Raw genomic sequence first — 72,089 nt, forward strand, 5'->3', positions numbered from 1 at the left:
ACATTATAAGAACTCACTTGGATCATTTTACGTCATTTTATATACAAATATTACGATCAATATAAACAATTTACAATTCAATAATAATTAAATGTCTAAATTGTGCATTCTTTCTTCATCGAGTAGATCTTCAAGCTTAATATCTTCCTCTGAGGAGCGGAGGATTTTTTCTGTCTTGTTGTCTTCAAATTCTTCTAAAAATTTATAGTACATTCTTGTATAAAAATAAAAATCTTTAGGAGCATCTATGTAGAAATCTGGAAAATTATCAACGCATGATGATATGCTCATTATGTATATTTTGTAATTATGGTTCATAAAATATAATCAGTAGTTCAATGAATTTATGCTTGAAGGCTAATGTCTGTAATCTCTGTTGTTTTATTTGTTTTTGGATTGTATTTCTTCAAATGGTTGGATGATGGACTTCGAGTTCTGCTTTTTGTTTTCTCCATTTATAAAAGGGCTTGACCCAAATTCTCGGAAATGTTGGTTCTAATTCTGTTGTAATCCATTCTGGGCATGTTGATCTTATTTCTAGTTTAATTTCATTATTTTGGGTATCAAAGAAATATTAGACTGCACTTTTGAGGGCAACACTGTTGAGGCTGTTTATGTCATCTTCATTTTTAACAATGATTTCTGAAACTAATCATAAATCTAATAACGAATTTATATTCTTTCTTCCTTATTATTTATCTGGATGAAAAAAATCTCTGAAGACTGAAAAGTATATTTGATTAGAAATGATGTAGAATTGAAGTTGACAAAAACAATTTTCTATATCTAAAGTTTCTTTTTGACAATTAATTTTATGTTAGGTATATTCATTTAATCCTTTTAAAAGAATACTTTTTATGCCTTCAGGTTTTAAAAAAAGAGATTCTTGGATCATTTAGAATTTTTTGTGAAAATTTTATTTGGCTTTTGAGAAAGTAATGTCATTTATTTGGGTAGGTAATATACTTAATTCTATAAGGGGTTTAATTAAAATTCTTGTTTGAAATGTCTACTAATTAAAATGCTACTAAATTTTTTTTAAAAAAAAAACTACATTTCGAAAATAAACAGTTACAAGCATGCATTCAATAACTAATATAAATCGCACCCCTTTGAAATAATAGAATTCTGAAACTGAAAATTACTGCAGTTAAAAATATTCTCAAAACTCCTTCCGAATCATCAACCCAAAAAGAAACATAGTTTGAAAATATCCAATAATCACTCCTATTCCATAAACATGATGTGCGGAAGAAATAAGTCCCTCAGGTTAGCGTACGAACATCCAGCCCTGACTACTCAGTCTTCGACACCTCCAATCTCCTGATCAACAAACTCACCGGCATCAATCACACCTAGTGAGTCTAAAGACTCAATACACCTGTAACGTTATAGAAAACACATATACATAACAAGCAACAGTGAAAAGTACTGTAATAAAGATACGTTTCATGATCTTATAAAATCGTACGCATAATCATGATCTGTTAAAGCATAAACATTTCATAGCATAACTCAACATATCAACATATACGTGTACGTTTTCTTAATTTGAATTACGTTCATTAGCTGTGACTTTCGTATCATCGTATTAGGCGATTGATCCATCTATATGTAACCGCGGTACCTTGTGGCGGGGACATCAGCGACAGTATTACCCATCCACTGAGCCTTGACCTTACATGTCATCGTATTAACGTATTCGTATTAGTCACAACCAACTCCCTTACTTCAAAAACATGTCTCATAATCATCACTTAATAAAACATGCATATATATATAAACTTTACTTAAAATCAAGCTTGCAACGTAACTTTTCGAATTTACATAAAAATTTGTGTCCATAATATCATGAACGTTTAAAACATGCAAAATCGTGTTTTGGGCGCTACCAAGACTGCTAACTCTACCCAAAGATGACCAAACCGAAATCATAATTCAAAGGTTCCTAATCAAGCTTCGCATGACCTAATCCAACCCTCACTAATCTCGGTCATAATGACGTACCAATACCCAAATGAACAAATGATGCTTAAACTAAGAGTTCCTCAAACCATTGACCAGCGCCAAGGCCCTGACACTGTGGCGTTGTGGCGCTTGGTTAGCCTCATCCCTCTGTCTCCACTTTTGCAACTGTTATGCCGTCCACAACCTTATACAGTCCATAACCATATACATTCTCTATAATTGTCTATGCCATCCACAACCTTATACAGTCTCCGGCTCTTAGCCTCATCCCTCTGTCTCCACTTCTGTAACTGCTCGTCAGAAGTCTGCCATGTCCGAATTCTGTCTTTCAGTGTCGGCTGCAATTTCAGGGTAAAAATATTAGGGGCACTTTCCTTGGCATAAAATACAAGCTCAAATCGCTGAATCTCTGCCTGCAACGGTTTCTGTATAGATAACTGAGCGATCACTGCAATCTTCCTGCTCAAGGAATCTGCAACTACATTAGCCTTACCCGGATGGTAGCTAATGTCACAATCATAATCCTTCACTAGCTCTAGCCACCTCTGTTGTCTCATGTTCATCTCTTTCTGTGCGAAGAAGTACTTCAGGCTCTCTTGATCAGTGAAAATCCTGCACTACTCCCCATACAGATAATGTCTCCAAATCTTCAGGGCAAAAACCACTACTGCTAGCTCGAGGTCATGAGTCGGGTAGTTCTTCTCAGGAACCTTCAGCTGTCTAGAGGCATAGGCTATAACTATGTCGTGCTGCATCAGAACTGCACCCAAACCGAGCTTCGAAGCATCTGTATAAACCACAAACTCTCCTTGCCCTGATGGCATAGCTAGAACTGGTGCAGTGGTAAATGCCTGTTTCAACATGTCAAAGCTCTCCTGGCACTCAGATCCCCAGATGAACTTGGCATTCTTCTTCATCAAGGCAGTCATAGGCACCTCAATATAAGAGAAGCCTTGAATAAATTTCCTGTAATAACCAGACAATCCCAAGAAGCTACGGATCTTTGTCACGCTCTTGGGCACTGGCCAATCTCTTACTGCCTCAACTTTACTGAGGTCGAACTCTATACCATCCCTAAATACAATGTGGCCCAAGAATGCCACTCTGTCTAGCCAGAACTTGCACTTACTGAATTTGGCATACAACCGTCTGTCCTATAAAATCTGCAATACGGTCCTCAGATGCTGACTGTGCTCCTCGAATAAATCAGTATGTCATCTATAAAAACTATGACAAACTGATCCAAATGTGGTTGAAACATGCGGTTCATGAGATCCATGAAGATCGCTGGTGCGTTCGTCAGTCCAAATAACATCACCATAAACTCATAGTGCCCATAACGAGTCCTAAAGGCCGTCTTACGCACGTCAGACTCTCTCAACTTCAGCTGATGGTATCCAGATCGGAGATCTATCTTCGAGAATACTGATGCACCCTGAGGCTGATCAAATAAATCCTCAATCCTGGGCAATGGATACTTGTTCTTGACCACGGTTCAGCTCCCTGTAGTAAAAAAAAAGCTGCATGCTGCCATCTTTTTTCTTCACAAAAAGTACCGGTGCGCCCCATGGAGAAAAACTAGGGCGAATGAAACCCTTATCTAGAAAGTCCTGAATCTGATCCTTCAGTTCTTTCATCTCTACAGGTGTTAGACGATATGGCGCCTTAGAAATAGGCATTGTACTTGGCATAAGCTCGATAGAAAAGTCCACCTCTCTGTCTGGTGGAATACATGAAATGTTGTCAAGGAAAACACTAGAGAAGTCTCTGACCATTTCGACCTCCTCTAGCCTCTGAATGACTGGCTCAGTCACTGACATGATACTGGCAAAAAATTCATGGCGGCCTCTCCTCATGTGCTTCCTCGCATAGATGCAAGAAATGATGTGAGGCATCTGATGGTGTCTGGCTGCCTCGAATAAAAACGACTTACCGCTGGGCGGTCGGACAGATACTGATCTTCGTCGAAAATATATGACAGCTCCGTTCGAAGAAAGCCAGTCCATGCCGAGAATAATATCTAACTCCGGTAGCTGTATCACAATCAGGTCTGCTCGCACCGCATTTTTCTGTAACCGAAACTCCAATCCCTTCACTATCTGGGAGGTAAACATCTGATCTCCGGACGGAATCGAAACCCTGAATCCCACATCCATAGCCTCTGGTATGATTCCTAGTCACTTAACGAATGACTCGGATATAAACGAATGTGTAGCTCCGGAATCTAGCAATGCATACGTGGCTACACCTAAATATATATCTGTCCTGCAGCAAAACATGCCATCAAATCTGATCGCGTTGAAACTTTAGAAATTTTCTACTAGCAATTATCCCAAAATCCATGAAAAATTATTGATTTACTTCCAGTACCCAAAAAAAATCTCAAAATTTCACCTCAAAAATTTCAGAAATAGCAAATTGGCCCTACAATTTTCGAAAATTGCTATATTTGTCCCAAAAATTTTTGAATTTAGCCCATTTAATTCTTAAAATTTTTGAAATTTACGAAATTGATTCCCAAAATTTTGAAAAATTCGAAACAACCCTTAAAATTTTTAGCTGATGCAATATGGTCCTTAAAAACCCTTAATGAATTCAATTCAGTCATTAAATCCAACTATTTAGAACATGCAACCTAATTTATTCTAGGTTCTCAATCCTAAAGTAATACCCATAACAATCATAAAACCCATGCAATCAAGGCGGAAATTTAAAATTCTTAAGAATAAAGGTTACCAGTGATAAGTGTAGAGTCTAGCTCCGCCTCTGCCTCATCTGCAAGCGTCACATAGGCCCTGCCACTCGTAGGGCCCTTGTTCCTAGGGCAATCAATGGCCTTGTGGCCCTCCTCTTTACATATGAAGCACCTGAAGGAGCCCCACACGCATTTGCCGTAGTGCAATCTGTTGCACTGCTTGCACACCTGTCCCTCCACCGGCTTAGGAGCCCCTGGTGCCTGTGGAAGCCGATGCTGTTCTGGCCTCATAAACTATCCATGGGTCTTCTGCTGCCCCTACTGCCTCGGTGGCCCTAAGTATTGCTTCTTCTACGGCTGTGAGCTGGGCTAGGTCTGATGCCTCTTTCGCTGTATCTCAAAATCAATGTCCCTCAGCGCCTGCTCCACCTGAAAAGCACAAGCGGTGGCCTCATCATAGCTCGCCGGTCTCATCAACATAACATCTCGGCGCAAAGTAGGCCTGAGGCCATCCATGAAATGCCTCAGCTTCTGGGCGGCATCTCTGGCAATGAGGGGCACAAAGTGACAGCCCCTATCGAAGTTCCGAATAAACTCGGCCACAAACGAGTCCCCCCAACGGAGACTCATGAACTCCCTCGTCATGTGACCTCTGACATCAGCTGGTAAATAATTAACATATAAAACCTCCTTGAACTGCTCCCACGTGAGTGTAGCTAGTTTCAGCCCGTGCACTGCTCCCTCCTACCAAAGGGATGCATCATCTCTAAACATATACGTGGCGCACCTAACCTGGTCGCCATCCCTCATATCCAGGTACTAAAAATGTAGCTCCAAGGATCGAATCCAACCCTCTGCCAAGAAAGGATCAGTGGTGCCCCCAAACTTCTTCGGGTTGAGCCGTCTAAACTGCTCATATATGTTTGTCTGAGGTCGAGGAGCCTACTCCAGAAGTCTAGCCATGCCCTTGAGAACTCGAGTAGCTTCATCCAATGGTGGTGGTGGTGGTGGAGGTGGGCCTCTGCCGCCTCCTAGAGTATCGTCCTGTTAGTCTGTACTGGGGTTGCATCTGGGAGAGATGATATCTGAATACAGTTAAAATTCTAAATGTATCCCATCATGCAATTTAATCTAGTTTTCAAAATATTTCAATCCTTAAATAATGGAAGTAGCTAATCATGTACTGTAAATTGTAAATCATGTAATCATGCAGGTGATAGCATTAAAACATTTAAAAGATAAAAGCTTACAGACTTGATGCTTGAAGACTGAGCTGCAGAAGCTGACGGTGTCACAACCCTATACAGGACCCTTGCTCTGATACCAACTGAAACTTCTACTAATTAAAATGCTACTAATTTTTTTTTAAAAACTACATTTGGAAAATAAACAATTACAAGCATGCATGTAATAACTACTATAAATCACATCTTTTTGAAATAATAGAAATCCGATGCTGAAAATTACTGCAGTTAAAAATATTCTCAAAACTCATGTCGAATCATCAACACAAAAAGAAACATAGTTTTAAAATATCCAAAAATCACTCATATCCCATAAACATTATGTGCGGAAGAAATAAGGCCCATTAGGTTAGCGTACGCACATCCAGCCCTACCTACTCGGTTTTCGGCACCTCCAATATCCTGATCAACAAACTCATCTGCATCATTCACACCTAATGAGTCTAAAAACTCAACATACCTGTAACATTATAGATAATACATATATTTAAAACAAGTAAAAGTGAAAAGTACTGTAATAAAGATATGTTTCATGATCTTATAAAATTTTATGCATAATCATGATCTGTTAAAGCATAAACATTTCATAGCATAACTCGACAATTTAACATATACGTTTTCGTTTTCTTAATTTGAATTCTGTTCGTTATCTGTGACTTTCATATCATCGTATTAGGCGATGGATCCATCTATGTGTAATTGCGGTACCCGGTGACGAGGACATCAGCTACAGTATTAACCATCCACTGAGCCTTGGCCTTACATGAAACGTCGGCTATCCGTTTTCTTAAACCGTGCTAGAAATTTTTTTTCCAAACCTCACTAAATCGGCCGAGATGCATAATCACATGCATAAAATATTTTGGAGCCATTTTAAAATAAAATAACCAATTATATATTTAAGAAATACAGCTCATACTATAATATCTCAAAAACCTCTCAAAACATAAATAAAAAGTTGTAAAAATATCTTTAATATAACTTAAAATCATAAATCATAATTAATGAGGAAAACTAGCGTCGGTCCTCGGGTTATGTAAACCTTCAGTCCAGCAAAGTCAACCATCAAGACCTCTTTTAACATATTAATAATCAACAGCACCTCCATCAATCACACCTAGTGAGTCTAAAGACTCAACACACCATAATCTTGATAACAAGTACTACATATACAGATCACATACAACAGTGAAAAATACTTTTACTTAAAATATCGTTTTCATGAAGATGCAGAAACTTTAAACAAAAACATTTTTCATAAACAATTTCATGATGCATAAACTTTAAAAACATTTTCCATAAACTTTTCATAAACATTTTCTTAAATCATCCTCAACATATTCATATTCATATTATCATCAACATATACGTATTCTTTTTTTCTTTTCGTTGAATTCAGATCGTTAATTGTAACTTTCGTGTTCGTCTACGTCTACGTGTTGGGCGATAAATCCATCTACATGTAACCACAGTTGTAACGCCCCAGATTCGACGACTGTCCTCACTGTACTAAGACGAGTCTTTCCAGCGTGCTTATGTCCTCACTCACACGCACCCTGGGAAACTTCCCAGGAGGTCACCCATCCCAGAATTGCTCCAAGTCAAGCACGATTAACTTTGGAGTTCTTATGTGATGAGCTACCGAAAAGAAGATGCACCTTCATGATATGAGTAGTACAAATCAAATCTTTTAAGCCCTCTTCAACTGTACAGTCCATTACATTGAACAGTCTCGGAATTCGTGTTTGAAAATTTGCGGAAAAATAAAAAAATTTCTTTTTAAATAATTAAAATGTCTCATTCATAAGATAAACTGATAAATAAAGTTTAATATTCAAAATAGCAACGGAAAAATTTAATGTTTGCAAAGTATCGATTTCAAATAATCCATCAACAGATAAAAACTGAGTTCGGAAAATAATAAATGCTAAAAATGAGGTCCTCGGGTTCCACTACTTCCGACCCAAGCGAGTCTTTCCAGCGTGCTTATGTCCTAACTCACACGCACCCTGGGAAACTTTCCAGGAGGTCACCCAACCCAAAATTTCCCCAAGTCAAGCACGCTTAACTTTAGAGTTCTTATGTGATGAGCTACCGAAAAGAAGATACACCTTCGTGATATGAGTAGTACAAATCAAATCTTTTAAGCCCTCGTCAACTGTACAGTTTATTACATTGAACAGTCTCAGAATCCCTCTCATTCCCGTGTGGGATCGGTTCATTCATGTTCCCTCCACCTAGAAGCCTGCCAGGAGCCGCTCATTGTCCGTGCAACTGATGGCACCGGGCCTCACAACAATACCGGGCGGCGGGGACACCAGCAACACTTTCACCGGTCAACTGGGCCTTGGCCTTACGTATTAACATATCATCGTATACATATACATATACGTATCCAAGGAAACACGATCGTCGAGCTCCCACTGGGACCATAACTCTCACGAAATTTCCTAACATATCATCGTATTAGTCACAATTACTTCACTTCCTCCAACGTTTCATATTATCATCACTTTATAAAAATCATGCATTTAATATCCTTTTCTTTTTAAAAACAAGCATGTAACATATCATTTAACGTTATTGTTTCCTCATAAAAATCCATAAACATTTTAAAAGAAACCTTTCAACATATAAAAATCCATAAATATTTTAAATAAACATTTCAACATCATACACAATTAAAATATGCATTTAAATCTTAAACATTTAAAATAAACATTTTAACATATTAAATCGTAACCTTATAAAATAACATCTTGACATAATAAATCGTAAACATTTAAAATCCATGTTTTAAAAATTCATAAACATTTGAAATAACCATATTAGCCCATAAAACAGCATTCAGGACACTGCCATGACGTGTACTAATTTTTAGGTGTAAAATGACCGCTTTACCCCTGGACATAAAATTTCACGTTTTTGACTTTTTCTTTATTTCATTGACTCTAACATATCCCAAATAATTATTTAAACTTACATGAATTTTCTCATATTTTTATTTAGCTTAAATCGATGACTTTTTTAAATTAATCTTTAAATGTGACATATTAATGCGTTTTAATCCCGAATTAAACCAAACCTTAATATAAAATTCCCAAATTCAAAACATAGACTTATAATAATTATTTAAGTTTAAACCTAATTTTTCATAATTTTATAAAGCTTAAAACTAGGCGTTTCAATTAACTCGTTAATTAGCATTTCGTAAGGCGATTAAATCCCGATTAAATCCAAAACTTGTTAATTTGATCCCAAATTTTAAACATAATATTTTTAGTATTTATTCTACCCTTCCACATCATGAGCCACACCCGTGGACCCATGGATCTATTTTTTGTTCTAAAATTCGAAATATTGACACCTAATCAAAACCACCGAGCCATCTCCCAATTTCTCGAGCCGCGCCCGAGCCACCTAGAGCCAAAACCTAGCCAACCCACCTAGGGACCGAGCCCCAGCCCCCATGCACAGCACCGTACCCTTGAACCATACTTGAACTCAAACTCAAACTCACGGCTTAACTTATCCCTTTGGTTCCAGCTTTTTATTTTCATGCTGTGTAGTGTTTTCATGTGTTCTAGGACCCTTTAAAAACATGTACAAACATCCCATAACAATTCTTAATCATGGCAGCCCCTTTTCCATCATACAAACATGATTTTGAAACAATTACCAAGCTTTAAAAAATCCATGATCATGTAAAAACGAAAATAAATAAAAAAATCACTTGTTTTTCAAGCAAAATTCAATTAAATAAAATACTATGGTGTGATGGATGATTAAAAGAAAGAATATGGCATGCCTTTGCGTATTTTACGCACGAATAATCGTTGACAAATCGAAGAACGACGACGAGGAACGACGGCTTGAACACTCTATCAAACTTGATGCTTTTTCCTTCAACTTTTTATGTGTGTGCCGTTTGTTATCAAGAGGGAAGAGTTTGAATATTTGTGGGATGTGGGGCGTGGGAAATTATGAGTTTAGGGTGGGGTTTGTGTATTTTATACTAAATAAATCACTAATTAAACTTTAGGTCCATCAAGAAGTTAATTAGGCCCAATTAAGCTAATTAGTGCATAATTAAAATATTAAAAATAATTTTGTTTAGAAAAGTTTGCGAATTTATTAACCGGGTTTCCAAAAAGCTCGTATTTTTGTTGAAAAACCAACACCGATAAAATTTACGTCCCGGCGTATAAAATCACCTCAAAACCCCATATTTTTAAAAAATAAGAAAAAGCATCGCTCATATTTTAAATAATTAAAAACAACTATTTAATAAAAACATTTTCTATTTTTCAGACCTCGGTCTCCGTTCCTCGATCGCAACTTGAATAACCTTTAAAAATACATTTTAATGCGATCATGTAGAAAAAATATATTTTTAAACATGTCACATATGCACAGCATAATTAATTAATGCAATTAAAATATTTAATTAAAATACAAAGGAATTTAATAATTTCATGCATGTGGTTTACGTGGACTTTTAAATTTTCGGAGTGTTACATTACATATCATCGTATTAATGTATTCGTATAAGTCACAACCAACTCCATTCCTTCAAAAACATGTTCCATAATCATCATTTAATAAAACATGCATATATATAAACTTTTCCTGAAAATCAAGCATGCGACGTAACTTTTTGTATTTACATAAAAATTCGTATCCATAATATCATGAACGTTTAAAACATGCAAAATCGTGTTTAGGGCGCTGCCAATGCTGCTAACTCTACTTGAAGATGACCACACCTAAATCATAATTCAAGGGTTCCTAATCAAGCTTCGCATGACCTAACCCCAAAAATCACTTATAAATACATGTCATTTTTTATATTTCATACATCAACTTCTCCAAATATATTCAATAATTGTGTTATAATTTTATCTATAATCAATATTCTTTTTATTGTTATTTATTTACTATTTCGCAATTTACTCATATAAATAATTCGAATTTCAATGGCATCATCTTCAAACCGTGGCGGTGGTTGAGGCGAATACGCTTCCGACTTTGGTGAACATTTTGGCTACATCCCCGACATTGATGAAGTCGAACCTAGCCACGAGGATGAAGAAGCCATGGAAACCCCCAACAAAGATGTAGGGACGACATCGTCTACCCGAGAAAGCAACACAATGTCAACCAGCACGATGACAGCCCGTGCAAAGCGAAGCAAAATTTGAGATCACTTCGATATTGAACAACAAGGTATGAATAACTCTTTTGCCGTATGTAAAATTTTCAAAACGAGATATTTTTACAAAACAGGTGGTGGTTCCGGTGGTACCAGTACTTTGAAAAAACATTTAGTTAAGGTACATAAACTTGACCCTGATACGCTACAACCATTTGGTAGGGAACCAACACAACAACAAATTAATCCTTCAAGTGGTAAAGCCTTCACAATTACAAAAGAAATTTCTCGAAAAGCCATCGTAAAGTTTGTTACCAAATGTTGTCAACCTTTTATAATAGCTGAACAAGAAGATTTTATTGAATTTACTAATACTATTCAACCTGGTTTTCACAATATTTCTAGGCACACACTTATAAAATATTGTTTTAATATTTATAAAGAATATAAATAAACACTAAAATCGCATCTTTCAAATATTTCCTGCAGAGTTAGTTTGAAAACTGATATTTGGACTAATTTAAAATATGAATCTTATCTTATTGTTACATGTCATTGGATTGACGAAACTTGTACTATGCAAAAAAGAATTTTAGCGCTAGATTATTTAGAATCATCACACAACGCATACACTATAGCTAGATATGTTTTAAATGTTGTTAAGATTTATGACATACAAAATAAAATAATGTAGATCACGTTAGATAATACGAGTGCCAATACTCTTGCAATTAAATATCTTAAAGATTCACTAAAACCAATTTTAGATGGCAATTTGCTTCATGTTAGATGTGCATATCATATTGTCAATTTATGTGTTAAATGTGCATGTGATGAGCATATGTCCACTGTAATAGAAAAATTCAAATAATGTGGTAAATTATTACGTGAAAGAAGATATGGATGTGACTGGAAAACATTAGTCGAATCAAACGGAATTAAATTTAAAAAATTTCCTCTTCCTGTTGAAATTAGTTGAAATTCTTTATATCACTTGCTTCATACTTTATTACGTTTTCAAGATTTAGTTACTCCATATTACAATAATATTGCAGTAGAATCTTTAATGCAAATTGACGATGATTGGAATATTTTGAGTAATTGTGTATCTTTGTTAGAAATTTTTAAAGAAGCAACCGAGAAATTTTCTGGCATTAACTATCATACTTCAACCATGTTTCTACATTTGCTTTTCAATATGTTTTATAAATTTATTGAATATCGCAATGATTTTGTTATGCGAGATTTTATTTCAAATATGGAAAACAAAATTTTAAAATATTGAGAAACTATCCAAATTGTGCATGGTTTAGCAACATTACTTGATCCTACTAAAAATCAAGGAGGATTAGACATATTTTTTGAATATTATGCTAAATTTTTTCGGAAGAATATTGACGATCAAAAGAAGTCAATCATGCATTCTCTCCAAGAATTGTTTGATTTGTATGCTAGTGAACAATGTGATGAACCGAGTGCGCAGCCGGAGGAGATGCCAACATATAAAAGCAAAAGTGGAGCACTGAACTTCTTTCAAACTTTGAAACGACAAAAATTCAAAGGAAAATCGGTGACAACAACCAATTACAATGAGATCCAATTTATCTTAGCCAATATATTTATACTACGGATAATTTTGATGTTCTTGATTGGTGAAAAGTAAATTCTAAACTTTATCCAGTGTTAGCTGAAATTGCATATAGATGTAAATGGGGCTGGTATGACTAAACCCAAGACCCGCCCCATGAAAAAAACTTTGACCCATTAGCCACCCCACCCCGGTTAAATATTATTCAGACCCGCCCCACCCCGTTTACGAAACGAGGTCGGGTAGACCTGTGAGACCCAAATTTTTTTAAAATAAAAACAATAATATTCTTCTCATATGACTGAATTATGAAACAGACAAGCCTCTAAATACAACATAATAAAAAATTAATTCATGTCTTCGACCATACTTAATATTAACAAACAAAGTATTTTCACGACATAATGAATTACATAAAAAAAAGTTACTAGCTCTCCAAAAAAAATCTTGACATCTCCAAAAAATAAGTCATAACATAATTTAAACAGATCAATATAAAATCAGCGAGTAGTCAATATTTCAGATCTTTGGGATCATCTTGCTCTTCATCAAGAATGGTGAGACAAGTTGGTGAACTACTTGAAGAATTAACTACAAAATTAAAGAGAGAAAGTACATTGAACAAATAAAAATTAATGTAATTTACAACTGTAAAAAAATGTAATTTAAAGAGAGAAAGTAAGTACAATAACAAAATTAAAATGAAAGTACAATAACAAACTTAAAATGTGATTTATTTACATTTCACCTCACCCCACAACCATCTTCGCGAGCACATCAATGCCTCCAAAGTCGTTGAATTAAGCCTACTAAGATGAGGACCAACTATTCTTCCATTATTGCTAAAAGTAGATTCAGATGCAACAGTTAACATAGGAATAGCTAAGACCGTTATGGTTGAGGTTGTCACGCCCCGAGTCCGAAGCATCGGTGACATCCGGCATTGTTTAACAAATATATTGAAAACAATAAAGCCTCATATCAAATCAAACCAGTATTTTTCATAAATCTAGTATTGTCTTACAATGACAATGAAATAAAATACATCAGAGTTACGAAATGCGGAAATCTAAACAATGGAATAACTTGATTCTTGCTCTTGAATGTCGATCACCATCCCCAGAAGGCTTCCTGCTCTTCCTCACTTATTTGTTCTTCATTTTTATCTGAAATTTGTAAGGGGTGAGTGTCTTGGAAACACTCAGCAAGTGGGGGTCGATCGATTCCAAAGATTACATATAGAACTTAATTATTTAAAAATTTCTTTTAACATACTTTCAAAACTCAATATTCTTAACTTGACAATACGGAAACGAATCGAACAAAAGACGGAACTTATCAAATGATTCAGAACAAAACAGAAACAATTCAGATCATTTCAGAACAGACAAAACACTGTTACTCATCTCATTTCCATGGTGAAATTGTCCCCAATATGTTAGTCCTCTAAGGGGTGAGGCCAGAACATGGTTTTATACCCACCAATGGGGGCCAGACAGAATTACAATTCTCGTCCCATTTCAAATACGAATCGTAACAGTGCAACAGAATTCAGAAGTAACAGACAGAAGTTTTCAGACATTTAGATTTCCGAATTTTCCTACTGACACAGCGGAATCAAGGAATTCGAAGCACATAACAGAACACATAATCGATCGAAATTTTAAACAGAACATACTAGTATTTTCAAAAAAGGAAACACCTTCATGCATGTCACATTATTTATATCAAAGTTTAAAATTAGAAAGAAGCTACGTAAACCAAAAGCCCACTTACAGTATTTTGAAGGAAATTTCTTGTTGAAAATTGGGCAGCACTTCGACGCTATTTCAACAACTGTGATCTCTAATTGAGCAGCACTTCGATTATAACTTCGAGTAGACTGAGTCGTGATTTTGACAGCACTTCGACTTCGACTTCTCCTTGCCTTGGACGAATTTTGGAGAGTTTTGTGGAAGGGGGTGGGTAGTATTTATAGGCACACAAAAATCCTTCCCCATATCCCCATCATGGCCGAAATCTTGGTCTCCAAGATTGGCCATAATTGTACTCCACTTTTCCATGCATTCTTCAATTCTCATGCTAGCCATTATTGCCCTCCAAATTTTCATGTAAGCTTTAATAGTCACCTTGATTTTCTAAAGGGTTACTTCTTGCATCATTATTATGTCCTAGCTCTTAGCTCCTCCCGCAGCTCCTTCATTAGTTAACTCAAAGGTTATTTCTTGCACATTTAATTTGTCCAAACTCTTGGCTCATCTTGTAGCCCCCTTTTTGTTCTTGTTAGGACAAGATTGGTTGAGCTGCTTTGAGCTGACGAATTGAGTCCTTGAGCTGGGGTTTTATTCCTCCCGTGACAGTACTTCAATGGATGCAGTTACTTCCAGCTTGGCCTCCCGTTGAATTAATCTCCGAGCTTTGAAGCTGTTTCTTCGAGTTAAATTTACTGAAATTTGATTTGCTTCGGATTGTAAAATCTCGGGTTCTCACATCCCTCCCTCCTTATTGAAAGTTTCGTCCTCGAAACTTGCATTAGCTTGATTTCTCGAATAGATGAGGGTATTTTGATCGCATCTTCTCTTCGAGTTCCCACGTTGCTTCCCTTACAGTGTGATTTGACCACTGTACATTGACATAAGGTATTGTCCGGTTCCTCAACACTTGGTCTTTTGAGTCCACTATTCGGGTAGGGACCTCTTTGTATTTGAGTTCTTCGTTGAGGTTTCTTTCAATCATCAGTGGTGCAACTTTGAGTATATGACTCGGATCTGGGACATACTTCCTCAGCTGAGAGATGTGGAAAACGTTATGTATCCTAGACATATCAGGTGGTAATGCTAATCGGTAGGCTAAGGTTCCTACCTTCTCCAGTATCTCAAACGGTCCCACATATCTCGGGTTCAATGTTCCGGATTTACTGAATCGAACTACTCCCTTCATAGGAGAGATCTTGACATAAGCCTTTTCGCCAATCTCTAATTCAAACGGTCTTCTTCTCAAATCGGCCCAACTCTTTTGTCTATCTTGGGCTGCCTTAAGTCTTTCTTTGGTCACAGCTACTTTGTCAACGGTTATTTGCACAAGTTCTGGTCCGGTGACAGCTTTTTCTCCAACTTCGTCCCAATATAGAGGCGACCTACACTTTCTTCCATACAAAACTTCATACGGAGCCATCTCGATACTACTATGATAGTTGTTGTTATAGGCGAATTCGATCAGGGGTAACTGTTCATTCCAATTTCCAGAGAAATCCAGTGCACATGCTCTCAGCATATCTTCGAGGGTTTGAATAGTCCTTTCAGTTTGGCCATCAGTCTGAAGATGATAAGCCGTGCTGAGAGTAACCTTGGTTCCCATAGCTTTTTGGAAACTTTTCCAAAATTTTGATACGAATCTTGGATCTCGGTCAGACAGTATACTTGTTGTAACTCCATGTAGTCTCACTATGTTGTCCATATACAAAGTGGCTAATTTATCCAAATTATAATTCATTCGTACTGGCAAGAAATGGGCAGACTTGGTCAATCTGTCAACGATTACCCAGATTCCATCATGACCTTGTCTTGATTTTGGTAGTCCATTTATAAAGTCCATGGATATGTTATCCCATTTCCATGTTGGTATTTCCAATGGTTGTAAAAGTCCTCCAGGCCTTTGATGTTCTGCCTTGACTTGTTGACAAGTTAGGCATTTGGAAACAATGACAGCTACGTCTTTCTTCATTCCATTCCACCAGTAATTGTTCTTCAAGTCTCTATACATTTTGGTACTCCCTGGATGCACCCAAAATCTTGATTTATGCGCCTCGACCATTACCTCCTTTTGAATTTCATCGATATTTGGCACATACAATCGTCCTTTCATCCAGAGTATCCCATTATCATCTATTTGAAATTCTGGAATTTTTCCTTCTCGAATTTGTTCTCCAATTTTAAGGATGGAGGTGTCTTGACTCTGCTTTAATTTGATGGTTTCTCGTAGTCCTGGTCGCGCTGATAGTGAAGATAAGCTTACTTTTCCAAAATTTCTTCGACTCAATGCATCAGCCACCTTATTCGCCTTTCTTGGATGATAATTGATTACAACATCATAATCCTTTAGAAGTTCCATCCACCTTCTTTGCGTCATGTTTAATTCTTTCTGGGTGAAAATGTACTTGAGGCTCTGGTAATCAGTAAAAACTTCGCATTTTACTTCATACAGATAATGCCTCCAGATTTTTAGTGCAAACACCACCGCAGCTAGTTCAAGGTCGTGAGTTGGGTAATTTTGCTCATACGGCTTTAATTGTCGTGAGGAATAAGCAATTACCTGACCTTCTTGCATTAGTACACACCCTAGCGCTCCTTTTGCAGCGTCACTATATACTGTGAAGTCCTTGCCATCTTCAGGGAGGATTAATACCGGTGTAGTTGTGAGTTTTGTTTTCAAGGTTTCAAAACTCTTCTCACATACTTCATTCCAAATGAACTTTGAGTTCTTTTGGATAAGTTTGGTTAGAGGAATGGCGATTGACGAAAATCCTTCCATGAATTTTCTATAATAGCCAGCTAAACCAAGAAAACTTCTTACTTCAGTCACTGTCTTTGGTTGTGGTCAATCCTTGATTGCCTCTACTTTCTTTGGGTCTACTGACACTCCAAGTTCGGAAATTATATGGCCTAAGAATGCCACACTCTTTAACCAAAATTCACACTTCTTGAATTTGGCATAGAGTTCTTTCTCACGTAGTGTTTGCAGAGTGAGACGTAGATGTTCTCTATGTTCTTCTTCACTTGGTGAGTATACCGGGATATCATCTATAAAAACAACCACAAATCTGTCGAGGTATGGTTTGAATACTCGATTAATCAGGTCCATGAATGCTGCAGGAGCATTTGTCAGACCAAAGGGCATTACTGTGAATTCTTAATGTCCATATCTTGTTCTAAAAGCAGTTTTAGGGATATCTTCTGCTTTAAACTTAAACTGATGATATCCTGATCTTAAATCAAGCTTTGAGAAAACTTTGGCTCCTTTTAGCTGATCGAAAAGATCATCTATTCTCGGGAGTGGGTACTTATTCTTTATGGTGATCTTGTTTAACTCCCGGTAATCAATACATAGCCTCATGTTCCCGTCTTTTTTCTTTACGAATAGCACTGGAGCTCCCCACGGGGATACACTTGGGCGAATCTGCTTCTTGTCTAATAATTCCTGGAGTTGCTCCTTTAACTCCTTTAATTCTGCTGGAGCCAATCGGTATGGTGCCTTTGAGATTGGTGTAGCACCAGGGACCAAATTGATTTCAAATTCTACTTCTCTATCGGGTATCCTCCGTGGTAATTCCTCAGGAAAAACATCTGAAAATTCTTGAACAATTGGAATATCGTCTAACTTTAGGATTTCTCCCACTTTGACCTCATTGATTACTGCTAGATAAATCTCTTCACCTCCTTTTATGGCCTTCCAGGCTTGTGAGGCAGATAGTAGAGATTTCCGTTCTTTGGATTTCCCGTGGTATATGACTTCCTCTTTGTTTGAAGTCTGAAGTCTAATATCTTTCCTTTGACAGTCTACCATGGCATAGTTTTTAGCCAACCAGTCCATTCCAAGAATGATGTCAAACTCAACCATATTGAGTTGAATCAATTCCGCTTTGAAAGTTTGATTGCTGATACAAATTTTACAGTTTCGATACACTTTGTGTGATTCAATTACTTTACTCATCGGTGTTGCCACTCTTAAGGGTTCACTAAGAGTATCATGTTTAAGTTTAAGCTTTTTAGCAAATCTTCTAGACACAAATGAATGTGTGGCACCACAATCAAACAAAGCATATGCAGGCATTTTATTGAGTAAAATGGTACCTGCCACCACTTCGTTGGTTTTATCAGCTTCTTCTTGGGTTATCGCGTACACCCGAGCATTAGTCTTGTTTTCATGCTGTTTACTGGGCTCCGTCCCTTTGTCCTTGTTGAATGGACAATCTTTAATTCTATGACCCACATTTCCGCACTTAAACAAGCGCCTGTCTTCCGGTAACATTCTCCAACATGTTTCCGTTGACATGTATCACACCACTTTCCTTCGGTGTTACCAGCACTGCCAGAACTTCCTTTGAAAGACCCACCTGAATAATTTGGTTTCTTAAACTTGGGACCATTCTGAGTAGATTGATTGTTCATCGGCCTTTTGTTCTTGTTTTCTTCCTCGTGTCGCTTGATATCAGTTTCTGCGCTCATTGCAGCGCCCATCAAATCTGCAAAGTTGTTTGGCTTGAATACTGCAAATGCTGACTGAATTCGACTGTTGAGTCCCTTCTTGAAATGATGCATTTTTAACGTTTCATCCGACATGATCGTTGGGACATAGGTTCCTAGATCTTTGAATCGTGAAGTGTACTCCATTACTGACATGTCTGGAGCATGTTTGAAGCTTTCAAATTCACCCAACTTCTGTAGTCTAAATTCAGCTGGATAGTATTGTTTCAAAAACTCTCTTTTAAAAATCTGCCATGTGATCTCTTCCACTTCTGTCAAAGATGGGGACACAGTTTCCCACCATTTCCTAGCTCGGTCTTCCAAAAACGGTGTTACAACCTCCACTCTCAGTTCTTCAGGTATCTCCAGTAAATGCAATTGTGTTTTGACGTTCTTGAGCCAGTTGTGACTGACTTCCGGGTCTGAGTTTCCATCGAAGGTTGGAACTCGATTCCTTCTTAGAGATTCATAATGGTATTTAATTCCACGCGGTGGTGGTTCTTGAGGTGGTTGGATGGCGTTAGCTAATGGGTTCACGAATCCTTGCAACGTCGCATCTACGATAGTGGCTATTGCCATCATATCTTCTTGGCTGAGGTTTACTCTCTGATGTGGTGGTGGATTTTCATTTTGATTGGCGCCACGAGGGTTATGGTTGTTTCGGGGTGGTCTGCCTGCCATATCCTATAAACATGTATTTTATTAATTTGTTTGCCACAAAGTATAATTAAAATAATTTCATTAAATTTTTGAAATTCATACAAGCAAAAGTTTCGAAACAAATGGTAAATCAAATAATTCTTAATACAATCAATTTCTAGTCTAGAGTCCTCTCTCTACTCGTCTATAACCTCTCCATCTCCTACTTCCTCGTTAATTTCTTCTTCCATCGGGTTTTCTTCTAGTTGCTCTAAGAGTTCTTCCTTGTTGATCACTTCATTTTGCAGGTGCTCAATGTAATTCTGCAGTTGTGTGTTGTGATGATCAAGGTTGTTTACTTGATCTTGTAGCTCCTGTATTGTTAATTGGCTTACTTTCTCAGTGATTTCTTAATCTGCGATCTGTTCCTCCAGACGGCGTTGTGTTTTGAGAAGGCTATCGTCCCGGATTTTGAGGGTAAAAATTATATCCTGAGCTTTGTTTAACTCTTGCTTGGTGATTTTGTGTCGACGTTTCGACTCTAGATGATAAGCGGCATAACGTCTTACGTCCTTGCGTAGTTTCTTCTCTTCCTCTCTGGCCTCACGAAGATCCTCCGTCATGCATACATTATTCCCGTCTAACTGGAAATTATCTCTTTCGAGTTTCTCATTTTTTTTCTTTCAGTGTTTTAATTTCTGAATCCTTTTCCTGAAGTTGATTTTGAAGTTCATTTATAATGCGTTGAAGATCCATGTTGTTTTCCTAAAATAAAAACAATTTTATACATAAGATACTCATCAAATTTTTAAATATGCAATAGAAGGATAATAGAAAGTTTCAAAATAATTTGGTACACATAGTATTTTCTTAGTCACAAATTTTATTAAAACCCAGATATTATAATGCTAATCTAATCGAACATCTCTCCGCCATCGCTGTCACTGGCGCTGTCATCTCCAGCCACCTCCATCGGTGCTACCTCCTCTTCCTCCATGTTCTATATCACCAAATGCAGGTAATTATTCTGATCTTGAAGTCTGTCCATAGTGCCATGAAGCTTCGAAATGTACCGATCCTGTCTGGCGTTGTACTCCTCCTGGCGCTGACGAGCCTGAGCAGCACGTCCTCGCTCTATCTTCATCCTCTCAAGCAAATCCCTGTTAAGTGAAGCTAAGCGCGCGATGCGGGTGGAATCAGTCAGTATCTGTAGGAGCTGGCTCTCAGCCAAGTACAAATGATGAGTCATCCGTCGTACGTCAGTCTCAAGTATGTGTCTACTCTCAATAAGTTCCTGTTTCTCCAATTTTTCCCTAGCCAGTTGCGCTTTCAAAGTCGCGATCTCCCTATTCTGATTATCAATCGTGAGTTGGCGCATGCGAAGGGCAGCCTGAGCGCGAGTACGAGGAGCAGCCATTTCCTAAGATAAAATCGAAGGCAAAGCATCAGAGTCGTATCAAAGATAGAAAGGCACCAAATAGAAACAAAGTTGTCGTGGAAAAATTGTGATACTAAAAATTGCGAAGCGATTGAAGAGATAGATTTTTTAAGGCTATTCAAAAGTTAGGAAGCAGACGAAAGTTGGATTTCAAGAACAGATGAGAGTTGGACTCGAATTGGTATGCACTAGGCTTTTGCCAAAATTTGACTTCATCAAATTTTGTCTATCAAAATCCCAGCGGGATTATGAACCTGGTTGCTCTGATACCACTCAAATCAGTCTTTTTCATAAATCTAGTATTGTCTTACAATGACAATGAAATAAAATACATCATAGTTACGAAATGTGGAAATCTAAACAAATGGAATAACTTGATTCTTGCTCTTGAATGTCGATCACCATCCCCAGAAGGCTTCCTGCTCTTCCTCATTTATTTGTTCTTCATTTTTATCTGAAATTTGTAAAGGGTGAGTGTTTGGGAAACACTCAGCAAGTGGGGGTCGATCGATTCCAATGATTACATATAGAACTTAATTCTTTAAAAATTTCTTTTAACATACTTTCAAAACTTAATATTCTTAACTTGACAATACGGAAACGAATCGAACAAAAGACGGAACTTATCAAATGATTCAGAACAAAACAGAAACAATTCAGATCATTTCAGAACAAACAAAACACTGTTAGTCATCTCATTTCCAAGGACGGAACTTATCAAATGATTCAGAACAATAAGGGGTGAGGCCAGAACATGGTTTTATACCCACCAATGGCGGCCAGAACATGGTTTTATACCCACCAATGGGGGACAGAACAGAACATGGTTTTATACCTACCAATGGGGGCCAGACAGAATTACAATTCTCGTCTCATTTCAAACTAGAATCGTAACAGTGCAACAGAATTCAGAAGTAACAGACAGAAGTTTTCAGACATTCAGATTTCAGAATTTTCCTACTGACACAGCGGAATCAAGGAATTCGAAGCACAGAACAGAACACATAATCGATCGAAATTTTAAACAGAACATACTAATATTATAGAAAAAGGACACACCTTCATGCATGTCACATTATTTATATCAAAGTTTAAAATTAGAAAGAAGCTACCTAAACCAAAAGCCCACTTACAGTATTTTGAAGGAAATTTCTTGTTGAAAATTGGGCAGCACTTCGACACTATTTCAACAACTGTCATCTCTAATTAAACAGCACTTCGATTATAACTTCAAGTAGACTGAGTCGTGATTTCGACAGCATTTCGACTTCGACTTCTCCTTGCCTTGGACGAATTTTGGAGAGTTTTGTGGAAGGGGGTGGCCGAAATTTTGTAGGGTGAGGAAAAAAAAGAAAACCGAATTTCTCTCTTGCTTTTAGGATGCCTTTTTCTCAACCTAATGGGTAGTATTTATAGGCACACAAAAATCCTTCCCCATATCCCCATCATGGCCGAAATCTTGGTCTCCAAGATTGGCCATAATTGTACTCCACTTTTCCATGCATTCTTCAATTCTCATGCTAGCCATTATTGCCCTCCAAATTTTCATGTAAGCTTTAATAGTCACCTTGCTTTTCTAAAGCGTTACTTCTTGCATCCTTATTATGTCCTAGCTCTTAGCTCCTCCCGCAGCTCCTTCATGGGTTAACTCAAAGGTTATTTCTTGCACATTTAATTTGTCCAAACTCTTGGCTCATCTTGTAGCCCCTTTTTGTTCTTGTTAGGACAAGATTGGTTGAACTGCTTTAAGTTGACGAATTGAGTCCTTGAGCTGGGGTTTTATTCCTCCCATGACAGTACTTCAATGGATGCAGTTACTTCCAGCTTGGCCTCTCGTTGAGTTAACCTCCGAGCTTTGAAGCTGTTTCTTCGAGTTAAATTTACTGAAATTTGATTTGCTTCGGATTGTAAAATCTCGGGTTCTCACAGAGGTTGGCTACTCAAAAATGAAAATTAATAAAACTTAAACCTTAGAGTATTTATATCCACATATATGGGGTGGGTATGAGACGGGTATTATAGGACCCATGACCCGCCCCATACCCGGACAGGTCTGAAAAATTGTACCTGAAACCCGTCCCATGACCCATTTAGTTTGTCAAAACCCGCCCCATACGGGACGGGTCCAATGCGGGTCTGGGTAAAACTCGTACCCATTGACATCCCTATGCAAGAGATGTCCTACCCAATGAAAGTTCAAGTGTTGCTTCTGAATAAGAATTTTCAGTATGTGGAAGGATCATTGGTGAACAAAGAACTAATTTAAAGCCAAAAACACTTTCTATGCTAACATGCCTACAAGATTGGTTTGCAGCAGAAAAAAGAATAGGACCGCTGGAGCGATCGACGAATTTCAAAGCCCAAGCTCCGACGAAGATCTAGAGTATTCAAAATATATTTTAATAAATCGTGATGAATTTTAGATGTTCAATTGTAAAAATAAATGTTTAAGTTATTTTTTTATAGTTTTTTTTATGTAATGACAATTATTTGGAATCAAAATACTAAATTAAAAATTGTCCATTAATATTACTAATTTTAATTATATAGTAAAATATAATAAATTAGAGTTCGGAACTGGTTCGACCTACACCAGAACCCGTTTATTAACAGTCGAACCGGTCAAGGGTTTGGATTGGTTCCAAGTATTTAAACTTGGAACCGGCTCCTAACCGGTTCAGACAAGTTCCGAACTCATCCGACCCAGAACAGATCCGAAACCGATTCGTTGGAACTGATAAGCTTGCCTACTTCATGCTGGTTATTACCTTTAATTAATTTCGTCTTCTATATATGATTATTACTTCATTTCTATATATGATTATTACTTCATGATGGTTATTACATTTAATTAATTTCGTTTTCTATATATGATTATTACTTCTTGCTGGTTATTTCTATATATTATTATTACTTAATGCTCATGTCAGCATGAAGTAATAATCATATATAGAAAACGAAATTAATTAAAGAAACAATTGCAAAATGCAAATTGAAATTGAGAGACGAGTTTTTTTATTATGACTATATTAATAATCATTTCAATTTGCATTTTACAATTGTCTCTTTAATTAATTTCATGAAGTAACAAAATTAATNTGTTCATTTCCGAGCATCAATTTTTTTTGGGGGTTTTTTTATATAATTTATATAATATTCTTTTATTCTAAAATCGAATTTATAATATATTTAATCAAAACAAAATGACGTCGCTGCCATGGAAAACACATGAATTCTCCAGAGACTCCTGGGACCACGAGTCGCGAAGCAATTTTAGCAGCATTTGCGCCTTTCGCTTAGCTCTCACCGTGCAATCGCTCTGCACCAGCACCAGCACCAGCAGCTGAGTCAACACGCCGGCTGCCAACGCATTCTTCTGGGCCTTCTTCGACGCCGAGCACAGCGAAAGCAGAGCTCCGGCTGCATACTCGGTGGCGCGATCTGAGACTTTCAAGATGATTTTCACCAGTAAGGAGACAACGATCTTCAAAGCACTGAGATACGCCATGGTATATTTCAAAATCCCAACAATTCCATCAAAAACTCCTTCGACGCCGCTTATTTGTGCTCGGAGCTCAGGCAACCTTATCCCTGTCACGACACTCTCAATCATTGCAGCGGAGTTTACTCGAACGTCGATAGAGGAATGGAACAGTAAATTCACCAAATAATGAATCTGATTCCTGTCAGCTGCCACGTACATACAATTCTCTAAACACTCGGGTATGCAAATTTAGCGCATGATAGTTTGGATCATAAAAAATGTATGTATATCCATGATTCCTTCACATTTTAGTTAACCCTTTTCAACGTGACTCTCTTAATTTTTATTTTTCAAAAAAATAAAATTAATAATCTAGTCACATATTATAAATTGGACATTATCATTTTATTTTTACTTTTGATATAATATGTTAAATTATTATTATCTTAAAAAAATCCAAGTTGCTTTCAATAACCACGTGATCTAGAACTTTCACTGGAACCAACCTTCATACATTTTAATCATCACGTCATATAAATTTGATAAATAATAATATATTTTACCTAAATTATTTGTGGCATAAATATATATACATATATATGTATATATACATATATGTGTATATGGCTATAATATATAAATGTATATGGCTATATATTATAGCCATATATATATATATATAGCTATATACATATATATGTATATGGCTATATATAGCTATGTATATCTGAAGCCATATATGTATATAGTATATAGCTATATATAGCTATAGCTATATATATATGTATATGGCTATATACATATATATATACCTGTAGCCATATATGTATATAGCCAGCTGTAGCCATATATGTATATAGTATATAGCTATATATAGCTATAGCTATATATGTATTTGGCTATATACATATATGTGTGTGTATATATATATATATATATTAGCTATATACATATGGCATATATATATGTATTAGCTATATACATACGTATATGTATATAGCTATATATATATGTATATAGTCATATACATATATATAGCTATAGCCATATAGATATATAGCCATATATGTATTATATATATAGTACCTGGCTCTCGATCACCACCACTATATAATACCTGGCTCTCGATCACTTCCACTACAGTGAGTTCACCCATAATTTGGTTTCCACTTCTTCAATACATTAGCCGGGTAAGATCTCTTGTAGTGCTCGCTTGCATGCTGTTATATATTAATATATTTCCAGAAATTGTTTGTTGCATATATATATATATATATATATATATATATACTAGCTGATCTTCATATATTTTAAGTTGAATTGTTTCGATTACCTGCACCATTTAAATTTAGATGAACATACTACAATTACTGCTTAGCATGATAGGATTTTTTTTTTGGGCTTTCTTCTCCAGGGAAGGGATTTTAAGTAACAGAAAAAAGTAAGTTAAAGCAGTATCAACGACCTAATTAATTTAACTTAACGAAGAGCATAAATAAGAGATGAAAAGAAAATGTGATAATCTGAACCATTTACCTCAAGAGGCCGTTCATTTCTAAAGAGACTCTTCACCTTGTATAGTTGATTTTCTATCAAATATTTATGTCTCAAAAGTTCGGGATCTCTGGTTAAGAGCACCCGCTTCTGTTTTAGTGCTTGATCTATCGAATCTCTGAAGAAATTTAGTTCCAGATTAGTTAATCAAGCTTCCGTCATTTCATGATACAAAATAATAAGATACTAACTCTCAACAGTTCCTGTCTGCGAACATAAATATGCCACGTCCTAAAGAAAAGTGATTATAAAGGGTACTTGGCATCAAGCCTCTTCGAATATGGAACTTTAGCATCTACCCCAACACATCGAAAATGCTTCGCCAAGCCTTCAACCTGAGGGAACCAAAATAGAAAATTCATCCATATCAAATAACCAGCTACCAAACTAAGCTACAGAAATTTCAGCCAAAAGAAAATCTTGTAATGGAAGTTAATTCTTTAACCATTTTCTGATAAACATACCATCAAGTCACATAAAAACTTAGGGAATCCGTCACCGCCCAAGGAGAGATCCCATAGAGGGGGGCCACGCTGACTATCTACCATTTCCAGGGAATTTTGCTTGCACTCCAGTACTGTAGAAGACTTTTTGGTTTTCTTTTTTGATCTGGGATTTCTATCGGAGTCCTTCAACAAGATTCTGTCACCGTACTTCCTAAATATCCACAGGAGGATGCTATCCACTTCTTTGTTGATTTTACACGAGTTAGAGGAATCCAAATCCTTAGTTTTCTCTATGCTGCCACACAATTCTCGCATAGTTGTGGAGACCACATTTGAAGCTTCACCGAATTTGGTACTTCCCACCAGACTATAATCATCAGAATTCTCAAAGCTCTTCAACCCACCCAGAATAATTAAATCCGAAAAACTTTAACTAAAGTAAAAGGAGACCTTTCAAATCTAATCATTTAGCCATCTAAATAAAGAACATCAAACCTTCTCTGACAATCTTGGCTTGGAAGACATTAAATATGTCAACCAAACAATGAGCATCTGTAGCTGCATATATCTTCTGCTATTCTGTCACGGGACGCTTAGACCAATTACTGTTGGGATATTGGTTTTCTCGTGTCCAAAACGCAGCGGAAGTTTTAAAATTTTATTTATTTTGACAATCAAAATTTTTGTTTGAGCACTCATATGGTTTTATAAATTAAACATAATAGGATGTTTAAAATTTTTATCTTTGGTGAACAATTTTCACTTGGCTCCAACTACGCCGGTATAAACGAACGTAGCTCTTGCTGTAAATCCCACGTACGTTCTTCAAATCTTTTTTCTTCAATCTCTTAATCCGGTCCACGACCGAATTACTCATTCCTCTTCTAACTTGCACTAGAAAGTATAGAAGGATTTATCGTTGGAGATTAAAAATCGAGAGGCGGTATAAATCAATTTTTCTTTGATGGAGGCCGAAATTTTTGAGAGAAAAAGAGAGCAATTTTCGAAAATTCCAATCAAGGGGATGGAGGCAACTTTTCGAAAAATTGTAAGGATTAATTAATAACCCTAAACCTAATACACATATATATAAGCTTAGGGTCCATTAATTAAATTAAATACTTAATGAGCTTAATCAATTAATTATTCTAGTCCAACTAGTTTAATCAATTGATTAATCTTTTAAAGTCCAATTAAGAAACTTAATAATGTGTATGTTGGTCTTGTACTCCTACAAATCCATTATACATATACCCATTACATTTAATTTAAATATTTTATAAATTCAACATTTGAATTTAATATTTAAATTATAAATTCAACTCCTTGAATTTATCACCTCCAAAAATTTAATATTTAATAAACTCAACTTTTGAGTTTAATAAATTAAATCCTCAAATTTTATAAATTCAACTCCTTGAAATTATTCTCTCCAAATTCATAAATTCAACTTCTTGAATTTACTATCTCATAAATTCAACTCCTTGAATTTACTATATCATAATATAAATTCAACTCCTTGAATTTATTCTCTCAATGTTTTATATAAATTCAACTCCTTGAATTTATTATCTCAACAGGAACAAATGATCCAGTGCTTCTGTGACCCTCAATGATTCAGGGATACAGCTAGTAGTGATTTCACAACTCTTTGTGATTCAGAACATAATCTTTTTATTCGAGCTTACTCTAATTTGCCTCATTCTATGTATGAACAATTGATCATTAGAATGTCAGAAATCATATTTCTGATTAAACCCATCGAATCATGGTAAGATCGTCTAGTAGCATCGCCCCATGTTTCCCTAGGTGTCCCTGATAGTGCCTGCAAGAACCGGTCGATTATGATTAACGTACAGTACGGTCCCTTAATCTCATATATCCCGATCGAATCTGCAACCATTGGTTCATCGAGTGTTGCATAATAATTCGATAACTATGTGACACATACAAATAGTGGCATCGCATGTACTACTGGAGAACTCCTTCGCCAACGTACATCTCATACTCTGGCCAGATATTCCACGCACTATTATTTTATCAGATCACATAAGATATCCACACCCATAGGCGAGCGGTGAATCCCAGACTACAATGCACCGGCTCCTATATGTGTCGCAACTGTACCCAATCTCACCACCTGATGACTCTCCTAGAGCCGGTAAATGAGTCAAAGCACAACCCTAGCATATAGAGCCTCGGTGTTGTCCCGAGTCGTAAGGACTAATGGTGTACAATTATAACCACAGACTTATCCTCTCGATGAATGATTACCACTTGGAAAGTCCGAGGGAGGGTTGTTCGGTATAATCATCATATGACTACCCATCTTCATGTTTGGACATCTCTATGCCCTTACCAAGAAACATAGTAAACAACATCACATATGCTAGTCTCGAGCTCAAGCGACTTTTATCCACGTTTTAGGCGGCTGAATCGACTAGGAACGAATTTAGATTTTACAGTGCTTACAAACGAGTTTCAACATCGAATTACGATTCATTTGTATTAAAGTATAATCAAGGTCTTTATCTATGTTGTTCACATGGGTATACAGATAAAGAAATAACAAACCATGAAATAATGAATTATATTAAATAAAGATTTTTTATTACAACTTGAGTCAATAAATTCCCTAGCCAACCGTTGGCTTGCAGGACATCTACTCTAACAGATATTTCTACCTATCACATATATAATGATTTGGGAACACCAATCAAACTCAACACAAAATTTGAAATTAAAAACAGAGATATTGTTAACAAATTTCCACAGTTCTACTTGTTGCATCTCATAAATCATAATAATATAAGAGTCGATAATCCTTGATATCCCACATGTTTTCATCCATCAAGTTTGGTACTTCTTAAGATTGAGAATATGACAATGGCAATTCGACCAAAATAAACATGAGAAATATCGGGAATGCGTATGTCATTTTCATGCAGCTCGTAATAAAAACATGATCACTGGAAAAAACCGAAACTGAGTGAACTCCTTGCGCAATCTTCCTGCAGTTTTCAATTGTCACTGAAAATTCCAATTAGAAAGTCAAAATTTCGCTCGATAAACGGCTGAAAATTCACCAGAAAATGGCCTTTTCCGACCTAAAAACCTGGCTTTGATACCACCTGTAGAGGCCTCTAAATTCGTACTTGAAAATTTGCGGAAAAATTTAAAAATTTTCTTTTTCATTAATTAAAATGCCTCGTTCATAAACAAACTGATAAATAAAGTTTAATGTTAAAAAATAGCAGCGGAAGTAAATAATGTTTCAAAACGACAGCTTAAAATAATTCATTGTAATCAAATGAGTTTTCGTAAATATCATAAATAAACTGATAAATAAAGTCCTCGGGTCCCACTACTGCCGACTCGAGCTGGCTCACTGGTCCTCGCCCTCGATCCCGACATCATCAGTACCTACAACAATCAAGTCTAGTGAGTCTAAAGACTCATCATGCATATATCGTAAATAACAAGTGAATAAATAATAAAATCGCATGCAAGTGAAAATATCGTGTCATGAGGCATAACGTAAAATATCGTGTCATGATTAATTATAATACGTGCATAACTGAACTAAAAATCATATTGAAAATGTTTGTTCCTTGGAGCCCTGTAATGAAATAGCATGTAATAATTTTCTGGTGAGATTATGGTCTACGCAAGTGGTCCCTGAACTAAACTGAACTGACTGGTAATTGACGACCGGGACCGGTAACTGACGACCGGGTAAAATAATAATCGTCTGATCAGACTAATGCCACAGTATACTGGGTGGTACAAACTGAACTGACCGGTATCTGGCGACCGGGTGAAGTAATGATCCCATGATAGTAAAGTGGCCACAAGCAATATCGCATAAATCTCAAAATGAATATTTTGCACGTAATATAATTAAATATCTTGAATAATTTTACTGATTGGGTTGGATCGCTCCTAGGCTCGTTGCGGCTTAAATTTAACATGAAAAATATGCAAATGATTTTCTGGACCAAACTTCGTAATTGAATCCAAAAACGAGACAATTACACCCAACGACTTCGTATTTAATCATGACTCCGTGCCAACCCAAACCAACACCGAACCATCATTTAGTCATGATTAAAATACACTTAAAATGATGAAATAATGCTCTTAAAATTGTAAGAGCCGAAATTTTGGGGAATGGAAGCCCAAACATGAAACGCTCTTTCGAGAGTCAATTTGGCACATCGCACCATAAATTCTCGTACGACCTCTAAAATGATCCGAATCAAAAACGGCCAAAAATTTGACCTTTCCAACTTGATGAGGCACTGTCCAGTCCAAGGCCATAGGCTAAAAGCCAACCAAGAACTCGAACGAGCCACTGAACCGCCGCAGCAAGTTGCTGTCACAAAAATACAGCAGCTGTGCTTTGGTTTCCTTGCGTCGTTTGCGAGGCTAATGGCCATTGGGGCTTGAACCACCGACCAGAACCTCCTAAAAACATCCTAGGGAATGATTTGAACCATGGCTAAGGGCCCTAGGCCAGCCACAATTCGCATCACACCAGAAACAAATCATGCGTCCCAACCGAGCACTAATTCTGCGCGTGGGATGTTGTTGTGGTTCTTGCTGTCATGGACCATTCCAGTGGTCATTTGGTTGGCCATGGCATGATCTAGACATCCACAGGTAGGGTGTGAACCGTGGCTAAGGCCATAACCAAGATCCACACCATTCCACAATACCCGAAACACACTTGCTGTAAAATGAGAAGGGCCGAAAGGGGAAGGGGTTGTTCTTGTGTTTTGATTTAAAAACCGATTCAACCATGGACCAAGCCTCAAAAGGGCGACTTGGTCACACCTTAGACATGACAAGGAGATGTTCTAACCATGACTATAGCCCCTAGGGCAGCCAAGATCAGCAACATCACCCTTGACAACAAAACTGAAAAAAATCGAACTCAATATGACACTAGTTTCACGCTTGCGGATTGGAGCATCTAACTCACGGTTTTGGGACATGAACTCTTGATCAAACTTGACCCTAACATACCCTAGGACATGACCATAAGCAGCCTTGAGTGCCTGGAACGAGCCATACCTTGAAACCATCAAAACAACTACAAACGTGAAGCATGAGGGGAAGTAGAAAAATCTGTGCAGAATTTTGTTGTGTAGTTGCTGAAATATTTCGGTTTTCTATTAAAAATCATGAACAAATATGGTTTAAAAACATGTATATGACTTGATTGAAGAGTGAAAGAAAGATATAAACATGCCTGGAAATCGTTTGAAAGGAAAACGAATTAATACGACGATACGGCGCGACGGAGACATAGTGTTCTTCTTTTGTTTCTTACTAGTTTTTCTCTCTTGTTCCTCCTTGTGTTAGCCACGATTTTTCTCTCTAATTTGCTCTGAATTTCGGAGATATGGTGAGGGAGAGAAGTCTAGGAATTAAATGGGAGGTTGCAAGATAAAAAAGAAGATAATGATCTTGCTATCTTTTGAGTTGAGAGATAAGGGAAGTTGCTATGATATCAAGGGATTTGAGAGATATTTTGAGGGGTGCATGACCGATTTCCTAGTCTAGGAGCAAGGGAGAAATAGCTTAATTAATAATTATTGGGGAATTAAAAGGTGAGGGAATTAACACCCAAAAATGGATAAGGAAAGAATCAAGTGAAAGATTGCCAAATATTTTTAAATTCTCACAAGGGTGGCCGATTTTTTTTTCTATCAATTATAGGTAGGGATATTGTTTAATTAATAATTATTAAGGATTAAAATGAAGGAAATTAACTATGCCATGAAAGGATTAAGGAAAGATATCAAAGAAAATGAGTTGTCAAACTTTTTAAATCTTTAAAGTGAGGGGTCCGAATTCTACAAAATAAATGGAGAGAAAAATGGCTTAAATAATGTATTTTAAATCTTTGTAGTTTTATCTACCCCTTAAGTATTTTAGTGAATTAAATAATTAATTTAGGGAGACTATTTTCTTGCATGCATGGCTAATCCTTTAAGTTTTAAAGGTAAATTTACTATCATGTTAAATTATAATTTCTTAATTAAAATAAGTCTAGATTAACTTATCTCAATTGGTCACATATTTTATTTTAGACTTTTAATTAAATTCTTGGAAAAAAAGGAATTTATTTACTACTTATCTCCAATTAATTAAATAATTCCTTAAACTTCCTTTTTCATTAAAATAACTTTTTCTTTATCTCAAATTAAGTCTAGGAATATTTTCTCATTATTAAAATTTATCTCATTACTCCAACTCCGGTCCGGCCTCACTTATTTAACTGAAAAGGTAGTAACTACTGCATGAAATAAATAAATTTAAAGAAAAAAATAAAATACTTTTAATTTAAATACTAGAATTATGCATGACTTATACGTAGTCTAATTTACGGGTTCTACAATAAGACTCTTAATGATTCAGACCATCCGACAAAATAAAAACATTATTCCCTCCCATATTCATTTAAAAAAATTCGACCATCACCTCGTTCGTCCCCAAATCCACATAGATGAATAAATTGAAGAGATTTTAGATCCTTCGATCTGTGCCTACTCCATAAGCCTAGCAATACCCTCAAGGACTCGGGTAGCTGCATCTGCGGGCGGTGGTGGTGGTGGTGGTGGTGGTGGAGGGCCTCTACCTCCTCCAGGAAGCTCCTCCTGATGGTCAAAGCTGGGGGCGCATCTGTGAGGCATGATATCTAAATAAGCCAAATTTTTAAACATAACCCGTCATACAATTTAATCTAGTTTTTAAAATATTTAATCCTTAAATCAAGTAAACTGCTAAATATATAATTTAAATCACTGTAAAATGCGTATCATGTAAACAAGCAGGTAATAGCATTAAAAACATTTAAAACATTTAAACTTACAGACTTGAGGCTTGAAGACTGAGCTGCAGAAGCTGGCGATGGCACAACCCTATCAGGACCCTTGCTCTGATACCAACTGTAACGCCCTCAAATTCGACGACTATCTCCACTGTACCAAGATTAGTTTTTCAATCGTGCTTATGTCCTCACTCATACGCACCCTAGAAAAATTCCCAGGGGGTCACCCATCCTAGAATTTCCTCAAGTCAACCACGCTTAACTTTGGAGTTCTTATGTGATGAGCTACCGAAAAGACGATACAAATACTTGATATGAGTAGTACATATCAAATCTTTTAAGCCCTCCTCAACTGTACAGTCACATACCTGAACAGTTTCGGAATCCCTCTCCTTTCGGTGTAAGATCGGTTCATTCATGTTCACTCCGTCTAGCTGCTTGGTTCGTTCCCGAACCACACCGTACTAGGAGAGGTCGCCTCTGATACCAACTAAGACGTCTAGTACTTAAAATACTGCTAGAATTATTTTTTTTTTGAAAGCTATCACTTGAAAATTATATATAAATGCATCCATGAAATACCGCTGAAAATTTACATTTATAAAATAATAGACATCAACAAACAGGTAAAAATACTGTAGTTTTAAAATAGACAAATCGCCAACTCTACACATGCGTTTTAAAAATAAATATATTATTAAGCGTGTAAAAATCCTGATAACCAATAACGTAATAAACTGAACAAATAAAAATATTCATGTCCGCTCCTATCTCATAAACATTATGTGCGGAAAATATGATCCTCGGGTTCGCGTGCGCACATCCGACTACGCCTACTCAGTCTTTGGCACCTCCAGTCTCCTGATCAAAATGTTCACCTGCATCATTCACACCTAGTGAGTCTAAAGACTCAACACACCTGTAAAGTTATAACAAGTACATATACATAACATGCAACAGTGAAAAGTACAGAAAAAATTACAATTCATGATCTTAAAAGTGGTATACATAATCATGACCTGTCAAAGCATAATCCTTTTTATAACATATATCATCATATCAAGATATATGTGTTTTCCGTTCATTAGCTCTGACTTTCGTATCATCGTATTAGGCAATGGATCCATCTACGTATAACTGTGGTACCCAGCGGTGGGAACATCAACGACAGTAGTACCCATCCATTGAGCCTTGGCCTTACATATCATCGTATTATCATGTCACCGTATTAGTAACAACCAACTCTCATCCTTTAAAACATGTCATCATATTCATCACTTAATAAAATCATGCATATAGGTAAATTTTCCTTGAAACCAAGCATGATTTTTCGTACTTGCATAAAAATTCGTATTCATGATAGCATAAACATTTAAAAACATGACAAATCGTGATTAGGACGTTGCCAGAACTGCTAACTTGACCCGAGTGCAAAATGATCATTTTGCTCCTTGGAACCCAAAATGACCGTTTTACCCCTGGAACTCTAAATTTTGACCCGAAGCCTACCAAAGTCCTTAAAACACCTCAAAACGTAATAGTAAGCATTTCTTAGACGTAAACTCGAGCATGTTTTAAAACTTATACGATTCATTTTAAAACTTGGACCGAGGTCTCGGTTTTAACCGAATCAACCCCGAACTTTCCCAAATTTTTACTACACCTTATACACATCCTACCAGCCCATAGACCACCTAGACAAGTCCAGTTAAGCCCTTCGAACCGCCGTACAAGTTGCTGGATTTTTCGTCCTTTTGATAATCCACAAACCCTAATGTACCAAGCCTTCAAAACTTCGACCCTAGTCCCAACCAACTCGAACCAACCTGGAACCAATGTTATCTAGGACCAAGATCAAACCAAGGACACCTGCTGGACCGACCTTAACCTCACCTACAGCCCCACGCACGCGCCTTGTCCGATCTTGCCAACGAGTGACACAACTACCCCTTAACCCTACCCATTCCTTCTACCTTCATGTCTAGCCGCACACGGAAATTTCCCAACCTAGTCACGGACACAATAGGGTCTGATACACAGCTGGAATCAATCCATGCACGGCTGCACCAACCATTTCCCTTGATCTAGCCACGAAAACCCTATTTCCTTCACCCAAAACCAATCGGCCCTCCCTCAAGCCGACCATGTCTCGACTCCAGCCTGTTGTCACCTTCACTCTTGACCTATGCAGCCCCCTAGCATCTCAAAATCAGCAGTCCCTTACACAAACACAAGAAAGCGTGAGTCATGAGTCAAGAAATTGCATATTTCATGTCAAACCTTTACAAAAATGGCACCACATGATAAATCAAAGGAGTTCTCATGCAAATACATATATATCAGCATATAAATGGTGTAAATGATGAGAAAATAGATACATGGCATGCATTAATGTTTACGTGCTCAAAAACTCGAAGATATGCATGTAGGACTTGCACCGGAGAGGCGGGAGAAAGTTTATTCTTAAAAACAATGGAGGCCATGGTTTTGCTGCTTAAAAATGAGAGTAGGTTGCTGTTAGGACGGGAGGGGAGATAACTGCTGATAGGAAAATTTAGGTTTAGGGTTTGCTTAATGATGGGTTTAAGTAGAAAGATTCAGCATAAATGGGCCATAATTAAAAATTAAATGGATAAAAAGGGTTTTGGGCCCATTAAGAAATAAAACAAACCCATCAAGCCCAATAATACTCCAAAAAAATATTTCGTTTTGGTACGTTTTTGAAAATATTACCGAACCCTCAAAAAGTCCTCCGAATCACTAAATTTTTTGTACCAGTTAAAAATATGCATCGGCGAGTAAAAATATCCAAACACCGCCCATATTTGAAAATTATCTTAAATACCCCTCATATTAAATAATTAAAATTAATTATTTAATGAATTTATTTTTCTTGAGTATTCTCGGTCTCCGTTACTCGTTCGAGCGCGAAATACAACTTAAATCCTTAATTCATGACGCTTTAAAATACCCATGAAATAACACATATCCATGCAATATTCATGCATTAAAAATGCATAAAAATCATTAAACAGATATTTTAAATAAAACCATAGATTGCATGCAGTCAGGTTACGTAGTTCAAATTTCCTAAACCTTACACAGTTATTTATTTAATAAATTTAAAATCAACTAATTATATTATAGTGTTAGTAGTGGTGACTTTAAATTTGTACAAGATATGAATTTGCATGATATATACAACATGGGAATTTTAATTAATTACTTAAAATAAATTAATTCTAATGGGATTAGGATTATGAATAATAATAAGAGTGAGATTTCTGATTTGATCAGGAATTAAAGTCTATAAATATTTCATTAAGGATTATATGAAATGAGACAAATTTTGCACCAAAATTTTTCTCCTTCTCTTTTCAATGCAAAATTTCGACCACCACACAAATTTTAAAGAAAAATTTTGGCCACTTCCATTGCAACCAGATTTCTAAAATTCAGGCTATCTAATTTCAACAAAAATTTCGTTTATATTTGTATTATGATCTATACGAGGAATCCAGTCTCTGATAATGGATCTTCTTTGACGATCAAAGAAGGAGGAATATCGGTTCGTAGGAATTTACAAGAAAACGAAAAACTATGCTAATCATGGAATGGTTTGGTATCCAGCGTTAAAAGCGCAAAGGTAAATAGAATTAAACACTTTATGAATGTTCTAAATTATGCAACGTCCAAAGAATGTTTTGAACGTCAAAACTAAAATTTTTAAACTTCTGTTGCGTTTTAGGTGCGAGAAAACAGTACTCCGACAATTCTGACTATTAATGAGAGAGAGATGAGATAGGGGTACTAAATTTTCAATCAACTTAGAGATCTTCAAAATCGATGGCACGAAGTTATTATATTTTTCTTTTATAAGTTGGGTAAGATGGCACAAAATCCAATAAACTAGCACATTAGTTGCGGGATCCCCTCATGTTTGTATGATAATCTCCTTCATTTAGTGTGGAGTTATGCTATTTTCCAATTATCGAGTAGAGGACACCCATGATGTTTAACTTTAAACAGCTCATTTATTCATCAACATTGGGGCTTTGTTCCAGTAGAAAATGTGGATAGGAGCTACACTACCACCACTGACCAAACATATCGCATTTCAATTTCGTAAATTAGATTCGCTAATTGACTATACATCACAAAGGAGAGAGCACAAATGTGAGAGCATGTTATCTTAATCACGATTAATTAACATAAAATCGTAATTAGTTAATAACAGCGGAAAAGTTGGTTAAGAATTTGTGTTTGGGTCTATGAACTTTTGTCACGACCTTCCTCTAAATAGGACATACTAGAAAATCAATTACTCAAAATAATTAACATACGTCCTAAAAAAACATAATCAAAATAAATAAGTGTCGACCAGACACAATCAAAGTATAAAAAAATCGAAAATATCATATAAACTGCAAGCTCGATAATAACATAATACGACCCTCAAAATACTCTAAATAAAATAGTGAAACTACTCAAGGCATCTTCCGATAAAAGTATAACTCTATGTGATATCCATATAATATTTGAGACGACATCACGATAAAGTACTTCAATATGATCGAGCGCACTATCATGGAGCTTTGTTGTAAGGACCGTGTATCGTATTATCGTAAATCCTGTGTGATTATCGATAATCTATGAAATTGTTATGTGATTATGTAGTTGATGTATATCCTGACAAGGGAAATTGAGAAAATGAATATTAAATACGAATTGACGTGGTAAGAGATCGAGTGAAAAATCCGGACGCCAATATAATACCAAAATCAATATTTGGACAGAACATGTGGCGCCCGAGCGGTAGAAAATGACCGCCCGAGCGCCAGTGTGGAATAAGGGGTGTTTTCGGACAGAACATGCCACGCTCGAGCGGTAGTTTTTGACCGCCCGAGCGCGGTGCAAGTGACACTCGGGGCAGAACATCTCGCGCTCGGGCGCGAGAATTCTACCGCCCGAGCACCGAAGCGGTGGATTGATAAGAACGAGGTTCTTCCTTTTTTTCTTTATTTCTTTCACGGCAGCTTCGAGAGACACGAGAGATTTCGATTTTCTTTCGTTCGAATCGACTTTGAAACGCTGTCTAAACGCGAAACAAACTATATATTTGTGATCGTCGCGTCGAGGGCTTCTGACTGAGGTAATTTTCTTCTAGTTCCAGCAGCTCTAAATATCAAAGCGCTGGAATAGCGTGTATTTGAAGTTGAATTTCTTATATGTAGTAGAATTACCGACAAGAAACTCATATTCGAAGTCGGAATTGAATTATATTATGATTTGAATTTGATATGAATTTTTGAAGTTTCAGATAATATTTGAAACTCATATTAATGATTTTTGATTAGGTTATTGATTGGAATGAGTATGTTATTGATGTAGATAAAGTATTATACCGATATCTTCAGGCTACATCAACTGGAACAAAGAAGTGAGGTATGTTGCGACCGGGTAACATACGACAGGTATCTGTATCATATGATATATGTTTGATTGATTTGATTGATTGGATTGAGAATACATGTCTATATGCCTTATTTGTTGAGTTTATGTGGCATACATGACATGCACGTTGAGCTATGATCCTTGGATACCCTGATATGATTTGATTTGATTCTGGGGTTTGTGAACACAATGCTATGTTTGGTATTAAATGACCCTTAAAGCATAGACATTTGTGGCCCCGATGATTGGATATGAGATTTGGGATTTGATGGCGCTTCGTCGACGCTATCATACGAGTATCCCTTATTGAGGCCGGTGTGCCAGCTCGAGCATTGATTTGATAGCGATTCGATTGACTCTGACATGTGCTCAGTGGATGGGCATTTGACCTGATACCTCCACGACATACATGCATTGCATATCATATATCATTGTTTAGATATCTGCGGTATATATTGTGGTTGCTTCAGACTGAGCTTTGCTCACCCCAGATGGGGCTGTTGTTGTCTTTGTATGTTGACAATGACAGGTACTCCAGGATATCAGGAGACCGGAGAGGGTGCTTCTGGAGGGAGTCATAGTCTGATTTGAGGTTTAGTGGTTGTTTCCCACTATATATGTATATGTATCTATATAACGGGGTATGTCCCGAGGATATGATTTGTTGTTGTATGAGTTGTTTTGATTATGTGTGGGCATGTTTTATGTTGTGAGATGAAATACTATTTTTAGTATTCAAATAGCATATTTTGGGCTCATCGTAAAGAAATTTTAAACTCGTTTTCCGCTGTGATTAATTAAACCTAATCAAACTGCATCGTAATAACGATTAGGAGCTAAGGGCCCCACACGGAGTGGTATCAGAGCATAGTTGGGAATGCTCGATTGAGTCTTGTGTACACTTGAATAGGCATGAATGAATTGTGCGCATGTGTTTGAATTATTTGTATTACTTGCTCTTACTTGATTTGATTTGAGTAAGTATCTGATGAGATTGATGATACGAGATGATGAGATTATGAAATTGATATGAAATTGTGATATTCATCATATGATTTGTAGATGGTTCCCACAAATGAAACTGCGAGTAGCAGTACTGAGAGGATTGCTGGACAATTTGAAGGATTGTCCATGGATGTAATGATGGCTCGATTCCAGGATTTGAAACCACCGAGGTTCTTCGGCACTGAGAGTGCGGAAAGAACTGAAGCCTGGTTGAAGGATATTGAGCATCTGTTTAATATTGTGAAGTATTCCAAGGCTCGGAGACTGAAACTTGCTTTGTATCAGTTGAAAGACCGAGCTAAATCTTGGTGGGAAGCCGCTGAGATTGGATTGAAAGAGGCCGGGATTGAAGTCACATGGGATGTCTTCAAGGCCCAGTTTTTGGAGCAGTATTCTCATCCTTCTTATTATACTGCTCAGGAGAATGAATTCAATAATCTGCAGCAGGGAACGATGTCTGTTGCAGAATATGCTTCAAAATTTTCTACTCTGTTGAAGTATGCACCTCACGTAGCTGGGAATGCGAGGGCGAAATATAACAGGTTTGTAAATGGTTTACATCCTGCGATATATACTTATGTTGTTTCTGGTTTGTCTACCAACTACGCAGAGGCAGTGGAACGAGCCAAGGCAGCTGAGGCTGGACTCAGGCGAGGAGGTCCACAGTATACTCCTCCACCACCAGTGTCAGCTCAGCAGCCTGCATTGCGTCCAAGGGGTAAGAAGTTCAAGAAGACTGGTTCTGTTTCTTCGTCTTCTTCGGGTTCGAGTGGATCCCAGAGAGGGAGTCCTGTGATTGCTCCTTACTGTAGTCATTGTGGGGGTAAACATACTATCGAGCAGTGTCGAGGTTTGTTTGGTACTTGTTATCAGTGTGGGCAGGAAGGTCATTTCTCTCGAGTATGTCCGAACAGGGGTACGACTTCTTCTCAACCCCAGCCAGGATTTAGAGGTGGCCCTAGCATGATGAGACCTGCTGTTCATGTTCCATCTTTTCAGCAGTCGAGTGTCCCACGATATCGAGGACCGGGTGGTCAGAGTGCCCAAGTCCCTCCTCAAGTTCGAGTGTATGCTATGACCGAGGATCAGGCGAAAGAAGCTCCTGGTGGTGTGATTGCAGGTATTTGCATGCTTTGCGATTATCCTGCACGTGTTTTATTTGATACAGGAGCATCCCATTCATTCATATCTCATGCATTTGTTGCATCGCATCATATTATGTGTACTCCATTGTATGATACATTGTCGATAGCCATGCCAACAGGAAAGATTATTTTGTCTGAGCAAGTTGTGCATAACTGTGTATTGATATACGAGGACAATGTGCTATTTCTGAATTTGATTATCTTCCCAATGCACGACTTTGATTGTATTGTTGGCATGGATATTTTGACAACAAATCGATCTACTGTCGATTGTTTTCATGGAGTGGTTCGATTTCGACCTATTGATGGACCCAAGTGGAATTTTTATGGCAAGGGTTCCCAAGCCAAAATTCCTTTGGTATCCTCTCTGGACATGTCTCGACTTTTGTTTAGCGGGGATGAGGGTTATCTTATCTACGCTATTGATGTCTCTAAGAAGGAGCCTTCTTTATCTGATATTCCTGTTGCGAACGAATTCCCAGATGTATTTCCCGATGAGATTCCTGATTTTCCGCCTCATCGAGAAGTTGAGTTTAGTATTGATCTTGTGCCGGGGATTGCACCTATATCGAACGCTCCTTATCGCATGGCCCCTCTGGAATTGAAAGAATTGAAAGAACAATTACAGGATCTTCTCAACAAGGGATATATTCGACCGAGTGTATCACCTTGGGGAGCTCCAGTTTTATTTGTTCGAAAGAAAGATGGTACTATGCGAATGTGTATCGATTATAGGCAACTGAATCGGGCTACTGTGAAAAATAAGTACCCACTTCCTCGTATTGATGATTTATTTGATCAGCTTCAGGGTACTTCTGTATACTCGAAGATTGATCTTCGTTTTGGGTATCATCAAGTACGAGTTCGAGAAGAAGATGTGTCTAAAACTGCTTTCCGTACGAGGTATGGCCATTATGAGTTCTTGGTTATGCCATTTGGTCTCACGAATGCTCCTGCTGTCTTTATGGATCTAATGAATCGTGTCTTTCGAGATTATCTTGACCGATTCGTTATTGTATTTATCGATGATATTCTTGTCTATTCGAAATCGAAAAAGGAGCATGCTGAACATTTGAGACTTGTACTTCAAACTCTTCGTAATGGACATTTATATGCTAAATTGTCCAAATGCGAATTCTGGATGGAAAAAGTGGTATTTTTAGGCCACGTCATTTCGAGACATGGCATATCTGTTGATCCTGCTAAGGTTGAAGCTGTATTGAATTGGCCGAGACCTACGAATGTTCCTGAGATACGTAGCTTCATGGGTTTAGCTGGTTATTATCGTCGTTTTACTGAAGGATTTTCGAAAATAGCTAAACCTATTACTCAACTGACACAGAAGAATCAGCGATTCATTTGGTCAGATGAATGTGAAGCTATTTTTCTTGAATTGAAGACGAGATTGACCACAGCACCTGTGCTTACTATTCCCTCAGGTACCGGAGGATTTGTAGTGGGTACAGATGCGTCTGGTAAAGGTTTGGGCTGTGTTCTGATGCAACATGGTAAAGTGATTGCTTATGCGTCTCGTCAATTGAAATCTCATGAAACACGTTATCCTGTTCATGATCTTGAATTGGCTGCCATTGTGTTTGCTTTGAAGATTTGGCGCCATTATTTGTATGGAGAAAAGTTTGTTATTTATTCGGACCATAAGAGTCTGAAATATCTCTTTTCTCAATCGGATTTGAACATGAGGCAACGCAGGTGGATGGATCTCCTGAAAGATTTTGATTGTGAGATTCAATATCACCCTGGATCGGTGAATGTTACTGCGGATGACCTTAGTCGTAAGGTGCATGATTCTGTGTTAGCATCTGTTTGTGTCGCCAAAGTACACGAGGATATATGTATTTCTGGTTGGACTTTTCAATCGAATTGGAATTCTGTCACTGTTTCAGCATTGCAAATTGAGCCGAACTTGATATCTAAAATCCGAAAGGCCCAACGAAGCGATGCTCAGATTCAGAAGTTGAAAGAACTTGTATCTGCAGGACATTAGTCTGGATTTCAGATTTCTTCTGATGGTTCTTTACGACTCAATGGTCGGCTGGTAGTTCCTGATAATTCTGATTTGAAATCTACCCTTCTTCGAGAAGCACATTGTAGCAAATACAGTATTCACCCTGGAGGTCGAAAGATGTATTTGACATTGAGACCTCAATTCTGGTGGAGACGTATGAAGAAGGACATTGCTGAGTTTATTTCGAAATGCTTGGTCTGCCAGCAAGTGAAAGCCGAGAGAATGAAACCGAGAGGATTACTCCATAGTCTCGAAATCCCGAAATGGAATTGGGAACATATTGCTATGGACTTTGTGACTCATTTACCTCGTTCACCCACGGGCTGTGATGCTATTTGGGTCATTATTGATCGGCTTTCGAAATCTGCACACTTTATTCCGTATGAACGGACTTATCCTTATACGAGAATGGCCCGTTTATACATTGAGAATGTTGTGAGACTGCACGGTGTGCCAGTCTCAATCGTATCTGATCGTGATCCCAGGTTTGCTTCTAAATTCTGGGTAGTTTTCAGGAAGCGATGGGTACGCGTTTGGCTATGAGTACTGCTTATCATCCTCAAACTTATGGCCAGACTGAGCGTACAATTCAAACGTTAGAGGATATGTTGCGTGCGATTGTGATGGATTTCAGAATGGGATGGCAAGATGCTTTACCATTGGTGGAATTTTCTTATAATAATATATTTCAAACGAGCATTGGTATGGCACCTTTTGAAGCCTTATACGGGAGACGATGTAGGTCACCGTTATTCTGGGATGAAATTGGTGAAAGACAATTGACTGGACCTGAAATGATACAGGAAATGAATGATAAGGTTCAGTTGATTCGACAGCGGATGAAAGCCGCTCAGGATTGTCAAATGAGTTATGCGAACAAACGAAGACGACCCTTGGAATTCCAGAAAGGTGATAAAGTATTCTTGAAAATATCTCCCTTTAGAGGCACTGTTCGATTTGGTATGCGAGGAAAATTGTCTCCTCGTTAAGTTGGTCCATACGAGATTCTGGATCGAGTTGGTGATCTTGCGTATCGACTAGCATTGCCACCAGCATTATCTGCCATTCACGATGTATTTCATGTTTCTATGTTGAGAAAGTATGAACCAGATCCATCACATGTACTTGCACCTGATGAGGTTGAACTCGATCCATCTCTTTCTTATGATGAGCAACATGTTCGTATTATGGATCGAAAAGAGAAGATATTGCGCAACAAATCGATTCCGTTGCTTCGAGTACAATGGACACGACATGGTGTGGAGGAGTAAACGTGGGAATTGGAAAGCAAGATGCGAGAATCATATCCGCACTTGTTCGATTCTATTCCTCATGTTCCATTGTATTCAATGTACAATGATCCATTTACTGATTTTAGTTTTGATATGTACTATAACTGGTGACGTACTATATGTTTGCCAATGTTATGTATAAAGAGATGTTTGAGATTTCGAGGACGAAATCTTTTAAGAGGGGGAGAAATGTAAGGACCGTGTATCGTATTATCGTAAATCCTGTGTGATTATCGATAATCTATGAAATTGTCATGTGATTATGTAGTTGATGTATATCCTGACAAGGGAAATTGAGAAAATGAATATTGAATACGAATTGACGTGGTAAGAGATCGAGTGGAAAAGTCGGACGCCAATATAATACCAAAATCAATATTTGGACAGAACATGTGGCGCCCGAGCGGTAGAAAATGACCGCCCGAGCGCCAGTGTGGAATAAGGGGTGTTCTCGGACAGAACATGCCGCGCCCGAGCGGTAGTTTTTGATCGCCCGAGCGCGGTGCAAGTGACACTCGGGGGCAGAACATCTCGCGCTCGGGCGCGAGAATTCTACCGCCCGAGCGCCGAAGCGGTGGATTGATAAGAACGAGGTTCTTCCTCTTTTTCTTTATTTCTTTCACGGCAGCTTCGAGAGACACGAGAGATTTCGATTTTCTTTCGTCCGAATCGACTTTGAAACGCTGTCTAAACGCGAAACAAACTATATATTTGTGATCGTCGCGTCGAGGGCTTCTGACTGAGGTAATTTTCTTCTAGTTCCAGCAGCTCTAAATATCAAAGCGCTGGAATAGCGTGTATTTGAAGTTGAATTTCTTATATGTAGTAGAATAACCGACAAGAAACTCATATTCGAAGTCGGAATTGAATTATATTATGATTTGAATTTGATATGAATTTTTGAAGTTTCAAATAATATTTGAAACTCATATTAATGATTTTTGATTAGGTTATTGATTGGAATGAGTATGTTATTGATGTAGATAAAGTATTATACCGATATCTTCAGGCTACATCAACTGGAACGAAGAATTGAGGTATGTTGCGACCGGGTAACATACGACAGGTATCTGTATCATATGATATATGTTTGATTGATTTGATTGATTGGATTGAGAATACATGTCTATATGCCTTATTTGTTGAGTTTATGTGGCATACATGACATGCACGTTGAGCTATGATCCTTGGATACCCTGATATGATTTGATTTGATTCTGGGGTTTGTGAACACAATGCTATGTTTGGTATTAAATGACCCTTAAAGCATAGACATTTGTGGCCCCGATGATTGGATATGAGATTTGGGATTTGATGGCGCTTCGTCGACGCTATCATACGAGTATCCCTTATTGAGGCCGGTGTGCCAGCTCGAGCATTGATTTGATAGCGATTCGATTGACTCTGACATGTGCTCAGTGGATGGGCATTTGACCTGATACCTCCACGACATACATGCATTGCATATCATATATCATTGTTTAGATATCTGCGGTATATATTGTGGTTGCTTCAGACTGAGCTTTGCTCACCCCAGATGGGACTGTTGTTGTCTTTGTATGTTGACAATGACAGGTACTCCAGGATATCAGGAGACCGGAGAGGGTGCTTCTGGAGGGAGTCATAGTCTGATTTGAGGTTTAGTGGTTGTTTCCCAGTATATATGTATATGTATCTATATACCGGGGTATGTCCCGAGGATATGATTTGTTGTTGTATGAGTTGTTTTGATTATGTGTGGGCATGTTTTATGTTGTGAGATGAAATACTATTTTTAGTATTCAAATAGCATATTTTGGGCTCATTGTAAAGAAATTTTAAACTCTTTTTCCGCTGTGATTAATTAAACCTAATCAAACTGCATTGTAATAACGATTAGGAGCTAAGGGCCCCGCATCTCTACTTCTTGATACTTTCTCTCGGGCAACTAAAGTTGAACCATCAGTGTAACCTATCGTGTCCACAGACAAAACACGCAACAACCTCCCCAGGACTCAGAACCCCAGTACAAGATATCAAGAAACAACGATATATGACATAAAAATAAAACTATTCTATGCATGATGCAATGCATGAACAATTTCAAGATATCAGGATATATGAAATTAAAGAAACGATATTAAAAATAATATATAATAAACTCGAGCTGGTCCACAACTCAGTGAACCGTGTCTATGGATATGGCTCCACTCTCGAATCTAGCAACTACCTAAGCCAGATAGGTGTTCAAAAATCTCCACAACACAATACCACATCATTTATAATGTATCTCAACCGAAATATAACCGTATCTCAATAAAATAAATGTACAATGGTACTGATGTGTCTAACCAAAATAAAAATGTCCAATTTAAGTCTTAAATCGTAAGTCCCTATATTCCATTACATTTGCTCTCAATTCCAATTACAAGTCAATTGAGGTATTTTCCAATTTATTCGTAGAAACAAATAGGAACACAAAATATGTTGGGTTTTCAAAGTAGAACCAATTACGACAATATATATTAATCTTCCCTATGTTCTTTCTAACAACTCATACGTATGTTACTTTTGTATTACATAATATGATTCTTCATTAGTCTTAGTATTCACAAGTTTCTTGCTACTCTAAGTTAGGCAAAACGAGAGTTCTATTTCCCCATTCCTTGAATCAGTAACTAAATATCTACAGTAGGAAGTAATTTTATTAATCTTGCACTCATTATTAACCAAGATACAGTCATGCAATCCATATTAACTTGGACTTTCTGAACAAGTCTATAAATTGTTCAAGGGCTGAATAACCTCCTTATAAACATCAAAATCACTATATAAAGCATCAAGGTGTCAAGAGAACTTACAATAATAAATGTGTAGTTCACATCTTGAGGAATGTGATTCCACATACAATCGGTTATTCAGCCCTTGAACAATTTATAGACTTGTTCAGAAAGTCCAAGTTAATATGGATTGCATGACTGTATCTTGGTTAATAATGAGTGCAAGATTAATAAAATTACTTCCTACTGTAGATATTTAGTTACTGATTCAAGGAATGGGGAAATAGAACTCTCGTTTTGCCTAACTTAGAGTAGCAAGAAACTTGTGAATACTAAGACTAATGAAGAATCATATTATGTAATACAAAAGTAACATACGTATGAGTTGTTAGAAAGAACATAGGGAAGATTAATATATATTGTCGTAATTGGTTCTACTTTGAAAACCTAACAGAATTTGTGTTCCTATTTGTTTCTACGAATAAACTGGAAAATACCGGTACCTCAATTGACTTGTAATTGGAATTGAGAGCAAATGTAATGGAATACAGGGACTTACGATTTGAGACTTAAATTGGACATTTTTATTTTGGTTAGACACATCAATACCATTGAACATTTATTTTATTGAGATCCGGTTATATTTCGGTTGAGATACATTATAAATGATGTGGTATTGTGTTGTGGAGATTTTTGAACACCTATCTGGCTTAGGTAGTTGCTAGATTCGAGAGTGGAGCCATATCCAAAGACACGGTTCACTGAGTTGTGGACCAACTCGAGTTTATTATATATGATTTTTGATATTGTTTCTTTAATTTCATATATCCTGATATCTTGCAATTGTTCATGCATTGCATCATGCATAGAATAATTTCATTTTTATTTAATATATCGTTGTTTCTTGATATCTTGTACTGGGGTTCTGAGTCCTGGGGAGGTTGTTGCGTGTTTTGTCTGTGGACACGATAGGTTACACTGATGGTTCAACTTCAGTTGCCCGAGAGAAAGTATCAAGAAGTACAGAGCTCCATGAGAGTGCGCTCGATCATATTGAAGTACTTTATCGTGATGTCGTCTCAGATATTATATGGATATCACATAGAGTTATACTTTTATCGGAAGATGCCTTGAGTAGTTTCACTATTTATTTAGAGTATTTTGAGGGTCGTATTATGTTATTATCGAGCCTTGCAGTTTATATGATATTTTCGATTTTTTTATACTTTGATTGTGTCTGGTCGACACTTATTTATTTTGATTATGTTTTTTTAGGACGTATGTTAATTATTTTGAGTAATTGATTTTCTAGTATGTCCTATTTAGAGGGAGGTCGTGACAAAAGTTCATAGACCCAAACACAAATTTTTAACTAACTTTTCCGTTGTTATTAACTAATTACGATTTTATGTTAATTATTCGTGATTAAGATAACATGCCCTCACATTTGTGCTCTCTCCTTTGTGATGTATAGTCAGTTAGCGAATCTAATTGATGAAACTGAAATGCGATTTGTTTGGTAAGTGGTGGTAGTGTAGCCCCTATACACATTTTCTACTGGAACAAAGCCCCAATGTTGATGAATAAATGAGCTGTTTAAAGTTAAACATCATGGGTGTCCTCTACTCGATAATTGGAAAATAGCATAGGCTCCACATCAACTCCACACTAAATGAAGGAGATTATCATACAAACATGAGGGGATCCCGCAACTAATGTGCTAGTTTATTGGATTTTATGCCATCTTACCCAACTTATAAAAGAAAAAAATAATAACTTCGTGCATTGATTGTAAAGATCTCTAAGTTGATTGAAAATTTTGTACCCCTATCTCATCTCTCTCTCAGTCAACATTGTTGGAGTACTGTTTTCTCGCACCCAAGACGCAACAGAAGTTCAAAATTTTAGTTTTGACGTTCAAAACATTCCTTGGACGTTGTATAGTTTAGAACATTCATAAAGTGTATAATTCTATTTAACTTTACGCATTTAACGCTAGACACCAAACCATTCCACGATTAGCATAGTTTTCCTTCTTGTAAATCCCTACGAACCAATATTCCCCCTTCTTTGATCGTCAAAAAAGATCCATTATCAGAGACTGGATTCCTCGTATAGATCACAATACAGATATAAACGAAATTTACGTTGAGATTAGATAGCCTGAATTTTAGAAATCCGGCGGCAATGGAAGTGGCCGAAAATTTTCTTTAAAATTTGTATGGTGGCCGAAATTTTGCAAGGAAAAGAGAAGGAGAAAATTTTTGGTGCCAAAATTGTCTCATTTCATATAATCATTAATGAAATATTTATAGACTTTAATTCCTGATCAAATCAGAAATCTCACTCTTATTATTATTCATAATCCTAATCCCATTAGAATTAATTTATTTTAAGTAATTAATTAAAATTCCCATGTTGTATATATCATGCAAATTCATATCTTGTACAAATTTAAAGTCACCACTACTAACACTATAATATAATTAGTTGATTTTAAATTTATTAAATAAATAACTATGTAAGACCTAGGAAATTCGAACTACGTAACTTGACTGCATGCAATCTAGAGTTTTATTTAAAATATGTGTTTAATGATTTTTATGCATTTTTAATGCATGAATATTGCATGGATAGGTGTTATTTCATGGGTATTTTAAAGTTTCATGCATTATGGTTTTAAGTTGCATTTTGCGCTCGAGCAAGTAACGGAGACTGAAGATAATCAGGAAAAATAATTTTATTAAATAATTAATTTTAATTATTTAATATGAGGGATATTTAAAGGTAATTTTCGAATATGGGCCGTGTTTGGATATTTTTACTCGCCGAGGCATATTTTTAACTGGTACACAAATTTTAGCGATTCGAGGGACTTTTTGAGGGTTCGGACTATATTTTCAAAAACTTACCAAAACAAAATATTTTTGTGGAATGTTATTGGGCTTGATGGGTTTATTTTATTGCTTAATGGGCCCAAAACCCTTTCTATCCATTTAATTTTTAATTATGGCTCATTTATGCGGAATCTTTCTACTTAAACCCATCATTAAGCAAACCCTAAACCTAAATTTGGCTAGCAGCCATTCCCTCCCCTCCTAACAGCAGCCTCCTCTCATTTTTCAGCAGAAAAACCATCAGCCTCCATAGTTTTCAAGAAAAAACTTTCTCCCGCCTCTTCGGTGCAAGTCCTATGCGCATATCTTCTAGTTTTTGAGCACGTAAACGTTAAGGCACGCCATGTATCTCTTTTTCTCATCATTTACACCATTTATATGCTGATATATATGTATTTGCATGAGAACTCCTTTGATTTATCATGTGGTGCCATTTTTGCAAAGATTTGACATGAAATATGCAATTTCTTGACTCATAACTCACGCTTTCTTGTGTTTGGGTAAGGGGCTGCCGATTTTGAGATGCTAGGGGGCTGCATAGGTCGAGAGTGAAGGTGACAACGGGCTGAAGTCGAGATATGGTCGGCTTGAGGGAGGGCCGATTGGTTTTGGGTGAAGGAAATAGGGTTTTCGTGGCTAGATCAAGGGAAATGATTGGTGCAGCCGTGCATGGATTGATTCCAGCCGTGTATAGGGTTAAGGAATAGTTGTGTCACTCCTTGGCAAGATCGGACAAGCCGTGTGCGTGGGGCTGTAGGTGAGGTTAAGGTCGGCCCAACAGGTGTCCTTGGCTTGATCTTGGTCCTAGATAACATTTGTTCCAGGTTGGTTCGATTTGGTTGGGTCTAGGGTCGAAGGTTTGAAGGCTTGGTGCATTAGGGTTTGTGGATTATCAAAGGGACGAAAAATCCAGCAACTTGTAAGGCGGTTCGAGGGGCTTAAGTGGACTGGTCTAGGTGGTCTAGGGGCTGGTAGGATGCGTATAAGGTGTGGTAAAAAGTTGGTTAAGTTTCAGGTTGATTCGGGTTAAAACAGGGACCTTGGTCGAAGTTTTAAAACGAATCGTATAAATTTTGAAACAAGCTCAAGCTTACGTCTAAGAAATGCTTGCTGTTACGTTTTGAGGTGTTTTAAGTACTTTGGTAGGCTTCGGGTCAAAATTTAGAGGTCTAGGGGTAAACGGTCATTTTGGGTTCCCAGGGACAAAATGATCATTTTGCACCTGGGTCAAGTTAGCAGTTCTGACAGCGTTCTAAACACGATTTGTCATGTTTTTAAATGATAATGTTACCACGAATACGAATTTTTATGTAAATATGAAAAATCATGCTTGGTTTCAAGGAAAATTTACGTATAATGCATGATTTTATTAAGTGATTAATATGATGACATTTTTTTAAAGATGAGAGTTGGTTGTGACTAATACGATGATATGTAAGGCCAAGGCTCAGTGGATGGGTACTACTGTCGTTGATGTCCCCGCCGTTGGGTAGCGCAGTTATACGTAGATGGATCCATTGCCTAATACGATGATACGAAAGTCACAGCTAATGAACGGAATTCAAAGTAAGAAAACGAACACATATATCTTGATATGATGATATATGTTATGAAAATGATTATGCTTTGACAGGTCATGATTTTGCCATGACTTTTGAGATCATGAATTGTAATTTATTCGATATTTTTCACTGTTGTCTGTTATTTATATGTACTTGTTATTTGAATCTTTAGACTCACTAGGTGTCAAACATTTTGATCAGGAGACTGGAGGTGCCAAATACTGAGTAGGCAAATTTGGATGTGCGCACGCGAACCTGTTTAAAATTTGGGATCAAAATAATGACTTTTTGATTTATCCGGGATTTAATCGCCGCACGAAACGCTAATGAAAGAATTAATTGAAACACCTAGATTTAAGCTTAATAAAATTATGGAAAATTATATTTAAGCTCAAATAATTATTAAAAGTCTAAGTTTTAAATATGAGAATTTTATATTAAAGTTTGGGTTAATTCGGGATTAAAACGCATTAATATGTTATATTTAAATATTAATTTAAAAGTCGTCGATTTAGGACAAATAAAAATACGAAAAAATTTATGTAAGCTTAAATAATTATTTGGAACATGTTAGAGTCAATGAAATTAAAAAAATGTAAAAAACGTGAAATTTTACGTCTAGGGATAAAACGATAATTTTACACCCGAAAATTAGTAAACGTCATGGCAGTGTCCTGAATGTTGTTTTATATGTTAATATGATTATTTTCAATGATTATGGATGTTTATGAATTTTATATGTTAAAATGTCAATTTTAAATGTTTATAGATTTTTATGATGTTAAAAGGTTTATTTTAAATGTTTTTGGATCTTACGATTTTATGATGTAAAAATGTTTATTTTAAATGTTTATGATTTAATATGTTAAAATGTTGATTTTAAAACGTTTATGGCTTTTTATGATATTTATATGTTAAAACGTTTATTTTAAATGTTTACGGATTTTTATGATTTAATATTGACATTTAAAAGATATGTTGCATGCTTGGTTTTAAAAAAAACGTTATATGCATGTTTAATTTTTATTAAGTGATGAGAATACGAAACGTTGAAGGAAGTGAAGTAATTGTGACTAAATATGTTGGAGATATCGTGAGGGTGAAGGTCTCAGTGGGAGCCCGACGATCGAATTTCCATTGATACGAATACGAATACGATGATATGTTAATACGTTGGCCAAGGCTCAGTTGACGGGTGAGAGTGTCGCTGATGTCCCCGTCGCCCAGTACTGTGGTTTCTATAGATGGATCCATCGCCCAATACGAATACGAATACGAGTCACAATTATCGATCTGAATTCAACGAAAGGAATATGAATATGAATATGAATATGTTGATACGAATATGGATATGGATACGAATATTAATATAGATATGAATATGAATATGTTTATGATGATATGAAAATGTTTACGAAAATGTTTATGAAAAGTTTATGGAAATGTTTATGTTTAAAGTTGATGCATCATTATGAAATTGATTTTATTTAAAGTTTATGCATCATGAAAATGTTTACGAAAATGTTCATGTTTGAAGTTTATGCATCTTCATGAAAACGATATTTTAAGTACAAGTATTTTCACTGTTGTATGTGATTTGTATATGTAGTATTTGTTATCAAGATTATGATGTGTTGAGTCTTTAGACTCACTAGGTGTGATTGATGCAGGTGATTATGATAATAATGTTAAGGGAGCTCTTGATAGTTGACTTTGTTGGACTGAAGGTGCACATAACCCGATGACCGACACTAGTTTTCCGCACTAGTTATGATTTATGATTTTAAGTTATGTTAAAGATATTCTATGATTTTTATTTATGTTATGAGAGATTTTTGAGAGGTTATAGTATGTGTTATACTTTTAAAATAATGTTTTTAGGTTTGGTAAAGCGTTGATGATTTTACGATTTGAACTATTTTTCTTTGATTTTTAAATGTTAGTCAATTGTTTATTTTTAAAATGGTACAAGGTATTTTTAAAGTACATATATATGTATTCGGCCGATTTATTAAGAGGGAAAAAAAATTCTAGCACGTTTTAAGAAAACAAGTAGTGGACGTTTCAGATAATGCCCAGCTGAACTGATCGGCTGATCAGTTGACTTCTAACCAATTGACCATGTCATCAGTTAAAAGATCAGCAGACTGACTGACATGTCGTACCAAAACAGAACAGTTGTATCAGAACAGTCTGAATATCCCGTACTATTGTCAGCTAAACTATTACACGACGATTCAACAGATATTTGTCATTAAATGCATTCAATACGACCGTTGAGATCGAAGACTATATATAGCTGATCGAATCAATTAAAGAAGGGTGGTGATTGAAAATAAGCGAACACATGAAGCAATCAAACTACAACTTCAATCAATTGCGATACACTTCACGAGCATATTCTTAAGTTTACAGATCGCACATTTAAGCTCTACAATTATTGTAATTATCAGTAGCATTCAGACTACCAGTTAGAGCATCTTTCAATTTATAATTGTATAAGATTTTTAGACTAAGAGTTTCATTTTGGCAGTGTGTAAGACCAACTGAAGTAGATTATTACAATTTGCTGTAATATATCAAAGTCTTTTTGTGAAATCATATCCTCATTATAGAAGGGGTGACGTAGGAGCATTTGAAGTCTCCGAACATCCAGAAAAATTCTCTATGTTCATCTCATTTATCATTTCAGTTTATATCAATTATTTAATCTATATTTGAGTCTCATTCCGTACTACTTTAAGAAAAATGATATATATCGAAAAACAAGATTATATGATCAGTTCCTCAAAAAACTGATTCACATTCCAGAAAAGAATTCAAAAATCCGAAGTGTTTATTCAAAACCCTCTTTCTAAACACTTTAACTACCTTAACCGATCCTAACACTATTTAAAATTTTATATTTACATAGAAAATTTGATGATAAAATTCATTAAATCGATAAAAAAAATTATTTATAAATAGTAATAAAAATGGATACAAAATAATGAAAATATGGTAAAAAGAGCACAATATTTTGTTAAATTGAAATGGAGAGCAATATATTTAGTAAGCAAAAACAATTTAAAAAAAATTCTAGAAAATAGAAAGAATGGTCCCATTTTTCTTTTATTTCTTTTTTCAAAAATAAAATTATTCCCACGCAAGGTCATTTACTTATATTTAATATTCAAACAGTGGAAAACTTAAAAATGTGTTTCAAATTTGACCATCACAGAAGGCACCATAAGTCGCTCTACGAATTAATAAATATGAAATTAAATCGAATACCTCGAATTTAAGCTAAATAAAAATATTAAAAATTTAATTTAAGTTTAAATAATTATTTGAGATGGTTTAGAATCAATGAAAGTAAGAAAAAGTCAAAATAGAGAAATTGTATGTCAAAGGGTAAAACGATCATTTTACACATAAAAAATAGTAGACGTCTTGGCAGTGCCCTAAATGCTGTAAAATATGTTAATATGCTTTTTTTAAATGTTTATGAAATGATATGATGAAACGTTAATGTCAAAAAACGTATTGCATGCTTGGTTTAAAATAAAATGATTATTTATGCTTTAATTTTTATAAATGAAGAAAATACGAATAGTGGAAGGAAATGAAGTGATTGTGACTAATACGATGATTATGATGATACGATGATATGTAAGACCGAGGCTCAGTTGACGGGTGAGAGTGTCGCTGATGTCCCCGCTGCCCAGTACTGTTGTTACACGTAGATGGATCCATCGACCTTCAACTGAAACGAAAGTCACAATTAACGATCTAAATTCAATAAAAGGGAAACAAATACGTATATGATGAAAAGAAAAATGTTTATGATGAAAGGAAAAATGTTTATGTTTATGCATGTTCATGAAAATTATTTTAAGTAAAAGTATTTTTATTGTTGTTTGTGGTTGTATAAGTATTACTTGCTATCATGGTTAAGGTTGCCGAGTCAATAGACTCACTAGCTGTGTGATTGATACAGGTGAGCATGATATTGATATTAATGAAGGTCTTGATGGTTGATCTTGCTGGACTGAATGTGCACACAACCCGAGGACCAGCGCTAGTTTTTCGCATTTAAATTAAGTTTACGTTAAAGATTTTATGACTTTTATGATGCTTTTGAGAGATTTTTGAGAGGATGTTAGAGTTAGTTTATTTTGAAATTTTTCTAAGTTTAGGTTTGGTAAACGATTGACGATTTTAGGCTTTGAATTACTTTCCGTTGGATTTTCAAATATAGTTGGTGGTTTTATTTTTAAAATGGTGTAAAGTTAATTTAAAAATACATGTCTATATATACGTATATATATTCAGCAGAGGTGTAAAAAAAAATTTAGTACTTTTTAAAAAAAAACGAGTAGCGGACGTCTCAGTTGGTAGCCGAGCAATGTTTCTGCAAAGGATTGTGCCACCATCAGTTCCGAAAAGCTCAGTCGTCAAGCCTCAAACCTGTATGTTTAAATGCTTTACATGCTTAGTATGATGATACCTGCATGTTTACATGGTTTATACGTTTACGTTACATGTTTAAAAGTTTTTTGAGGTTAAATATTATATATGTTTAAAAGTTGCTCAAAAAGGGATTAGTATATGCTGCATGATTAGAAACTTAGATTTAAATACATGTTGGTTACGTTTAGAATTTAGAAAATGTTCAGATATAATGTCTCTTAGACGCGCACCTAGTACTGATAGGCAAGCTGAGAATACTGAGGGTCATCAAGTGAATGAACCCCCACCTCCTAATGGGGATGCTGTTATTCGTGCACTGGAAGGCATGGCGCGCTTCTTTGAGCAGCAATTTCAGCAGGCTCTGAGGCCACAACATGACGTTTATGATCAGTTCCGGAGGCTAGGACCGAAGGAATTTTCTAACACCACCAACCCATTTGCTGCTGAGGGTTGGATTTGTTCACTTGAGGTGCACTTTCGATATCTGAATATGGGAGACGTTGATCGTGTTAGGTGTGCAACGTATATGCTTAGAGATGATGCTTCCCTTTGGTGGGAAGGGGCGGAAAATGGGATTGATTTGGCTACACTTACTTAGGATCGATTCAAAGAAATATTATATGAGAATTACTTCACTGCTGACGTCCGAGGACGCTTAAAGAGAAAATTCATGAGTCTCCGCCAGGGGAACACAACTGTGGCTGAGTTTGTGAGGAAGTTTGATAGGGGTTGTCACTTTGTACCCCTTATTGCTAGAGATGCTGCTCAGAAACTTAGGTACTTTCTGGATGGCTTACGACCTACTATACCCCGTGATGTGATGTTGATGCAACCGGCGGATTATGCGGCTGACACTGCCTGTGTATTTCAAGCTGAGCAAGCCTTGACGGATATTGATTTTGAGACGCAGCGCAAGAGACAGCAGCACCAACAGAACTCCCAGCCGAATAAGAGGCCATTTGGAGGACCTCTGAAAGCTCAAGGGCAACAAAAGCCCCAACGACAATGGAAGAAGCCGGGACAGCAAAAGCCAGCACCACCTGGAGCACCAAAACCTGAGGAGAGGCCGTTATGCAAATAATGCAATCGCTTACATTATGACAAGTGCTTGTGGGGATCTTATAGATGCTTCATATGCAAGGAAGAGAGACAAAAAGTTGTTGTTTGCCCGAAGAAAAAAGGGCCTACTGTGGGTAAAGCTTATGTGATGCATGCTGAGGAAGCTGAGGAGGAGCCAAACACGAATTTAATCACCAGTAACCTAGTTATTTAACGTTTTTGTAATGCTTTTATTGCATGAAATGTTAAATTGGTTATGAAATATTGATTTGGGATGATAAAGAACCTAGAAGCAAATAGGTTGCTTGTCCTACTATAGTTGGACTTAAAATAAGACAATGGAAACTATATAAATCGAGCATGAATTATTAGCCTTAATTATGCAAAGGAGATAATTAAATCCAAATGAGAAGTTTAAGGCTTGAAATTGTTGAAATTCAAAGTTATGTGGTAGGATGCAAATTTTTGAAAATATAGGGACCAAAAACGCAATTTTCGAAAGTATAAGGACCAAAAACGTAATTTTCAAAAATATAGGAACTATAATGTCAATTTTCGAAATTCATGGGCCAAAAACGCAATTTCCGAAACTTTTGGGGACTAAAATGAAATTTTTGAAACTTTCTAGGGTGAAAATGAGAATTTCGAAATTTTAAAAGGTTAAAATGCAATTTTTTTTCAAGAAGTACTAGGTTCCAAGCATGTAATTTTTTGAAAATTTGGGAAAAGAATTATAGAAATTCCTTAAACTTCAACATGAATAGATTTAAAGACGTTTTCGTCGTAGGAAGGATATTTATTCTAGGCGTAGCTACCTACGCATTGCTGGATTTGGGAGCTACACACTCATTCATATCCGAGACATTCGTCAAGCGACAAATATTATACCCGAGGATATGGGATTTGGCTTCAAAGTTTCTATTCCTTTCGGTGATCAAATGGACACTTCTAGCATTGTGAAGAATCTGGAGCTTCGTTTGCAAAAAGATGTTATTCGGGCAGATCTTGTCGTACTCCCAATGCCTGAATTTTACATCATACTTGGCATGGATTGGTTATCATTGAATGGAGTTTCGATAAATTTTCGGCAGAGATCAGTGTCTATTCGACCACCCTGTGGGAAATCGTTTGTCTTTGAGGCAGCAAAGAACAACCAAATGCCGCACATTATCTCTTGTATGTGCGCGAAGAACCTTATGAGACGAAGATTCCAAGCATTTCTAGCATGTGTTACTTCAGCACGTGTTCCCGACAGTCAGAAGCTAGAGGATGTTGATGTGAGAACCCGGATTTTTCTAAGCAAAGCACCTCAAAAAGGCTCGGAAAGTAGCTCAAAAAGAAGCCGGGGTAATGCAAAACCTTGAGAATCGAGGGTACGTCACTCGGAGGAGGAAACCCTTAGCTCACAAACTAAAACCCTCAGCTCAAAGAAGTTCCAAGATTGTTGGAAAAGAAACCCTCAGCTCATAAGCTAAAACCCTCAGCTCAAGGAAGCTCATTGATTGTCGGGGAGGATATCCCTAGCTCATGAATTTAATATCCTAGCTCAAAGAAGCTCAATCACGCATGTCCTAAAAGGATCACAAATGGAGCTAAAATATGAGCTAAAGGTTTGGACAAATTAAGTGTGCAAGAAATGACCTTTGAGTTAACCCATGAAGGAGCTAAGGGAGGAGCTAAAGGACTAAGACACATTAATAATGCAGGAAATGACCCTATAGAAAACCAAGGTGACTCTTGAAGAATGCATGCGATTTTGGACCACATTTATGGCTTTCTTGGAGCTCAAGTTGGCGCCACTTTAGGGTAGGACAAGAGTCACAAATTCACCTATAAAGACCACCTCAAGGTTGAATGAAAAGTGCACCAAAAATACCTCTCAAATTTCGGCCAAGGGAGAGCGAGGAAAAGAGGAAAATTCTTGCAGTGCAGGCGATCAAAAAAATTCACGTCGAAGTGCTGCTGGATTGAAGACAGTATTTGTTAAAGTTACATCGAAGTGCTGCCAAATTTTCGGAAGGAAACTTTGTGCCAAAATCTACAATTTCGAGTCTATCTTAAAAAATTCGGTAAGTGGGCTTTTGTTATGTACTACGTTTCTATTTTAAACTTTGATATAAATAACGTGACATGCATGTTGGTGTGTCCCTTTTTCGAAAATATCAGTGTGTTCTATTTTAAAATTTCGATCAATTATGTGTTCTCTTCTGTGCTTCGAATTTCTTGGTTCCGCTGTGTCTGTATGAATAACTCTGAAATCTGAATATCTGAAAACTTCTGTTTGTTACTTCTGAATTCTGTTGCACTGTTACGATTCGAATTTGAAATGGGACGAGAATTGTAGTGCTGTTCTGTCCCCCATTGGTGGGTATAAAACCATGTTCTGTTCTGACCCCCATTGATGGGTATAAAACCATGTTCTGTTCTGGCCCCCATTGATGGGTATAAAATCATGTTCTGGCCTCACCCCTTAGAGGACTAACATATTGGGGACAATTTGACCATGGAAATGAGATGAGTAACAGTGTGTTTTGTCTGTTCTGAAATGGTTTGAATTGTTTCTGTTCTGTTCCGAATCATTTGATAAGTTTCGTCTCCTATTCGTTGAGTCCAGTCATGAATATTGGGTTTTGAAAGTATATTATGAAAGTATGTTAAAAATTTTTTTTAAAGGAATTAAATTATATATGTATCTTTGGAATCGATCGATCCCTACTTGCTGAATGTTTCCCAAAACAGTCATCCCTTACAAATTTCAGATAAAAATGAAGAACAAGTGAATGAGGAGGAGCAAGAAGCTTTCTGGGGCTGGTAAACAATGAGTAAGATCAAGAGAAAATTTATTTTTGTTTAGTTTTCCGCATTTCGCAACTCTGATGTATTTTATTTCATTGTAATTGTAAGACAATATTTTATTTATGAAAAATACTGGTTTGATTTGATACAAGGCTTTATTGTTTTCAATATAATTGTTAAACATTGCCGAATGTCACCGACGCTTCGATCTCGGGACGTGACATTTAAGTGGTATCAGAGCCGCCAGGTTTATAATCCCGCTGGGATTTTGACAGACAAAATTCAATTTTGGCAAAAGCCTAGTGCATTCTGAAACAAACTCTCATTTTTCCAAAATTCTTTGAGAAATTCGAATTCTATTTCCCTCAATCGTTCTGCAAACTCTTGGTATCGAAAATACGACGACATTATTGGTGCCTTTCTATCTTTTATTCGATTTTGAAACTTTACCTCAACGGATGCCTTCGTGCTCGTGCTCAATCCGTCTTTCGCAAGCGTCTGCATACCATTGAAAACCAAACACGAGAGATTACAATCCTAAAGGATCAACTCGCTAGAGAAAAACAAGAGAACAAGAACTCGTAGAGATTAAGAACCTACTGCAAATTGATATACAACGTCTCACCCATCACCTTGATTGAGCAGGAGCCACCTCACCCTAACCCTATGTAAATTGTACGACTAGTTTCCCTTAGCCGAGAGTGATAATAAGGATTGGAACTGAGAAGGATACTGCTAACCGCCCTCGTCATCGACACGAAGATAGAAAGCAAGAACGTTACATCGCCAGGATTCATGGTGCTATGGATAGACTGCAAGAACAAAATAAATATATGCACTTGGTCGTGGAAAACGTGGAAGAAGAAGAAGAAGCACCTATAGATGTAGTGGAAAAAGAATAGTGATGATGGAAAGATGATAAGGTAGGCTGGACTTGTATTAAGGTTTAATGATATGAAAAGAAAGTAGTGTAACATTTATTTGGGAGTGTACAGAGATAAGTTGACTTATATTTTTGGGAATACACCTATCTGATATAAGTTGACTTTCATTTTTGAGAATTTACCTACCGAAGATAAGCTTACGACTTAAGATGAAATGTTTGACTCGGGGATAATAAATTATTTATGAAAATATGAGATAAGAATATTCAGATATAAAAGTTGATTTTTGGGACATTCAAATTTGGGATGTCAAGCGATAAATTTAAATATGTAGGATTTTGGAATATTTATTGAAGGTAAGAAACAATAACTTAAGTTAAGAAATTAAGGTCATTACCTTAGGTAAATAAAGAGAGTTATGGGATATTGGTGGACATCGAGGAAAGTGTAACATGCATAATAAGATCTGAAAAAAATAGGGGGAAGATTTGAGGAGAAAAACACCCAAAGAAACTTGTTTTTGTTAAAGCATGCTAGGCTCATAATCTTGATTAAATAAAAATTTCGTAAAAAGAAAATTGTTTAAGGAATTAGTTTCTTCCGTACAAGATTGAAAGAAATTTTAACTAGGATATAATTATTGGGACTTGAATCAATAAGCTGATAAGGAGTTATGTTCTAAGATTTTATATTGGTTTTAAATTTTAAGATAGTAATCGTGACAATTTTAAGATGGAATAATAAAAAAGTATGGATACGCATATATTCAATGTACTATGGTAAATTTCAACGTTTTTCTGAGAATTGATTTGTCGGACAATAATCATGCAATGGTGGATTGTCGGGGTAAGAATGCCAAACTCCAATCCAAGAATAAAACGTATTTTATGGCAAGGATAAGGAACGGAAATCCTTCCTTTCAGTTTCTCAGACCTAGAAAGGCAGGGAGTATGGCGAAGAAGTATAACTAGCAATAATGAGAGAAGCAAAAGAAGAAATTGAGCTCAAGATATAAAATATTCCGGTGGTACGGGAGCTCCGGAAACGTTACTTTGAGTTATCTTAGACTGTGAAGTAGAATTCGAAAGTAACTTGATAGCTAGTGCTACACTAAAATCTAAGGAACCCTAGCGAATGGCTTCAGTTGAACTCAAGGAGCTAAAAATTCGATTCCAGGATTTGTTAGACAAAAACAAATCATACCAAGTGCCTCTCTTTGGGGAGTTTCAATCTTATTGGTACAGAAGAATGGTGAAAGTACAAGATAGTGTGTCATTGTACAAAGAACTCAATAAGATCAAGAACAAATGTCATCTTTCAAGAATGGATGATTTTTTTCGATCAGTTAAAAGGAGCTAAGATTTTTTTTCAAAGCTTTATCTAAGGTCAGACTACCACAATTGAAGGCCAAGGAAGAGAATATTCATAAAACAGCCTTAAAAAAAAATACATGGACACTATGAGTTCATAATAATTTCTTTTGACCAATACTCCAACAACATTCATAGAACTCATTAACAGAGTGTTCAAGAAATTCCTCGGCAAGTTTGTGGAAGCATTTATTGATGACATTCTTGAATATTCAACAAGTGAGGAAGACCGCAAGGAATATCTTCGTCCTGCTCTACAGATGCTCAGAGAAAAATAACTATATACTAAATTTAGGAAAAGTGAATTTTGACTAAAAAGTATCACATTCTTGGGTCATATAATCTTTGAAATGGGCATAACAGTGGGTCACAAGAAGGTGGAGGCAATCATGGACTGGCCTGGACGAAAAACTAGAATAGAAGTTCGAAGCTTTCTGGGATTAGTTGGCTATTAAGAAAATGTGTTGAAAAATTTTCTTCTGCTCACCAAGCTCACTCAAAAGAACTCTAAATTCAATTAGAGTGAAGAATGTGACAAGAGTTTTAGATCCTGAAAAAGAAACTCGCTTCTACGCCATTATTAGTACTTCCCGAATAAACCAAGAATTTCACCATTTACAATGATGCATCAAAAGAGGATTTTGATGTGTTCTCATTCAAGAGGGCAAGTAATTGTCATGCATCGATGAAATTAAAATCATGGGAGCAAAATTATCCAACACATGATATTGAATTAGCCACAATTGTATTTGTGCCAAAGATCCATAGAATCAAATTCTTTGGTGTCATATGTGAGATATTTACCGATCACCAAAGCATCAAATACCGTTCACACAAATGGAATTAAACATGAGGCAAAGACGGTGGATCGAACTATTGAAAGATTTTTACCTAAGGCTGACAAGATAGCTGATGCGCTAAGCCAAAAGGACTACATAGTGTTACGGCAGGCAATTTAATCCAATAGAGACCCAAAGTTCTTTCCGATTTTGGAAAATGTTTTCAAAAAACGATGAGTACCAAGATCACTCTCAGCATGGATTGTCAATCCCAAAGTGATGGACAAACTGAGAATAAAAATACAGGCCCTTGAAAATATTCTTAGGGCATGTGTCACAGACTTCGGAGGAAATTAAATTAAACACACCCTTTTGATTGAATCTGTCGATAACAATAACTATCATGAAACTATTGAAATCAGAGAGAAAGCTATCAGGGTACCTGATTGCTCAACTAACTGTTGATAAGGTAGCCGTTATCAAGAAAAAGAAAAAAAAACTCAAGGCAGCTCAATATCGACAAAAGAGCTGGTCTGATTTAAAGCGAAGAACGTTGGAGTTTGAAATCGGTGAGAAAGCTTATATTAAAGTTTCCCTTATGAAAGGAGTGGTTCGATGCAACAAATATAGAAAGCTAACTCCAAGGTATGTCGGACCTTTCGAAATACTCGGAAAAGTTGAAAACCTAGCTTATCGGCTGGCTTTACCACTAGGTATGTCAAGGATTGACAACGTCTTCCACTTCTCATAGCTAAAGAAGTATGTTTCATATCCAAGTAGCATTCTTGAAGTTGAACCGCTACTAATCAAAGGAAATATGAACGAGGAAATGAAATATGAAGAAGTCCCTATTCGGGTAATGGACACCAAATACCAAGTGTTGATATGCCGAACAATTCCATATGTCAAGATACAATGGTCAAATCATATGAAACGAGAAGCGTTTTGGGGATGGTGATCAGAATTCGAGAAATCAAGAAATTGTATTCCTTTTTGTTTAGCTTCTGAATAACTCTGATGTAAAAGGTTATTTCCTTGTCATTGTAAGACAATATATTATTTATGAAAAAGAATGGTTTGATTTGATACGAGGCTTTATTGTTTTCAATGTAATTGTTAAACAATGCCGGATGTCACCGATGCTTCGGACTCGGGGCGTGACATTTAAGCGGATTTTTTGAAGCAAAGCACCTCAAAAAGCTCGGAAAGTAGCTCAAAAAGAAGCCGAGGCAATGCAAAACCTTGAGAATTGAGGATACGTCACTTGGAAAAGAAACCATCAGCTCATAAGGTAAAACCCTGAGCTCAAGGAAGCTCCAAGATTCTCGGAAAAAAAACCCTCAGCTCACAAGCTAAAACCCTCAGCTCAAAGAAGTTCATTCATTCTTGGGGAGAAAAACCCTAGCTCATGAGCTCAATCTTTCAGCTCAAAGCAGCTCAACTAAGCTTGTCCTAACAAGAACAAAAAGGGAGCTACAAGATTAGCCAAAGAATTAGACAAACTTATTATGCAAGAATCAACCTTTGAGAGAACCAAGGATGAAGCTAAAGGATGAGCTAAAGGTTAAGACACATTAATGATGCAAGAAATGACCCTTTAGAAAATCAAGATGACAATTAAGGGTGCATGGGATTTTGGACCACAATTATGGATAGCCTTGAACTTGAGGAATGCATGGAGAATTGAAACACAATGATGACCAATCTTGGGCTTCAAGTTTCGGCCAAAGGCGTAGGGAAGGGCCATAATTCTCCTATAAATACTACCTCAAGGTTGGAAGAAAAGCATACCAAAAAGCACTCTCAAATTTCGGCCAAAGGAGAGCAAGGAAGAGGAGGAAATTCTTGCAGTACAGGCGATCAATATTCACGTCGAAGTGCTGCTGAAATCTGAAATCTTGTCTCAGTCGGCTCAAAGGAATAATCGAAGTGCTACGCGATTGAAGATCGCATTTGTTAAAGTCACAACAAAGTGCTGCTCAATTTTTGAAAGGAACTTCGTACAAGAATCGGTAAGTGGGCTTTTGTTATGTACTTCGTTTCTATTTTAAACTTTGATATAAATAACGTGACATGCATGTTGGTGTGTCCCTTTTTCGAAAATGTCAGTGTGTTCTATTTTAAAATTTCGATCGATTATGTGTTCTCTTCTGTGCTTCGAATTTCTTGGTTCCGCTGTGTCTGTATGAATAACTCTGAAATCTGAATATCTGAAAACTTCTGTCTGTTACTTATGAATTCTGTTGCACTGTTACGATTCGAATTTGAAATGGGACGAGAATTGTAGTTCTGTTTTGGCCCCCGTTGGTGGGTATAAAACCATGTTCTGTTCTGGCCCCCATTGGTGGGTATAAAACCATGTTCTGGCCTCACCCCTTAGAGGAATAACATATTGGGGACAATTTGACCATGGAAATGAGATGAGTAACAGTGTGTTTTGTCTGCTCTGGAATGATCTGAATTGTTTCTGTTCTGTTCTGAATCATTTGATAAGCTCCGTCTTTCATTCTCTTCGTTTCTATTGTGTCAAGTCAAGAATATTGAGTTTTGAAAGTATGTTAAAAGAAATTTTTAAAGAATTAAATTCTATATGTATCTTCGGAATCGATCGACCCCCACTTGCTGAGTGTTTCTCAAAACACTCACCCCTTACAAATTTCAGATAAAAATGAAGAACAAATGAACGAGGAGGAGCAAGAAGCGTTTTGGGGATGGTGATCAGAATTCGAGAAATCAAGAAATTTTATTCCTTTTTGTTTAGCTTCTGAAAAACTCTGATGTAAAAGGTTATTTCCTTGTCATTGTAAGACAATATATTATTTATGAAAAAGACTGGTTTGATTTGATACGAGGCTTTATTGTTTTCAATGTAATTGTTAAACAATGCCGGATGTCACCGATGCTTCGGAAGCAAAGCACCTCAAAAAGGCTCGGAAAGTAGCTCAAAAAGAAGCCGGGTTAATGCAAAACCTTGAGAATCGAGGGTACGTCACTCGGAGGAGGAAACCCTTAGCTCACAAACTAAAACCCTCAGCTCAAGGAAGCTCCAAGATTGTTGGAAAAGAAACCCTCAGCTCATAAGCTAAAACCCTCAGCTCAAGGAAGCTCATTGATTGTCGGGGAGGATATCCCTAGCTCATGAATTTAATATCCTAGCTCAAAAAAGCTCAACCATGCCTGTCCTAAAAGGACCACAAATGGAGCTAAAAGATGAGCAAAAGGTTTGGACAAATTAAGTGTGCAAGAAATGACCTTTGAGTTAACCCATGAAAGAGCTAAGGGAGGAGCTAAAGGACTAAGACACATTAATAATGCAGGAAATGACCCTATAGAAAACCAAGATGACTCTTGAAGAATGCATGGGATTTTGGACCACATTTATGGCTTTCTTGGAGCTCAAGTTGGCGCCACTTTAGGGTAGGAGAAGAGTCACAAATTCACCTATAAATACCACCTCAAGGTTGAATGAAAAGTGCACCAAAAATACCTCTCAAATTTCGGCCAAGGGAGAGCAAGGAAAGGAGGAAAATTCTTGCAGTGCAGGCGATCAAAAAAATTCACGTCGAAGTGCTGCTGGATTGAAGACAGCATTTGTAGAACCCGTAACTTAGACTACGTATAAGCCATGCATAATTTCTAGTATTTAAATTAAAATGATTTTATTGCATGAGTATTTAAATTCTTTTCCTTAAATTTATTTATTTTACGTAGTAATTTAATTGTCACCTTTTCAGTTAAATAAGTGAGGCCGGACTGGAGATGGAGTATTGAGATAAGTTAATAAAGACTTATTTAAGAAGTTGTAATTTAACATGTTAGTAAATATAATTTAAAAAGTTGGCATGCATGCAAATTATTAAGTTTTTTTGGTATTTTATTAAATTGTTTTAAAGCATTAAATGCATGTTTATTTCATTAAAATATGTTTAATTATTTTTATGCATTTTATGCATAATTCATGCATGGTAGAATTTATTCCATAAATTTTAGAAATTNGGGGACTTTTTAAGGGTTCGGATAATATTTTCAAATCTTTCCAACACGAAATATTTTTCGGGAGTGCGTTTGGATTTAATGGGCTTACTTTTAAGGTTGTTGGGCTTAAAACCTTTTAAAACTTTTAAAATGCAAATTATGGCCCATAAGCTAATATTACCTATATAATTAAGCTACTAAGTATTATTTAACCTAAACCTAGTCATTAGCACCCCACTAACCTAATTCAGCCGCCCACCCTCCTCCAATCAGCCTCCTCCTTCGTGTATTCCAGCAGTAAGATTCGGTGCTCCATTCTTCCTCCAAGCTCAAGCTTTTCTCCCCCCGCCTCGTGTCACTTCGAGCCTTTGTACATCAAATATTTAATCAGGCACGCATGCTACTTATTTTCTCTGCATCATACACGTTAATATTAAGGCGGTTGTGAATGTTTATGACTGAAATTTTCGATCCATACATGAACATGCAAGGTTCCCGGTTTTCTTGTTTACTCATGCATTCTTCGGTTGTTATTAACGACTTTTCTGAAATTTTGTGCAAGGGAGGCTGCTGCTCGTCGTGTTAGGGAAGGCCTTTGTTGAGGGGAACCTGGATCCAAGGGTGGGAGACGAGGGAGTGCTCGATCTAGGCAAAACCGAAGGGTCACTCGTGTAAGCTAGAGTGATTTGGAGCCGAACGTGGGATCTAGCGCTTCTGCTGTACAGGGAGTTGCTTAATGCCACAGATCTAATCTGGAAGGGTCTGAAACGTGGCTTAGGGCAGCTTGAGTGCAGCGAAGCGTGAACTAGTTTAGATCGTGAGGCTAGGCGGGAGATCGAGTGCAAGCGCATGAGTTCTTGGGAAGTTTCAGTGTTCTAGCGTGCATGCCGTGCTGTAGGAAGTCCAGGTCGGTCCTTGGGGGTGTGGTCGAAGTCCTAGGGTGTTGAGTAGGCGCTGGACTCATCGGCTTTAGGTTCTATGGTATTCGGGTGTTGGTGTTTAGGGTCGAGAGTTCATGATGCAAGTGCTGGAAATTTCAGCAACATGCAGGGCCGATTCGAGAGGCTTAGTGGTCTGATTCGGTTGGTTTTAGAGCCTTTAGGATGTCATTTAGGTGTGGTAAAAAGTTGAGAAAAGTTTGGTTAATTTTCGGGTCGATTCGGGTTAAAATCAGGACCCCGGTCCAAGTTCTCAAACGAGTCGGTTAAGTTTTGTTTTAGGCTCGAATTTACATCTAGGAATACTTTTAAAAATGTTTTGGGATATTTTAAGGAGTTTGGTAAGCTTCGGGTCAATTTTAGAGGTCCAGGGTTGAAACGATAATTTTTGGGTTTATAGGGGCAAAATGGTCATTTTGCACCCGGGTTGAGATTTTAGTCCTAGCCGCGCCCTGAGCACAAATCATAATATTTTTAAATGTTCATGCATCACCTTTGCGATTTTTATGCTATTATAATAATTATGGTGCATACTTGGTTTAAAGGAATTAAGAGAGAAAAGTAAGAACGTGCAGAGCACTCCGTCTCCGCCGCGTCGCGTCGTTATTTCGTTTGTTTTCTGTCAAAACAAACCAAAGCATGTTTATATCTTCTTTCACTCTTCAATCAAGCCACATAGGTATTTTTAAATATCGCAAGTATATGATTTTAATGTAAGAAGGTAGAAATTGTTCATATTTAATGATGTTATTTATTTATATACGTGCAAAAATATTAATTTTGAGATTTATGCGATATTGCTTGTGGTCACTTCACTACATGGGATCATTATTAAATCCGGTCGCCAGTTACCGATCAGTTCAGTTCAGTTCAGGGACCACTTGCGTAGACCATAATCTGACCAGAAAATTATTACAAGTTATTTCATTACAGGTCTCCAAGGAGCAAACATTTTCACTATGATATTTTCAGTTCAGTTATGCACGTACTATAATTACAATTGAAGTGATATTTTACGCTCCACCTCATTACAGGAAATTTTCACTTGCATGCGACTTTATTATTTATTTACTTGTTATTTACGATATATGTATGCTGAGTCTTTAGGCTCACTAGACTTGACTGTTGTAGGTACTGATGATGTCGGGACCGAGGGCGGGGATCAGTGAGCCAGCTCGAGTCGGCAGTAGTGAAACCCGAGTACCTCACTTTTAAGCATTTAACATTTTTATCGCTCAAACATTTTTATCAGTTGTTGGATGACCTTAACTTGTTATTTTGCGAACGATAATTTCTTCCGCTGCTATTCTGAACATTAAAAACTTGAATTATCAGATTATTTTGTGAATGAGGCATTTTAATTACTTTAAAAAGAAAATTTTTAATTTTTCCGCAAATTTTCAAGTAAGGATTTCTAGGCCTTTACAGTATTTGTTAAAGTTACATCGAAGTGCTGCCAAATTTTTGAAAGGAAACTTTGTGCCAAAATCTACTATTTCGAGTATAAAAAAAAAAATTCGGTAAATGGGCTTTTGTTATGTACTTCGTTTCTATTTTAAACTTTGATATAAATAACGTGACATGCATGTTGGTGTGTCCCTTTTTCGAAAATATTAGTGTGTTCTATTTTAAAATTTCGATCGATTATGTGTTCTCTTCTGTGCTTCGAATTTCTTAGTTCCGCTGTGTCTGTATGAATAACTCTGAAATCTGAATATCTGAAAACTTCTGTTTGTTACTTCTGAATTCTGATTCGAATTTGAAATGGGACGAGAATTGTAGTTCTGTTCTGGCCTCCATTGGTGGGTATAAAATCATGTTCTGTTCTGGCCCCCATTGGTGGTATAAAACCATGTTCTGGCCTCACCCCTTAGAGGACTAACATATTGGGGACAATTTGACCATGGAAATGAGATGAGTAACAGTGTGTTTTGTCTGTTTTGAAATGGTTTGAATTGTTTCTGTTCTGTTCCGAATCATTTGATAAGTTTCGTCTCCTATTCCTTGAGTCCAGTCATGAATATTGGGTTTTGAAAGTATATTATGAAAGTATGTTAAAAGAAATTTTTAAAGGAATTAAATTCTATATGTATCTTTGGAATCGATCGACCCCCACTTGCTGAGTGTTTCCCAAAACACTCACCCCTTACAAATTTCAGATAAAAATGAAGAACAAGTGAACGAGGAGGAACAAGAAGCTTTCTGGGGCTGGTAAACAAGGACCAAGATCAAGAAACAATTTATTTTTGTTTAGTTTTCCGTATTTCGCAACTCTGATGTATTTTATTTCATTGTCATTGTAAGACAATATTTTATTTATGAAAAAGACTGGTTTGATTTGATACGAGGCTTTATTGTTTTCAATATAATTGTTAAAAAATGCCGGATGTCACCGACGCTTCGATCTCGGGGCGTGACAGTTGAGGTCGTCAGAGACTTTCCTAGCGTCTTTCCTGAGGACGTTTCTGGCATTCCACCGGACCGTGAGGTGGAATTTTCGATTGAGTTGATGCCGGGTACTGTACCAATTTCTAAAGCACCCTATCGTCTAGCACCCGTCGAGATGAAAGAAATAAAAGATCAAATTCAAGAATTGTTGGACAAGGGTTTTATTCACCCTAGTTGTTCTCCGTGGGGTGCACCGGTATTGTTTGTGAAGAAAAAAGACGGAAGTATGTGACTCTGCATTGACTATCGAGAGATGAATAGAGTCACAATCAAGAACAAGTATTCCTTATCGAGAATTGAAGACTTATTTGATCAATTGCAAGGAGCATCGATTTTCTCGAAGATAGATCTTCGTTCGAGATACCATCAGTTGAAAGTGAAAGAGTCTGATGTTCATAAGATAGCGTTTAGAACTCGATATGGGCATTATGAGTTTATGCTCATGTCATTTGGGTTGACCAATGCGCCAGCGATCTTCATGGATCTCATAAATCGCGTATATCAGTCGTATCTGGATCAATCTGTTATAGTCTTCATCGATGATATTTTGATCTATTCGAAGAGTAAAGAGGAGCATAGTCGGCACTTGAGGACAACACTGCAAGTACTGCAAGATAGGAAATTATACGCAAAGTTCAGTAAATGCGAGTTTTGGTTTGATAGAGTGGCGTTCTTAGGCCACATCGTTTCTAGAGATGGAGTTGAGGTTGATCCGAGTAAATTTGAGGCAGTGAAAGAATGGCCCATACCCAAGAGCGTAATCGAGATCCGTAGTTTCTTGGGACTAGCTGGCTATTATCGAAAGTTTATTCAAGGATTCTCATCTATTGAGGTACCCATGACCGCCTTGACAAAAAAGAATACAAAGTTTATATGGGGATCCGAGTGCAAATAAAGTTTTGACAAGTTGAAGCAAGCTTTGATCTAAGCGCCAGTATTATAGATGCCATCGGAGCAAGGACAGTATGTTCTTTATACAGACGCTTCGAAACTTGTTTTGGGCGTAGTTCTGATGCAAAATGATCGAGTGATAGCTTATGCGTCGAGACAGTTGAAAGTACATGAGAAGAATTACCCCATGCATGATCTTGAGCTAGCCGCATTGGTATTTGCACTGAAAATTTGGAGACATTACTTATATGGAAGAAGTGTAAGATTTTCACCGACCATAAAAGTTTAAAATACTTCTTCACACAAAAAGAGTTGAATATGAAGCAATGAAGATGGCTAAAATTGGTAAAAGACTACGACTATGACATTAGCTACCATCCAGGAAAAACTAATGTAGTAGCGGACGCATTGAGTAGGAAGACAGCAGTTATTACTCAATTTTAACTTCAGAGACCTCTGCAATCCTAGATACAGCGATTTGAGCTTACTGTATATGATAGGGGCGAGGCCCCTAACCTTTCCACCATGGTAGTACAGTCGACTTTCAGAGTTAGAATCTGTGAGGGACAGTATACTGATGAGCAATTGCAAAAGTGGAGATTGAGAGATTAAGCTAAAGGCAGGAAGCTGTATTCTGAGGTGGATGGTAAATTCGATATCAAAATCGAATTTGGGTTCCTAGTGGCAATTCTTTGAGGGAGGTCACTATGAAGGAAGCTCATGACACGCCATATTCCATTCATCCTGGAAGTACGAAGATGTACAAAGATCTTCAATTATTGTATTGGTGGCCGGGCATGAAACGAGACATCCTGCAATTTGTATCCGAACGTTTGACATGTCAGCAAGTTAAAGCCGAGTATCAGAGGCCAGCGGGGAAGCTTAAGCCACTTCTTATTCCTGAGTGGAAATGGAAAAATATTACCATGGATTTCGTTGTGGGATTACCAAGGACTATCAAGGGGTTTAATGCTATATGGATGATAGTGGATCGTCTTACGAAATCAGCGCATTTTCTACCTGTCAAGACGACATTCACCATGACACAGTATGTCGAGTTGTACATTCG

General features: G+C 36.8%; 2 protein-coding genes across 6 annotated transcripts; one reads left to right on the top strand and one right to left on the bottom strand.

Moving 5' to 3' along the window:
• Positions 1–25,584: 25,584 nt before the first annotated feature.
• LOC140972193 (uncharacterized) lies at positions 25,585–27,056 on the bottom strand. Of its 5 annotated transcripts, none has more exons than XM_073434652.1 (5): positions 26,946–27,056; positions 26,469–26,817; positions 26,263–26,339; positions 25,987–26,122; positions 25,585–25,783 (listed from the first exon to the last, which is right to left on the bottom strand). In XM_073434652.1, exons 2-5 carry the CDS (start codon positions 26,763–26,765, stop codon positions 25,625–25,627), a joined length of 669 nt encoding a protein of 222 aa, XP_073290753.1. In that variant the 5' UTR covers positions 26,766–26,817; positions 26,946–27,056; the 3' UTR covers positions 25,585–25,624. The 5 variants fall into 5 exon arrangements, 3 of the variants coding, with proteins under 3 accessions (XP_073290753.1, XP_073290752.1, XP_073290754.1); XM_073434651.1 differs by having other exon boundaries at positions 26,901–27,050; XM_073434653.1 differs by having other exon boundaries at positions 25,585–26,122; positions 26,901–27,050.
• A 13,211-nt stretch (positions 27,057–40,267) lies between these two features.
• LOC140974597 (uncharacterized) lies at positions 40,268–46,027 on the top strand. The gene is made up of 3 exons (XM_073438159.1): positions 40,268–40,289; positions 40,358–40,867; positions 45,786–46,027. The coding sequence occupies exons 1-3, from the start codon at positions 40,268–40,270 to the stop codon at positions 45,845–45,847; spliced, it is 594 nt and encodes a 197-aa protein (XP_073294260.1). The 3' UTR covers positions 45,848–46,027.
• Positions 46,028–72,089: the final 26,062 nt, after the last annotated feature.

The sequence above is a fragment of the Primulina huaijiensis genome, chromosome 3, assembly GCF_012295235.1.
Source record: "Primulina huaijiensis isolate GDHJ02 chromosome 3, ASM1229523v2, whole genome shotgun sequence".
In the NCBI taxonomy this organism is placed as follows: Eukaryota; Viridiplantae; Streptophyta; class Magnoliopsida; order Lamiales; family Gesneriaceae; genus Primulina; species Primulina huaijiensis.

Coding starts and splice junctions, on each gene's coding strand:
- LOC140972193 (XM_073434651.1), bottom strand. Junction 26,123..26,262: donor TCGAAGAGGCTTGATGCCAA/GTACCCTTTATA, acceptor AAATTTCTTCAG/AGATTCGATAGATCAAGCAC. Junction 25,784..25,986: donor GAAATGAACGGCCTCTTGAG/GTAAATGGTTCA, acceptor TAAATGGTGCAG/GTAATCGAAACAATTCAACT.
- LOC140974597 (XM_073438159.1), top strand. CDS start 40,268: ATGCGAGGGCGAAATATAACAG. Junction 40,290..40,357: donor GCGAGGGCGAAATATAACAG/GTTTGTAAATGG, acceptor CCAACTACGCAG/AGGCAGTGGAACGAGCCAAG. Junction 40,868..45,785: donor TCCTGGTGGTGTGATTGCAG/GTATTTGCATGC, acceptor TGACAATGACAG/GTACTCCAGGATATCAGGAG.